This window comes from Amphiura filiformis, chromosome 2 (genome assembly GCF_039555335.1).
Source record: "Amphiura filiformis chromosome 2, Afil_fr2py, whole genome shotgun sequence".
NCBI classification, from domain to species: Eukaryota; Metazoa; Echinodermata; class Ophiuroidea; order Amphilepidida; family Amphiuridae; genus Amphiura; species Amphiura filiformis.
In genome coordinates, this window is record NC_092629.1 from 36293744 (window position 1) to 36358888 (window position 65145).

Below are 65145 nucleotides of genomic sequence, written 5' to 3' on the forward strand. Positions count from 1 at the left end.
TAGCTTCTTCCGTTTTATATTTAAGCCTATCTCTAATTTAACAAACGTATTAATTTGTAAAAAAACACACCCATTTTAAAATTGCTGTTAATAAAAGACATTATTACGACAACGTCAGAATAATTGTCGACCATCTTCTTCTTTTTTCAGACTGGAAACAACGCCCTCATAGGCTATCCGTAGACTAAGTAGTACATGACTATGGAATGAAAACTCATCTGTGTTAGTAGACTTCATAGTTAATTATTTGACCCATGATCTCAACATAAAATTAACACGCACCTCGCTGGAACATTTGAGTAGAACTTTGGCCTTCTTCAACTCGGCTGCCAGCCTCATGAAGAAGGTCAAAGTTGTGAGGTACGTCTCAATAATTTGAGATAATTGGTTAAAATAATTTGTCAGTGAGAGACTTTTTGAAATTCAGATTTCAAACGTAATCATCACAATTCTCTTTTGATTTAGTTTCTTGGATACCAAAATGCGCAGCATCCTCGAACCATTACAACAAATTCAATGTTTATACCTAGTCATTATTTATACTTTTATATAGAAACACCGATTTACTGTAACTGTAATCTAAAACCAGACATTGAACCACCTGCCTGCCAGCCAGGTCAGTGTCTGATTTGTATGGTTAAGATCAGAAAAGGACACGTTTTTCGTTTTGTGTGGCTTTGCAAGAGTATATTAAACCAATAAAGGGTTCACAAAATTTAATACTTTGCTAGTTCACCCGTAGCTGTGACAGGTAGATGTGAAAGCAACTGATAGTTGCTGTTTGATCCCCAATGACCTCTATATGACCTTTGACCCTAGCTGACCTCTGTTTGATGACATTTGAGTGCACACACCACTAAATAATCTTCCCATTGAAATACGTGTAAAAACACCGATTTTCTTTTATCATTTTGAGGCCTTTTGGGCTCGTTAGAAAAAATTTATGATGACCAGTCGATTGTAAATCGATGAAAGATTAACATATGTTTCAATGTATGGGGGTCCTTCCACCTCGTTTTCCCGCTACAAGGCCGCGAACAGCGCCCTCACTGTTTTTGACATGCTCTCAAGACTGCAAACCCGATTCTGCCATTTTTTAATTCGCGGATCTATTTTCTCAATAATTATGAAAATGCGACTTTTTTGGCGACTCAAATTTATGTATAGGCTTTACACTTTTATTTAAGCTATAATTCGCCACTCTTTCTGATTATTAAGTCTAAAGACCAGCCCAAAATACCTCAAAAAGTTTCTGAATTTTACTGGAACTCATTAGGGTTACACAAATGGCGCATTGATTTAGTGGTGTGCCCCCTTGACCTTGGAAGACCTCAGTTTTATTTTACACATGCGTTTGAAATTATATCATTTTCAGCGATGAATGCTGGGAAGACATTGCAGTGTTCACACTTGAGAATCTCTGACAGGTGGGCACATATTTGTACTCTTCTTTTTATACACTGACTTGGCTGCTTTATTGCTTCATGCTATCCACTTGAGGGAATCACTTACATTTCCCCCCTAGATGACCTTTGACCTTGAGGGTACCTTTCGAAAACCACACGGGCAACATGCTTTTCCCGATACCTATCCATATCCGAAATATCGAACCGATGCATTTAAGTGCGGCAAAACGCATAGCTGGGCAGACAGACACACTTTGAATAATGTATTATTGTTGCATGCATTCTTCTTGATACTCCTTAAGCATGTTAAGTTAAGGATATAATTATCGTCTAACAAGCCACTTTTACACCAATTTTACAGTTTTGTTGAGACGTTTCGTCTTCTTTAAACTTAAAAACAAAACATTGGGCGGAGGCACCGTATTTAACATTAGCTTTGAACATTATTATTTTCTTTATTTTTCACCCGGGTAAGCCAACGCTAAATACGGCGCCTCCGCCAAATGAAAACACCATTTTATTTTCAAATTTAGTCTACGGCAATAGCTATCAAATTCACCATGACTGATACCTGTTAGCTATTTAAAATATACATTAATGTCCTTATTTTAGTTTTCATTTATATTTATTCGTTTACATATATTACATATACGACGTATATATACACTTTATATTTTTGGAAAATAAAGAACAATATTTGTTTTAATAAAATATTAATTTTTATTCTTGTCGTTCGTTTTATTATGACTCGTTGTGTGTATTAGCTTTTTTGATCATTTACAGGTACCAATTATCTTCACCCAGTGTTGGCAGTCCCATTCTCTCATAACACTGTCCGTGTTCATATCATGATATCACTATAGTTTCAAGGACAAATCTGTCTCGTTCGAAGAAAATCACTCACTTGCAGTTGAATTTTGGGGAATGATAATTTTAAACGACTTATTTTATTTTATTTTTTTTAAACAGGTGAAAAAAGAAGATAATAAGAAGAAAAAAACAGTAATTTCATACACATCACATGCAACACATTTGGCAGTACATGATAGGAGTCACACTTGATTAGATATTGAAATCAGAGTCAGAGTGAAAACAAAATAATTCAAATCTATTTTCAATCTATTTAGATTGATTCCTATCATCAATCGGCTAATTTAAGAGAGTTTAGACGATATATCAAATCAGCAGACTACTCTAGGGCTCTAGAACGGTATCTTAAATTTAATGGTATTTTGGTGGTCATTTTGAAAAATAACTATTTAGCAAGCGTTCCCCACATTTCCCAGAGGTTGGACCAAAGATTTCTTATTCAGTCCCTCTGAAGTACCAAAAACCATTTTCAAAACTTCTCCTCCTCGTTAGTCTCACGGGGTCCATATTCTGCCTCTACTAAATGAAAAAAAATACAGAAAAGCATATAATACAACAAATATTGTCGAGAAAAAAACTAACAACTGAGAAAAATAGGAAATATATCCAAAATCAAATAAAAACGTTAAAAAAGCATAATGCGTTATTTTATGTTAGGGCCTTTAAATATTATGAAGAGTATAATGAGGTATTGAGGATCCGCCTAAAAATTACTCCCTCTTGAATGTATTACAAAAAAAGCACGCTATTATATTAGATGGCGGTTTTTTGGAAATATAATAATTGGTAGCTTTTAATCTAAAAGCACTATAATTATATCCTGACTAAGCAGAATGAAATTATGGCTTAATGAATTGAATTGAAAAATAAGTAGCTTCATTTCGCTAATGGTTGATAACAACAGAAGAAATCTGACCCTTCCCAGAATCCTTCCCTTTCTGTAACGGGACCAAAGATGTTTTACTTTAGTAAAACCTAGATAAGCTGATGCCTATACTGATGCACGGCAGTGAACGTAACCGTTCCGGCTGAAATCCAGAAATGACGTCATTTGTTCTGGTGCTGCCACTTCCGGGTAACGCGGGAGAAGAACATGCCTTTTGCAAACAAAATGGCCGACTCGTCCCGGCCCCTTTCCAGCGAAAATACAGCTTATTTAGCCAATGTGAACATGGGTCATCGCCAGAAATATTTTCCTATGCATATTGGACTAACACCTCAGCTATATGGTATTTCACGATATAACAGTAATTAAAAGAAAACTGCAAACGTTCGTTCGTCGGATGTTTGACGAAGTGACCAGCTCTAATGACGTCACTATGTAAACAACATAGAGGTATAAATAATTAATTAGGTAATACCAAATATGGAGGTATCCAAAAGTATGCTAATTAGAACAGGTTAGAAGGCACGACGAATCAGAATACGATTCTGGTATCCAGTTCTATGCAAATGAGTTGAAGGAGGTTACGTGAACATGTAAACTTATGCGACTCTTGTGTATACCGACCTCTGTGAACGGGACCAATAACAGCTAAAAACACACCTCGGCTCGGGAAATAAATTACGTCCAGCATATTATAGAGGGCGCTGTAATAATGAAACGCTGAAAACAAAAAAATAAAGAAATATATAAGGGGCGAAATAAATACAAAACAAGACCTTATCTTCTCAAGCATGATACGAGAAATATGAAAAAATGCCCCCTCTACAAAATTAATTAATTAATTAAAAGTTAGTTAAAACTACAATAATGAAAACTCATTTCTTTTTCATTTACAAAAATCATAAAATAAATAAAAAATGCTTAATGTACATGATGATATACACAAAATTAAAAGAAAATATTTCAGGGTCGAATTAAAACAAAAATAATGAGATATTTTGTCAAGAATGATGGGCGTAGTGGTATTGCGAATCACATCGACGGGAATACGGCAACGATTTTCTCACATATATGCATAAAGGGGACGATATTTGATATTGTATGTAAGTTTGAAGACAATCCATATCCTAACCCAATAGCCTGTAGGGTCACCCCCTTTAAATGATCGGCCACTGTTGTCTGCCAAACTTAATACCATTGAACATAGGTGCCATGGCTACAGAAACCACCGCTGCTCACCTGAAACCACCGCTGCTCACCACAACCCCAAAAACCATTGCTCATCTGGATGTGCTCTGTTCAGTGAGGTACAGTACGTTACTATCGACCCATGTCAGGAGGGTGGGAGTTCATAAGAGCAATACGGAAGTTACGGTCACATGATCTGAGCAGAGATGATATACCAACGCTCTGCAGGGTCTATTGTTCTATTGTTTCCGATTAGAGCGCTGACATATTGGAAAATGTTGCCAATCAATATTCATGAGAGTGTACATTCAACGTCCAGTTTGCGAAATTGGGTGAGTTGTGTTTGGTAGGTGTGAAATACATCTGACTGGGCGTTTTAATTACGTAACGAATAAAGGCATTGACATCATCGAATGGCTGCCCAGTGCTGTTATGTGTTTAGTTATTATATAGGCCTAATAATTATTATTAAATGTATTCATCATTCCTTTCTTTTCCCTTCTCTGTACTTATTCTTTCCTAGGCCTACACTTTATCACTCCCTCGCTCTCATTGTCCCCTCTCACCCTCCCTCTCTCATTCCCATCATTTTCCTTATATTTCTATTTATCTACTTGTCTTTATTATATCTTTTTATTTCTCCCTTCCTCCAGCCCTCTCTCATTCTCCATATCCCCTCCTCCCCTCTTCCTCCCTCCTCCCCTCCCAAGACTTCTCACAGAGGTGAATCTGCCCGTCCCCAACCCCCTCCCCTCTTTGGGTACGCCACTATTTCTATACCAATCTCCTTCTTAAAATAAAATTAAATGGAAATTTCTTAAAAACAACCTTTATAGGCCTATACTTATACTTACATGCATACGTATAGCGATTACCATTATAGTGTAATATAGATCTATTTATCTACTTCTCTTTATTATATCTTTTTATTTCTCCCTTCCTCCAGCCCTCTCTCATTCTCCATATCCCTCCTCCCTCTTCCTCCCTCCTCCCTCCCAAGACTTCTCACAGAGGTGAATCTGCCCGTCCCCAACCCCCCCCTCTTTGGGTACGCCACTATTTCTATACCAATCTCCTTCTTAAAATAAAATTAAATGGAAATTTCTTAAAAACAACCTTTATAGGCCTATACTTATACTTACATGCATACGTATAGCGATTACCATTATAGTGTAATATAGATCTACCAAAAAAACGTTGACAACGTAAAGAAAGCAGCAAGTTTAAAAAGCCCCACCTCGGCTCACTTTTTGAAACTTGGTCCCATTTGTAAAACGTACTGATTTCCTGGAACTGATTTAAACTTTATCATAATATTATCAACTTCAAACATTTCCATATGTGTTATGAGTCTTTAATGTGCCGATGCGATCTAGTTGGATATCCAAATTTCGCCGTTTGTGGTTCTTTGTAGCCCTGCAGGCAATCTAGTTGGATATCTCTATTGAGCGGCGGTTGTTGGCGGTCTTTCGCGGTTTGTGGTATTCATTTATTCTTCAAGCCCTGTCCTCTATCGGGGCTAATTTATTGTTTAAGCTTGTTGGATATCCATATTTCGCGATGTGTGGTTCTTTGTAACCCTGCGGGGCAATCTAGTTGGATATCCAAATTTCGCCGTTTGTGGTTCTTTGTAGCCCTGCAGGCAATCTAGTTGGATATATCTGTTGAGCGGCGGTTGTTGGAGGTCTTTTGCGGTTCGTGGTTATAATTTTCCTTATCCTTCATGCTTTGCCCTCTATCAAGGGCTAATTTATAGTTAAAACTTGTTGGACATCCATATTTCGCGGTGTGTGGTTCTTTATAGCCCTGCGGGGCAATCTAGTTGGATATTTCTATTGAGTGGCAGTTGTTGGCGGTTTTTCGCGGTTTGTGGGTTTAATTTGTAGGATATCCATATTTCAAGATTTGTGGTTCCTGAGTCCTACGGGGCAATCTAGCTGGATATCCAAATTTCGCGGTTTGTGGTTCTTTGTAGCACCGCTACCATATTGAGCGGCGGTTGTCGGCGGTCTTTTGAGATTTGTGGTTTTAATTTTCCCTTTTTTTTAAGTTTCGCCCTCCTCTACATCCGAGGATGCTTTTCAATAATTATACGGTGTCAAAAATTACTATTACTTGGTATGATAATTTATCTTACCATTTTGACTTATATTGTTTGTTAAGGTAACTTTCGCGGTTCGTTGTTATACTTTCCCTAATCCTTCAAGCCTTGCCCTCTATCGAGGACTAATTTATAGTTAAAACTTGTTGGACATCCATATTTCGCGGTGTGTGCTTCTTTATAGCCCTGCGGGGCAATCTAGTTGGATATCCAAATTTCGCGGTTTGTGGTTCTTTGTAGCCCTAGTTGGATATTTCTATTGAGCGGCAGTTGTGGGCGGTTTTTCGCGGTTTGTGGTTTTAATTTGTAGGATATCCATATTTCAAGATTTGTGGTTCCTGAGTCCTGCAGGGCAATCTAGCTGGATATCCAAATTTCGCAGTTTGTGGTTCTTTGTAGCCCTGCGGGGCAATCTAGTTGGATATCCATATTAAGCGGCGGTTGTCGGCGGTCTTTTGAGATTTGTGGTTTTAATTTTCCCTTTAATTTCGGGCCGCCCTCCTCTACATCCGAGGATGCTTTTCAATAATTTAAATTATACGGTGTCAAAATTACTATTACTTGGTATGATAATTTATCTTACCATGTTGACTTATTGTTTGTTTTTTATTTTTACTTGACGTGACAAAATATCCTGCTATGTTGACATTAATTTGTTGCTAAATTGACTTGGCATAATAATTTATTTCGCGAAGACGATGTCCATTTTGGTATGTCGACTTAGCATGATAATATATCTTGCCATGTTGACTTGTTTGTTCAGTTGTCTTGGCGAGATATTTTATATCGTCATGTTGACATAATGCTGATAATAAGTCGACATGGCAAGATAATTATCTTGTCAAGTTGTGTCACATAGACGCTTCCGTACTATATATGCTTGATAAATGTTATTTGGATTTTTTTCCTGCTGGCCTTCCATACTAGCGGAACAATTTTCCACACCTACAGAGTGTTTGTAATCAACCTACCGGGACGGTATGACAATTGTCATGTTCTACGATAGCTGAAGATGACAGAGAGTCAGGTCTCTAAATCGATTCAACAACCATTCATACATATCACAATCATGTTTTATTGTCCTATTATCATGCGAATTTGTCCGTGGTAGGACAAAATATATTTAAATGAGAATAACAATGAGTAACGTCGTATACCCTATAAATACCTGATCTAGTTTCTTGTGTTATTCAGATTTCTTTTGATCCTTGATGGTGTTGTATCACACTATGCTGTGTTTTTAAATTGCTTTAATAAAAAAATAATATCACAATAGCACTGGATGTTTAAAATTATGTTATCCTTGATTAATGACAATAAATTGTTTAATAAAATATTGAAAAAAAATATCAGTTGGTCACCGGGTTTCGAACTCGGGATAGCGTATCTGGAGTCAAACGCCCTAACCATTAGGCCACGGGCCTCTGCTGAAAATTGCTGTGTCGAAATACAGCATTTATTATATAAATGGATGCGTCGTCCGATAAGAACAAAAGAATTTTTGGCGAATGGGGCTCAGAATTTGTATGTAGGGTATCTCAGAACCTGCTAGGGTATATTTGGAAGTGAATCTGAAAAAGTAGTGTGAAGGTGAGAACCAGGTAGACCTGTAGCAGTGTCCAAAAATTCTGGATCAGTTTGATTTGCAACTAATTTTCGCTATGAAATACCGCGTGAAATGGAAGCAAAAATATTTGTTTATTACGAACAATGATTGACTGTAGGATTGGTGGCCCTTTTGGAATTAATGAGTTGTCCAGATATTACACCTGGGACTGTAAATAACATTTACCATGGTTTTAGATACATTTTGTACCCAGCGAAAAATAACATCGAACAATAGAAGTCAAGTGTTTTAATGTTAGGTGTAAATATAGTCTCGCGGGAGCATATGTTATTAGTCTTCTTTATCAGTCTTTTTTTTTAAAAACTTGCTGGTCACGGCTACCGCGTGACTCTAATATATGGACTGGACATGGCAGCCTTCATACATTCTAATGTGTAATCGATCAGCAAGAGCATTCAATTTATTTAAATGAAACGCCTAACGTCAGGTGGGTGGCAAAGATGATTGCATCGACAACTAAAGCCTCCTTATAGACTTCAGACCCACACAAGCACACATTTGGGATACGTGAGTACAATGGTACCACTTTACACATGACTGCCCTTACACATGACTGTAGTGTGGTCACTTATTGATACTCGCCTGTTGTGTAGAGCGTTAATATGATGCCGGATCAGTGACCAATTTAATGGCGGAACCCCTTTATTCGAAACAATGGTACCACTTTTATGAATAGCCTGTCGCAACTTCTAATCGGCATCAAAGGAACAAAAGATTATATAATCTATTGTGACTCTATTTCTATTTAAAAGCTCTTTGTGATAAGGTCTATAAGGAGGCTTTTTAGCTGTCGATGCAATCATCTTTACCACCCACCTGACGTTTTGTAGGCGTTTCATTTAAATAAATTGAATGCTCTTGCTGATCGATTACACATTAGAATGTATGAAGGCTGCCATGTCCAGTCCATATATCTATACACTATGATGGTAATCGCTATACGTATAGACCACTTGACATCACTGTTTATCAACAAAGGCGAGGGACTCGTCTGTCGATATGCTTGAACGAGCCGCTACACTGTTCAATGGCTTTCTTGTACAAAATGAAATGTGGCGGGCGATTTTAAATGCATGTGCCCTTAGCAAACTACGATGCGTACGCACACTGCAGGGCAAAGAACAATGGAAATTGCCATAATGCGCGCGCATACTGCCGGGCAATGACATCACATGCCAAGTGGTCTATACATGTAAGTATAAGTATAGGCCTATAAAGGTTGTTTTTAAGAAATTTCCATTTAATTTTATTTTAAGAAGGAGATTGGTATAGAAATAGTGGCGTACCCAAAGAGGGGAGGGGTTGGGGAGGGGCAGATTCACCTCTGTGAGAAGAGGGGAGGAGGGGATATGGAGAATGAGAGAGGGCTGGAGGAAAGGAGAAATAAAAAGATATAATAAAGACAAGTAGATAAATAGAAATATAAGGAAAATGATGGGAATGAGAGAGGGAGGGTGAGAGGGGACAATAAGAGCGAGGAGTGATAAAGTGTAGGCCTAGGAAAGAATACGTACAGAGAAGGGAAAAGAAATGAATGATGAATACATTTAATAATAATTATTAGGCCTATATAATAACTAAACACATAACAGCACTGGGCAGCCATTCGATGATGTCAATGCCTTTATTCGTTACGTAATTAAAACGCCCAGTCAGATGTATTTCACACCTACCAAACACAACTCACCCAATTTCGCAAACTGGACGTTGAATGTACACTCTCATGAATATTGATTGGCAACATTTTCCAATATGTCCGCGCTCTAATCGGAAACAATAGAACAATAGACCCTGCAGAGCGTTGATATACCACCTCCGTGACAACGGCCATAACGTTTCTAGTACGATATGAACATGATTGTAATAGTGGTACCACACAAATATAGAACATTGAGTGAACTATTAAACTATGTCTATATCTTTATTAAAGATCCGTTGATCACGATCTGATGCGGGGTTCTGATTCTATCAAGCACATAATAGCTTAACAATCACCGTCATATCTCATCAATTTATTATAGAATATATTGAATAATTTTCTTATAATTTTAAATGGTAAATATGTTGGCAAATGTGTTTTTATATCTAAGTATTACAACACGGGAATAATATTATGTAGGAAACAAAATGGCACTTATGCCGGGAACGCCTGATCTATGTCAATTAAGGGCATAGACATGATATACCACTTAAAGACGCGTGACAGGCATTTCCCGATTGTATGATAAGTTCATTGCCCACGTTGCACTAGATAGCAACTCAATACAGAAAATTGAAATGGGAGAAATGCATTATGGGAAGTGTAAGATATCTTTTCTGGTAAAAAACGAAACTGCATCAATTGTACATTACAACACCGAAAAGTACACCGAGCCTCGGATACTAAATAGCACTTAGTCACCATTAATGGTACTAATGGTATGAACGATATTAACAAAATGACCGTTTTTATGATCAATTAACCAATTTGCGTCATAGACATCAAAAAACAGACGCTCAGATTATAGTACGTTTTAGCTATTAAAATAGAGTAACATGTTATATGTCGATATTGTGAATAGCAAATCTGAAGTGAGCAGTAGATTAATACTATTTTACGCATAACTTTCCAACAAGGTTTTCCTTGAACATTGAAGTTATTCACATTTTCGGTGAATAGAGGAAATGGCTAAAATCCACGCACCAATTGCTATCAACGGGAATGTACCCAAAACTAAAGATTCAGATGATGTTAACCTGCGATACGAGCTTCGTCATTTGCTTCGAGTCATGGCAGTGTTTGGACTCTACTTTACACCGAAAAGTTGGCAAGCATCTAATCATAAAATGCGCTATAAGAGCTTTCTTTATCCGGCGCATCGACTTTATTGTTTGTTCGTTCTTATTCTTCTCTTACTGAATGGCATCAAATCATTTGTAGGAATATGGTACATTGATGACAATTTCATAGCAATTCAAATAATTCTATGTGGTTATTGGTTGCAATGCTCAGTGAATTGCTGTATTTGGGTTTACATCTGCTATACAGACCAGTTACCGAATATCTTTAGATTCTGGCAACAGTACTGCCAGTCTTCTCCTGAGAGTAAAATGTATCATACTGCATTAAGCGTCACATGTGTTCGCCGTAGAATCAGAATCATCACCTATACATCTGTTGCATTCAGTGTGTTCTCTTCGTTCTTACCGATAGCAGCTCGTTTCGGTCCATTTGAATCATTTCGAAATGATACTAATTTCATGATCGCTCCAGTAGTTGACCCCATTATTGTAACGAATCTCGAATTGGTAATCGCAGCAAATTACAGTAATGCTGCTTTTGCGTTGCCAACATCATTCCTGCTGATAATATGTACTATACTTTCTTGTCAATTCAAGAAGTTTACGGATTATTTCGCCAAGTGTATGCAGGGTGAAAACCGGTTCAAGCAATGTCTTATTAAGCTTCGTTTGCAACACCAATATCTTTCGAAAGCGGTATTCCTTGTTGATGAAGCCTTCTGCTTTTACTTAGCAGTCACTTTCGGGTCTTCAATTCTACTGGCATGTTTCCAGATGTATCAGCTTGTCGTTGTGAAGAGTTTTAGCAGTGTAATCACAACTCTTATGACCATATTTTGGTTTTGCATGGTGTCAATACAGTTCAGTTTGGTTGGAGTGCTTACTGCACAAGTTCATGAAAAGGTAAACTTCATTTAATAATTAAAGTCATTTGGTAACTTAAGGAGCGCTTTAAGTTTCTACTTTACGACGCATCAAATCTGAGGTAAACCTTTCCTGCGATGTCTGGTGTTTTGCAAAAGATCTTTTCTCTAATTACGTTATCAAAATATTAGGCAAAAATCCAAATGGATTCCATAAAATAACGCATTATTGTTTTATTTAAGGTCCAGGACCGCAGGCTTCAAAATTGTTCGTGACGAGACCAGAGTCAATTGATATTATTTCCTACGCAAACATCAATTTGGAAACGACAAAATATAAATATTATATTCATTTGTTCCACACAGGCTCACAGTATTGCCAATCATATCCACGACATTTGTGTCTTTGGGTTCACAACACATGAAGAAGTCACGCAGGTATGCTGAATGTATTTTGTATTCTCCAATTTTTAATTGTACAATTTTATGACCATATCCCTCAATAATTCCAGGTGAAATAAAACAAAAATGTCATCATAAACCAGGAAAAGCAAGGAAATTGGGTGTTTTGGACGCATTTTGTGCAAAAATTTCTCCTACTCAGAGGGCACCCTCACAATGGGTCATCGGCATATGTGCATTTTGTCAGCATCTCCCCCTGTTGAGAATCTTCCTAAGCCAGTGGGAATGAATCTTGAAACTGCTACCTTTTATATTATGCAGACTGTGTCCATTATGCAAAATCAAGTAATAACAATTAAGGATTGATTACAGTTATAATTCTGCATTTGTTTCAGATGAATATGTTTATGGCTAAATTGAACGGGTCGCCTATCGCATTCACTTTGTGGAATATACTGCCTTTGACAAAAGAGTTCCTTTTAACAGTAAGTATGAATTATGAAAAACCAATCACGCAATCCGTTATATAGGTTATATACATGCCTGGGCGATACATGGAAATACGACGAGTAACTATTTGCTTGCATGCCATCTGACAAGATTGCATTAAAGTCGCTGAAGTTGACAAGATATATAGCCACAAAAGTACTTTTTAGGGTTTGATGCTTCAAAATGGTTTATTTTCTCTCATTATATGACATTTTTGTTGTAATAGTACCAAAATTCATACGCACTGCTTCGATGTTTAGTAAATATTCGCCCTACCATATTGTAACTTTCAGCTTCGAGGGCGCACTGCCCTTTTAAGGTGTTTACGGTTCAGTGCGTTAAAACAAGAAAAGTCGCAGGTCAACCTGTGTTGAGTTTTTGATCATTTGGCATCTACATCATATAGTTTCACCTGATATTAGTGGTATTTAACTGTGAGAGTTCTGCATATGAGAAAATTCCACCCGAAATTAGCTATTTTCCCATTGAAACCCATGTAATACACAATTAGTGGTGTTGAACGGATATATCTCCTTAGTTACGCAATACGCATGATGTATTTTCGACACAAATTGACTTCCGGTAGAGTAAAACCAAAGTTAACGTATTGAATGAAGTTTCATTTGATCAACATTGCGAGTTTCTCCCTTTTGCAAACTCCTTTCACTTTTCAAAGAGTATTTTTTCATAGCGCCTTTAATGTCACATTCATTCCAATAACGTCCCAGTAATACAATGAAGACTGGCGACAGTTGAGCACAAATAACCATGACGTCATTGCCCAAGACAGTTTCGGCGCGGGAATTTTATCACGTGTTCAGAGATGACTGTTTTTGTTCGTTTTTTATGGTCAATATGAGTTTGTTTAAAAAAATGTGATTCGTGCTTGATAATTATTTTTCTAACACATAAGGCATAATGATGTAATTGTCGGAGACTTCCATTAAGGGGTTGTTTGGAATGACAGGTGAGTCAGGGGTCAAAAACAAAATTGTTACCTTTTTGACCTCAGCACATGTGTATTTATGATCTGCCATACAAAAATTAAAAAAACAATACCTTAAAGTATCATTTTTTAATGTTTTTTGTCATAATCACGCTTTTCTACAAATTTCATCTGTTTGTACCGGTGGCGTGTCTGTTGCCAGGTAGGCCTACATGACAGCATAGACACACGTTACAACCTTGAATAATAATACATGACGTTATATTCTTCTTAACCTATCTTAGAACTACCCTCCAACGTGCCTATTATTTCAATTGTTATACTGTTCTGGTTGGTTTATTGCATATACTGTATAGAAATTATGCAATATGACGTCGAGCATGACAAGAGTCATCTTCATTCAAATAAAATTCAGGTACCCGTAAGGTACCACGGAGCAATTCGCACGATAATACAATAAAACAGATGAAAGGTATGAATGGTTGTGGAATCGAATTGCAGACCTGTCCCTCTGTCACCTTAGAACTACATCTCGTAGGCAATGGTAGGTAATAAACCAACCGGAACGGTATAACAATTGAAATAACAGCATGTCTTGGTCTCAATTCAAGATGTGCGATTTGGACACACATGAGTGACCGGACAGCATTAATCTGCATTTTTGGGAAATCATTTATTGGGGAGTTGTGAGTTAGTTTGCAGAGTTTTGCAGAGTTTATATAGACGTAACATGATGATGCATGTGTGGGTGGGGCTTGTGTTATATGTGGTTACCTCATCATTTCGGCTTAAAATGTTCGGTGTGATGTGTGCTTTGTGTGATAGCACCTGTGCGAAGTTGAGGACTTACATTTCATTTATTATTAATTTTCTAATAGACAGACACGTATAGCAGAAACAGTTTCACCTTAATTTACTGGTCTTCCACATGATAGTTATTTATAACAGGAATGTACAACATTTAACACCATAATGTGAAATTCTTGTCAAATTTGAAATAATATACGTAATAACATTTAAAGCCGAAATGATGAGGTAAATGAAATAAATAAATAAATAAATAAATAAATAAATAAATAAATAAATAAATAAATAAAATAATTAATTAATTAAAATTTCACGTTCAAACGTCGTCACTTTATGCCTTCCAAATAATGTACATTTTCCTGATTTTTGCCCTTAACTGGTGGCATTATTTTCATAAAGTCATTGAGGTTAAATGTTTCAGTGAATTAAACATTCATGCAATATGAGGGGCTTTCTTTTTGTTCACAATTAGGATAAAACTTAATTAATATTCAAGACAGTGTCAGTAAGTTATGGGTTACACGCCGATATTCTTGAGGTCATTAGTCCAAAACCCAGTAATTTTGTTCTATACCCTCAACTTCACTAACTTATAACCTAAGCTTTAATCCTAAACCTAAACCTAGCCCTATAATCCCAAACCCTAACCCATGACTCTCTGAATCCTAACTCTCACTTCTAACTCCTCACCCCGCAACCCTTAATACACACACACCCCACACCTCACACACCGCGTAGCACCCACATCCACACGCCATCGACCATGTCGACTTCAAACATATCCCCATATCAAGTCCCAAAGACCTCACTCTGCTCTAACACCTATTCTACCATATAATAACTCGTCATTAAAAAACTATAAAAAAATTTACATGCTGCTGGAATATGATTTTTAGCTGTTGTTTTGTTGCTCCTCCTACTCGTTGGCTGATTTATACTTCAACAGTTCCTCAAACACGGTTGTTTGATGGGATCATTTATTAGTTTTTCAAACAAAACATCAGGTATAACCAAATTTTAGGCTTAAATAGCTAAAAGTGATATCGTGCTAATGTATGCAGATGCTTTTGAGTCATTCTCAACTTTAATTTCCCCTTTTTTTACAAAATTATTCACTTTTATAGTAAAGCTTTTTCGGATATAAAATGTATCTACATTGTATTAATGACAAAATTGGTGGCGCTATTTAGTTACTGGAAATTACCCTTTCAAGCTTTTAATACAAATAATTCCTTTTATTGTTTGATAAAAAATGTTTATAAAATGTCCTTGTTGCTTGTTTCACCTATTCCAACTGTTTTAATGGCGGTAATAATCACCTAACCCTTGCAAATGAAGAAATGTGATTTAGGATAAATAGCGCCATCTATAGTTTGCATTTAGTTAATAATGAAGCCAATTCTATATACATCAAACAGCCGTGCAAAGCAATATCAGAAAAGCCACTATCTCATTGTTCATTGGCCCGCAGTATGCGCTCGCCCCGGGGCACTCAACTTTAGAATTGATGGGTATATGTGCCTACAAGCGTCGCGAAATAGGGGCATATCAGTACAAAACGTTGGGTTTTTTTTAATAAAAAAAGGGTCATGTACAATCAAAATGAAAAAGGGGTCATTGGGTATAGTATTTTGAAAACTGAAGGTGCATGGTCATCGGGTATAGTCGGCTTCAAAAGAGGGGCATATATTGACAGGCACATACCGTCACCTCTAAAGTTGATGCCCCCCCGGGTGCTCGCATTATATTTTGTTCATGGCTCGGCTTTTAAAACTCCCGCACATCACAATAAGGCTATTGAAAAGTGTATAGAATAGCTAATGATAGACCGGTCCCTGCGATTAGTCGCGGGCCCGAGCGACAATATAGTAAACACATCGAGTTTATAACACAAGTGACAGAAGTCGTGAATTATGGACTGTTTGATTGAACTTCTACTAGCAAAATATGGAATAATACTATCACAAGACACCAATCGAGATGATGATACCAGCCATAGTGGAAGGCTTGTATTTGACCTTCTTATGAATCCAATTTCGTGGCGAGAAGTTGAAAAGGTAATGTATATTTCAAGAAATTTGGGTTCAAAAATTCCGTATCAGCTCGTATCATCAATTCCGTAAATATGGCGTATAGAAGCACAACTTGACAATAAACTGAACTATTTAAACGCAAAGGACGCACTGAATACACGTAAATTTGTGTTTCCTTGCTGGCGGAAAAGTTGCAGAACTCTTTTTTGTCAAAAAAGTTGGACAATTTATGAATTATGATTGGCAAAATAGCGAAAGGAAATAGACTTTTCCAACCATGTAAAACTACACTGGGTTGTTGACATGGTCGACATACATTAAGACATATGCATGTTCCTAAAGTAGGAGGTAAGTACTATAATTATTTGTTTAAAGTGCTCAACATACCAGCAAAAAGTAATAGGTTCATCAGAGTACAGGGACTTTGTGAAATACTGGATACAAAAAAAAAGTGCGTGAGCCGATATGCAACATCAAATATAAAAGCCGATTTACATAATTTCCCATGACCTTACAGAAGTGATCATGCTCAAATATAAAACTATAGAGTTTGGTCCTTGATATGCACCATCAATTGTGTACTTGTGATCAATATTGCTAGGCAAACAATCACAGCAAACATGCCAAAATCCTCCCATTTCTCCTCCATTTACAAATAAATAAACCCATCCCTTAAAGCTGTATTTCACACTTTGTTCTTTCCAGGTTGTTGGAGTCTATATTACCTACTTTGCTTTGGTTGCTCAATCATTCTGAAGCTGTACAATTCTACTGATCTGAAGCCAGGGCCAGATTAACCTTTTTGGGGTTAAGGCCAGGCCAAAATTTTGAGGCCCCCAAAAGCACAGTGAGGAAGGCATGTGCACTAAGTGGCCAAGTTTTGGATTAGATATAAGATCAACGGTGTCGGCGGGAGCATTATAATTAAGAGGGAGACGAGCGTAGAATTTACATGACATTTCGCGCCAAAAATTCAGTTTAGACAATTTTAGTCCAAATTGAAGCTGAATTTTACTATATAACAGGCCAATGCGCGCAACATTTTGCACTTTTATACCCTATTTTGGCCGATATCTTAACTAGTTTTTACAAATATAATTATCATTAGTTTCAGCTTTTCTTCAAAGTGGGTGTAGGTAAGCAACACAAGTCCTGAAAATTACTCAGCCAATTGCAGGTATTAAATAAACATGTACAAAACATATTGATTACGTCATATAGATTGTCCCCGTAATAATCATGATAATCGCAACTACGTAAATAGTGATGGGTTTATAAACTGGCCTCAAAAAGAAACTTATAATTTTTCATAAGGTCATATCTTAAAATCCTCTCCATAAAAATGAACAAAAATTGCACACAGGATTACTTCAATACGCCACTCTAAACACATGTCGGTAACCAAGCAGTTGTCCAACTGACACAACAGCAAAATGCACTGACATGGAACACCTTCATGGACCAAAATTCACAGCCCAACAGATTTCTTTAGCTTGGGTTCCAATTATTCGCCTGTACATTAACAAAAATTACACACAGGATAACTTCAATGCTCTACTCTAAACACATGTCAGTAACCAAGCAGTTGTCCAAGTGACACCACAGTAAAATGCACTGACACGGAACAGCTTCCGGGACCACATTCACAGGCGAATAATTGGAAACCAACAACAAATTATAAGTTTCTTTTTGAGGCCAGTTTATATAAAATGATTTCGTTGTTGTAAAGACAAATACAATTCTCCTAAGGAGAGCGTAGAATCTTGGTCACTTTGGTAAAATAATAATGACATTAATAATTGTGACATTTTCCAGATTTAACATTCGAGATTTTTTTGCTTGGTGTTTTAGCACCACGACACGTATAATCCCGTCTGAATGAATTGTGAGTGCTTTGATTGTTTGATCTTAAAATACATGCAATTTATGAAAATAGTAGAGAGAGAGAGAGAGTGTGTGTGTGTGTGAGAGAGCTCTCGTAAAACCGTAAAAGTGGGGACATTTGCATCTATTTTCACCGCATTAGCGAGGACCTAAATCGCAAAAATGTCCCCATAAGGACAGTAGGCCGATAGAATGATAACGATGCCGTTATAGTGGGGCCTCTAGGTATGGTATCCTCGCTTATCTGGTTGTTATGTCCATATAAAGAGAGATTACATACTGCAGTTACTGTCCGTTTTCCTATACACAATACACAGTGCTCTTTCCCATTGACGCGTGACCTTTACAAATAGCCCTACGTTAACAGTATGGGGATATGACTAGTTAACGTCGCTGTGTGAAAAATAACCGGCCAATATTAAAAGTACTCTTCTAAAGTTCTAGAAAATATAGTTTTTAACATGTCCTAAATTTTTAGCTAATTTAGATGTTTGGAAATATTCGTACTTTGGTGTTTTAGTTAATGTTATAGGTAATAGTACATTGCCTAGTTAACGTCGCTGTGTGAAAAATAACCGGCCAATATTAAAAGTACTCTTCTAAAATTCTAGACAATATAGTTTTGTAACATGTCCTAAATTTTTAGCAAATTTAGATGTTTGGAAATACTCGTACTTTGGTGTTTTAGGAAGGATATGTAAACGACAGATAACACCAAAAATATGAAGAAATTATTTCTAAACCGTGTTAAGTCAAAAATCATTATGTTGCTCATTTTCAAGAATGCTGGTTTACAAAAAGCACGACATTGTCTAATTTCGTGAACAAAGCCACACATAACATTGTTTCCTTTCGTTTTCTTTATAATCGGTTACCCAACTGAAGCTATGAATACCAGCTTTATTGCGATATCGCACATGAAAACAGTCACTTGTGCACAACCAGAGAAGATCCGATTTAATCAGTTGAGCTGTTTCAATGAGTGTTATCTTGGTTTAATAGCTTTTAATGGGGTTAAGTCCTGCAAAGGTCGAGATGAATTCTACTGTAGACATGACTGCATCATGAGGGGCGTGAGAAAAAAATGTGTGCACATCCAAAATGGCCCCCATAAAGCAGGTGAAATGTGATAGTCCCCACTATAGAGGCCCTGCATGAAATTATCGATTGGCTCCAAACAAAGGATTTGAGCCAGTGTCCTTCACCGTAGTTATGGCGGAGTGCAGTCCATTCAATCAAATGTTGTCATCAACCTATTTGATCGTAGTGCAGGGTTATGTGTGTGAGACGAACTGTCACGGTAGATTGCAATCATGCTTTTGTTGAATGCATTTGAGTAGTCCGCCATATTTACGGGATGATACGTCACATGCAAGGCCTCAATTTGCTCTCCCAACTTCTTAAGGAAGCATACGACGTATATCGGGGTGAGAAAAGGGGTATGTCAAAATTGAAATAGGGGGCGCTCTATTGTCTAGTGGCATCGAAACAAAAATTCTAGGACGTATGGTTAGCGTCTTCTGGAGACCTAATTTTAGACCATGTTAACACTATTTGGCAAGGGAGAAAGAGACAGAGAGAGAGAGAATATGAACATTAAAACATACACTTATGTCATTGCATATGTGACCTACTCCCACAAAATGATCGTAAAGTCGCAAGTTCAGAATTTCGAGACGTTCTGTGTTCAGTTGATGTTCTTTGCTTAAAGACACATATATTGGCAGTGGCATGTCCTTTGAGGGGACAGAATTTAGTACAGCATATTATGTCACACAAACGCATACGCTGACTATACAGCAACCACTAACTTTCGACTTTATGCTCATTTCGTGGAAACAGGTCACATAATGACCTACTTCTAAATATTGATTATTTAATTTTCTCCACCATTTATTCACATTTTTTTCCTTAGTAAGTAGCGTTACTTAATTTTTCTTGATGATAACAAGTTGATGATAATGATTATAACTGGTTGAACTACTGTTATTTACAATGTTACTACTGGCTTATACATCTTGGTGTCCCACGAGCAAAGAGAGAAAGAGGGCGGCAATGATCAGCTGGCTGATGTAGGTTGGTAACATCATCAGCTGGTTGATGTAGGTTGGTAACATGCAAACATTACAATTATGATGTTGGTAACATGCAAACATTACAATTATGATGTAGGTTGGTAACATGCAAACGTTACAATTATAAGCAAGCAACCTGGTTTGTAAAAAGTACCCGTCATCGAAATGCGCGTTCTCTAGAAAATTTTTAATTGCGGAAAAATATTGTTCATATTAGAGTCATTTTCACTGAGAAGAAATTATCAAATTTAAGCGTTCTTGATACATTTTGTTCTGCACTTGGATACCTCGTTATGATGGCAGCCATTGTTTTTAAAGGTGTGTAGACCTTTTTTGAAATTTGCCTCTTCAGACCAAATTTAAACATATTGACGAGTACACTAATTCGGCGCCTAAAGCGCGGGGAGGCGCGGCGTTGTCATCACTGATCCGTCTTGTGTCATCAACATGATCTTTTACTACTCTATATTCCAGAAAAATACAGAACTAATTTTTTTGAATAAAAAAAAATATTATCCTGTTATGCCAAATGAAACATAGCTAAATCCTAATCCTTTAGTTAGTCCGCCAGGAACGTAATTTCGTCGATACAATAGAGCAAACTACGAGATTTTGAATAAACCGTCTTAATAAGACGCCTTATTATTACGATAGAAATATTAGTCGAACACGTATGCGATGTTCATAACACAGTACATACACGGCGTGTGGGCCGGTCATATACACACACATCAAATGATCGTACCGTATTACGACCGCCGGAGTAACACACATTAGCGCTGGTAGTAAATTTCTAAGAAATACTAATCTATTTTATAGAAATGTTACAATATGGCTTTAATTTTAAAGAATTTGTCCCATATTCCATGTATACGTGTAACAATATTTGTGCGCACTGCTTATATTTATATGCAATCATCGCGTAACAGACATTCCGAGATTTAGATTATATTGATTAAGAATGACTCATGTTTTGCAAAACTATCCAGACGCGTCAATAAAAACTGATCAGTCTCAATGTCTCTTGCTACTTCGTGTGATTTACATATAACCGATGAGGGCGTTGTACCCACCCTGAAACAAAGGAGAAAGATGAGTATATCAATGATATCATATTGCATAAACACCTGGCACATTTTCATTTCATATTTCATTTCATTTCATATTTTATTTCCATAAAAATCAAAGACATTACAAAAATATATATATATATAAACACGGTACATATGGAGGAAAAGGCTGGAAGACCAAAAAGGCCTGAAGTTAGCCTTTCCCTGAAATCAAATGAAATTAACAAAATAAATCAACATTACATAACATAACCAAAAGACAAGGGAAGGGGAGGGGGGTGCTCACGGAAAAGATTAATTATATTTAGAGATCAATTTTGTTTTGAATTGATTACGGAAATGTCTAACAGATTTTGAAGCTTTCAGATTTTCATCTAAAGAATTCCAAAGAATGGGACCTCTTGTACGTATGGCATGATCAGAAAAGACTTTCTTATTGTTGGTTAGATTTAGGTCATTTACATATCGTGTCTTGTAGTTATGTATGTCAGAACGTTTGGTAAAATAATTATCAAATGAACAGGGCAGCTCATTTATAGAGTGCCTGTACATGAATGTACCTATTTCTAGTGTGTACATATCTTCAACTTTTAATATGTTATAATTAGCAAACAATGGCTCTTTGTGGTCTCTATAGTGAACGTTTGCCACCGTTCTAATAGCCCATTTTTGAATTTTTACAATTTTATTTAGGTAAGTTTTACATGTATTTCCCCATAAAAAGTACTCCATAATTCAAATAAGGCAATATTAACGTACAATAAAGTGTAAATAAAATACGACTTGGAACAAAATGTTTCAATTTATTCATGACACCGACATTTCTTGAAATTGTTCTAGATACGCAATCTATGTGACATTTCCAAGTGAGACATTCGTCTATTAGTACACCAAGGAATTTAGTTTGATGTACTCTTTCTAAAGCCGTGTGATCTAGTGTGATTTGCAGGTCTTGATTCATCGATGCCATTTTGGGTGTGCCAAGTATCATGTAATTTGTTTTGGTAGCATTAATTGACAATTTATTAGCTTTAAACCAATTGCTTACTTCCTTTAACTCTTCATTAACAAGGTTTGTCTGGCGTTCTACGTTTTTATGGGAGTATAAAATGGTGGTATCGTCTGCAAAAAGGACGAATTCGAGTACTTTAGATGCATTAGTTATATCATTAACATAGAGTATAAATAGAAGTGGCCCCAGGATTGAACCTTGTGGAACACCACATATAATATCGTGTGATTCTGATTCATAAGAATTATAATAAACATATTGTTTTCTGTTACTTAGATAATTTCTGAACCATTCTAACACAATACCACGAAAGCCATAGTGTTCTAATTTATGTAAGAGTATGTTATGATCGATTGTATCAAAGGCTTTTGATAAGTCCAGAAATATTCCAATAGTTGTTTCGTTTCTTTCAACTGCTGCAGTAACTTTGTCTACCATTTGCTCTATAGCCATAAAGGTGGAATGTTTTGACCGAAAGCCAAATTGTTTGGGGTTAAGGATTTGCTTATTGTCAATGTAATCCGTACATCTGTTAAAAACCAACCTTTCAAGAATTTTTGAAAAACACGGTAGGAGAGAAACTGGACGATAGTTTGAGAATGCCTCAGCATCATCTTTTTTGTATAATGGTATGACTTTTGCTATTTTTAATTTATCAGGAACAATCCCAGTAGATATAGACAAATTAAATATCATATTAAGAGGTTTGGCAATTTCATTACACACTTTTTTAATGATTAGATTGCCAATATTGTCATGGCCTCCACTTTTGTTTATGTCGAATTTATCAATAATTTTTACAATATCGGATTCAACAATAGGCTTCATATACATATTACTGGTCTTGTTTTCACTGAGATAAGCGAAATATTGCTTTCCTGTGTTTTGGATATTTGATGCAAGCTTAGGGCCTACGTTTACGAAAAAGTCATTGAACTGATATGATATTTCTTTAGGATTGGTAATAGAACTGCCATCTTTAGCTTTAAATTTGCTCTGTGCAGATTGTTTCTTTCCTCGTCCAATAATATTATTAATTGTTTTCCATGTTTGCTTCATATTATTTTTAGCATGCTCAAACTTGGAAAAGAAGTATTTGCGTTTTGATTTTCGAATAAGCATTTGCAACTTATTTTTATATGTTTTGAATATTTGAAATTTTTTGTCGTTTGGAGATTGAATGTATTGTTTATATAACATATTCTTTTTGTTAATACTTTTAACAATCCCTTCGTAATCCATGGCGATATTGGTTCTTTTCTTCTATTACCAGTACATTTCTTTAACGGAATACATTCGTCGTAAAGCGTATTAAAGGTGTCAATGAATTTATTATAGTCATCATTTGCATCAATATTATCAAGAATTTCACCCCATTTAACGTCGGATAGTTTTGTTTTAAATTTATCAATATTCTTATTATTATGATTTCTTTTATATATAACGTCTTTCGTTTTACACGTTCGATTTTCTACTTCGAGGTTGGTCGATAAAGTAGTTGGAAAGTGGTCACTTATGTCAGTAATCATAATTGTTGATTTGATAATATTTTCATTATTTGTAAGGATATTATCAATAATTGTAGCAGTTGATTCTGTGATTCTTGTTGGTTTATAAATAGTAGGTATTAATGAATAGGAGTAAAGAAGTTCAAGGTAATCATGAGTAGCTCTGTCTCTGTCTACTTTAAGTAAACCGATGTTAAAATCACCCATAATATAAATGTGTTTTTTATCCAAAGTTAACTTCTTTAAAATAGGGTCAATGTCTGTAATGAAATTATCGATTGAAGTGTGTACTCTGTATAATACTCCCACTAAAACATTCTGATTAGATTTACATTCAATTTCAATAAAACAAGATTCAAAATTTGAATTGGCATGACAAAGATCTTTTCTGAGTTTATACTTTACTTTATCAGAAACATACATGCAGACACCACCTTTTTCCCGACCAGTCCTGTTCATATATTCCAAATTGTATCCAGGAATATTAAAATAATCATGAGGTTTATCTTTCAAATGAGTCTCTGAAATACCAATTACACTGAAATTTTGGTCCAATGTATTTAAACAATTTTTGAGTTTTTCGAAATTTTTTGATACGCTTCTGATATTGGCATTTAGTATGTTAAATTTTCCACGACTTGCATCTGGATCTGAACAGAACTGTGCAGGGGTAACATATGAGCATTCGTGCATATCATAGTTTGCACTGTTTACAATATCATTATAATTTTTATTATTAAAACTGCAATCCAGTGTTAGGGGATTAAAAATCATCTTATCATATTTTTCTAGGTCTACATCTTTCATATTTTTAACGTGGGGGGACTGGTTTAAATCGTGTACTTCAGCCTCAATGTCAGAATTTGAATTGTCACAATTATCAGAAGGCCTACTGTAGTTCTGACAAATCCATTCCTTGGGATTTAGAACTTTCAATTGTTTTGGTTTTAATAGAGTACACTTTTTATGAACATAACCGTTACATAATTTACATGATATATCCTTGTGACATTGGTTTACAGTTTTTGAGCACTTTACACATACATCTTTAACGGGCATAAAAAACAAACAAAGAACAACAAAAAATAATGGCTAAAATTTAAATGCCAACTATGCAATGAAGAACACTAGCTGACAAATATTTGTAATATGTGATTAAACAAATAGCTACTCAGATTGAAAGAAGAAAAAGGCCAACGACCCGGCAGCAGAAACAGCTAAATTCCTTCAGAGATAAAAGTAATGGGCCGTGATAGTGATATAAACTGATAAAGAATACATAATTATGTCATCTATTGAATTTCAATGATTTTGAGATACTTCTGTTTTGCAAGCATCCCAAGTGTTATTTATCAACAATACTAAGTTAGAATTCATGATTAATGGAAACGAGAAGGCATTTTATATACTGGTGAATATAAGCAATTACTGCCGCCATTTTAAAAGTCGTTGAGAAACATATTTTTAGATCACAATTTTAAACAATAATATTTTAAATAATAATAATAATACAATTATATGTAACAAACTTATTCTTTACTAGATGTCTCATAACATTGTGTTTCATGAGTCAACTAAATCAACATACGAATTTATATTAATGATATTTCTGCAAGACAAATATATAATTATGTACATTATGCAAGCCTTTGGCCATTATTAAATGTTTTATGAATTATAGACAAATGTCTCAAGACTTCAACTCATCGTTTTGCCCTGATGATGGCGACTCGTGCTGTTGGTCTTCGTTGAGCCCCGATGATGCTGACTCATCTTGCTGCTCTGATGATGCATAGACACGACCTGAAGATTCTTGGTAGATTCTATGGAGTAAACTTGAGTGTGTGATAGCAACTTTTCTTCCCTTGGCTTCACCTTCATGTTTCACCAATACCATTACTCTACCGTTCCATGACCAAACAGACTTAACATGTCTGCATTGATGCATAAGATCCTGGGCTCTTTTCAGTAAGGCTTGGGTATATGGTGTGAGGAGGTCATTCGCTCCTATTTTGCTTCCTTTTAGATTTCTTCGCTTTGTCATGAAGATTTGTTTCTTATCGTATCTAGCAAACTTAACCACAATTGGTCTTGGTTTACCTTGGTTTACCTGCATATGACTTTCCGATGCGATGAGATCTATCGAGATCATCTTCTTCAAGTTGTATTTTCATGGTGTCTGTAGCTATTTTAACAATGATCTCATTTGTGTTTTCTTTAGTTTGTTCAGGGACTCCAGTTAGCACCACACAGTTTCTTCGCGTATATTGCTGTAGGTCTTCAATTGTGTCTGCCTGTTTTGACACTTTACCTCTAAGATCAGAGATGTCCATTGATTGATGCATATTCTTTCTGTCCTGATCATCCATTTTACAGTTAAGATCATGGTTATCTCCTTTAAGTGTTTCCACCTCTTCTTTCAAGTCAGTCACTTCAGTTCGCAAGTTTTCGACGACTGTTTCAAGATGATTTAATTTGTCCGAGACTGCTTCACTTATTAGATTTTTGAAATAAGATTTGAATTCATCGTTGCTTATCAGCTCGCTAACAAATTCCGAAGACGTTGTAGATGTCATGTCGATACTTTATGATATTATAGTGATGAAAATATCAAGTAGATATTAAAAGTTTATTCCGAAACTCGCTGATACCATAGGCGGTGCAGTGTTGTTTTTGACCGCCGAAGCTGCCGGGTAGTTGACCCTTTATTCTTGCCTCACGGGTATGTGTTTATCTCAATGCATTTTAATACGCTATAGGAGGTCGAGAAAAACACGTCTTCTTCGTAGCTAATCAATCAATCAACCAGAGTAACTACTCTGAGAGTAACTACTCAGTTTTATATTATATAAGAGTAACTACTCAGTTTTATATTATATACACGGTTGTTTGATGTGATCATTTATTAAATTTTCTTTATAATATGTTCAATACTAGACCTGGACAATACCAACAGCTATCACACTAATATATACATATATTTCTAGCTATTTTAAAGATGTATTTTCGTTTCTTTATCAACTTATTCATCTTTTTCTGCTTTTTTGTGGTAATTTTTATTCTTTAAACTCTATATTTGTGCTCAAATTGGTGGCGCTATTTACATATATTTAACATTAAATTTAGCCAAATAATATAAGTTTTCCCTTACAGTTCATGATTAAAAGGTTTTTGAAAATTTCGTTGCTATTTGTTACTCTTTCTTTACTCTTTTTCTGCCACTATACCAGTGTCTACCCCTTGTAAAGATGAAAACACTATTTAAGATAAATAGCGCCATTAGTGTTCAGTTTTTCTTAAAAAACAACCGTGCAACCCGCCATTGCTCGGCAAAAATCCAATCTATACATTTCGTTACGGAGAATTAGATTGTGGGCGAATTTCACAGATTCCGTTTTTACGCCACAGATAGACTAGCGATAATTATTTAACATTTATATCCTTACAACCGTAGCCACCATATTGCTTTAGATGCATTATTTAGTATACATAATAGGCACTTCCTTCCGCGTAGCCTAGAGGAGGTGATTGTGATCCGGAGCCATTCGTAGCCACAGCTCCTCCTGCAGCAACGGATCTTCTACAGATGTATAGGACAAAAACGATGGCTCCTATGATTGTGATAATTGCGATAATGCCAGCAATAGTAATTCCTACGATGCCGCCGCCTCCAATACCTGCTTATAACAACAAGGCATTATTTTATAATAGAATAGTAAACGAAGCAACAGGTACAATAGTTTAATCATCGGAGACCAATCACTTAAAATTAATAAGATTGTAGGGCCATTTAGAGTCATATTTCAGTCTGCATCAATTTAATCCACTGTCATGCATAGGCTATACTTACATAAGGGGCCTATCTCAATAACATTGTAGTTCGTTATTAGTACAGGGTCGAAACTATATATCTAGAACATTTAAGGGCAACGTCGGGGACCCAGGTCAAAGTCTGTAAGAAGCGATGGTATCATCCATTGCATTGTGGGTCTGTTAACTGCTGTATTCCAACGTTTCTAGTAGTAGTACATTCCGATTGAGGTACGTGAACATAATTATAATGATGTATTATTTGTATCGCACAACAACTAGGCCTATATTGAACATGAGCGAAATGTTTTGTAGCTATTTCTTCTGATTCTATTAAGCATATGCTTCAACAATCACCGTCATAGTCCATCAATTTTTATGTGGATTATATTATCTACTTATAATCTAAACTTGTAAATGATACAATGTATTTTTGTATCTAAGTATTGCAACAAATAATGGCATGTAAGCTTTTTATCTTGACTGTAGCTGTCACTGACAGGATAGGAAGACGTGCATACACAGAAGTATTGCCACGCAATTTGAATAAAAAAAGTTTTTAAAAAGTACACGGCCTCCTTTTTTCATACCCCGAAATACCGGTAGTCGTGCTCTATGAGTGTAAAGTTGGGTATACATGTGTTGCTTTAATGTTGATATCTGAGGTATATTAAGTAAGAATATAAGGGATGCCCAGTGTGCACTCTTGAGCATTCTGAGAAGTTCAGGGTCAAAGTTGGTCAAAGTTTGCCACTGCGAACTAGTTTGTTGTCACGCCTAAGTGTTTTATAAGGTAACTTGATTGATTGATTGATTGATTGATTGATTGATTGATTGATTGATTGATTGATTGATTGATTGATTGATTGATCGATCGATCGATCGATCGATCGATTGATTGATTGATTGATTGATTGACTGATTGATTTACCTCTATTATCTGATGCAGACGACTGAGTAGTTGTCGCTATATGCAAATCATTGTCAGTGATAGCGATGGTAGTTGTTCCTTGGGTAATCATCCCAGATGAAGGTTCAGTCAGAGTAAGTGTAAATATTCGATCCGCTTCAGGGATGTTATCGTCAGGGATAGATAATAACAGAGAGTAGGAATCATCTGATGCGGAGATGTATATGGATTGTGAAAGTCGCGTATACAATCCAGAAGTAGAAGTCACAGCTGTTGGAAAGACGAAAATAAACACGTGTTTGTTGTTTTGTTTGTTTGTGGTTTTTTGGCTTCATTCGTGACACACCATATAAACCATTTTAAAAAAGACTTGCAGCTAAGAGGCGAACATCCCTTACCAACCACAATAACCCATCGCAACCATGATCAAAAGACTTGCAGCTAAGAGGCGAACATCCCTTACCAACCACAATAACCCATCGCAACCATGATCAAAAGACTTGCAGCTAAGAGGCGAGTATCCCTTACCAACCACAATAACCCATCGCAACCATGATCAAAAGACTTGCAGCTAAGAGGCGAACATCCCTTACCAACCACAATAACCCATCGCAACCATGATCAAAAGACTTGCAGCTAAGAGGCGAGTATCCCTTACCAACCACAATAACCAATCGCAACCATGATCAAAAGACTTGCAGCTAAAGGTGAGCATCCCTTACCAACCACAATAACCCATCGCAACCATGATCAAAAGACTTGCAGCTAAGAGGCGAGCATCCCTTACCAACCACAATAACCCATCGCAACCATGATCAAAAGACTTGCAGCTAAGAGGCGAGCATCCCTTACCAACCACAATAACCCATCGCAACCATGATCAACTGCCCGAGTCCGGTAACCGAGACAATAGAGAGTTTACGAATTGCGTTCTGTAAATTACTTCGACATCTATGTGCCCGTACACTACTACTAGGTTTTTGGGGCCACATAATCCTAAATCTCTCTCCCCGTCCCCTCCAGTTTTCCCTCCCTACATTTTCTATATTCTCTCTCCCCTCCCCCTCTATCTTTCGTTGCTCTCTCAAATTTTAGCCCTATCCCAAAATATCCGTCACCCAAGAGTTTTAGTTCTAACTTAAAGGATTAAGATGTAGCTGTGATAATCATTTGGCAAAACAGGATAATAAATCGACAAATATTTGATATATAAGTAGCCTTATTTGTTTTACACATATATGTGCAAAATTATAGCGTCACACGTCATTGCGTTCAGTCACAATGGTTCATTATGTAAATAAAGAGAACATTTTAAACAGTGTTAAAAGTGGCATCTGAGTCCATAGGAATCAGACCTCAAACAATATATACTGCGCCAATAAAGTATCCTTACAGTTGGAAAAATAATCACAATTTCAAAACTGAACAATATTTGGATAATTTTGTATTTTTAATAGATGCACTATCTAATCCTGCACATTATGACACCACATTGAATCCAATGTGACCTCAAGAAGTAAAGTTACAAGCAATTGAATAGACGAAGGTCCAGTTTTAAAAGTGACAAACTGGCCTATACAAGGCGCAAAAAGATTCCAACAAGCGCAACAAAGAGACAACACAGTTTCTTCAATGAAGCGTTATTTAAAGCAGTTTTTATTTCAGTTTTACTTCTCTGTACTTTTCATAACTTTCATTTTATTTGTCAGTTCTTTTGTTTCAGCTTTCTTTTGTTCCTTTTGTATTAAATTAAAGCCAAACGCATAAATTAGCCATTCATCACTCTCAAACCAGATTTGTGGTCTGTGGCGTTTTGAATAGGCCAGTTTGTCACTTTTGAAACTGGACCTTCGTCTAATCAAATGCTTGTAACTTCACTTCTTGAAGTCACATTGGATTCAATGTGGTGTCATAATGTGCAGGATTAGATAGTGCATCTATTAAAAAAAATTACTCCAATATTTTTCAGTTTGGAAATTGTGATTATTTTTCCAAGTGTAAGGATACTTTATTGGCGAAGTATAGTAGGTCAGGCCTATTCATGTGTTTGTTAAAGGAAACCTGACTACTATGCAGGTGAAACTTTTAAAACGGCCTTTTTTCTTAAACAATTAACCATTGTGACTGAACGCAATGATGTGTGACGCTATAAATTGGTCCACAGGGGTAAAACAAATAGGGCTATACATATATTTTTACATTTTTATATGTAAGTAAAATATTTTTCGACTTATTTTAAAAAGTATTAAGGGAACTTATAAGTTGTGGACTGTATACTCACTGAATGATACTGCTTTGTCTCCCACTTTTTGTATCATCACCGATGCACTACTGCCTTCAACAAAGGTGTAAAACTCTTGTTCCCAACCTATTTCAGCTGTGAATTTTAAATAAAAAACCCATTAAATTATAGGTTAATGAACGCGTATTACTTATTGGGAGAGAAATTAGACAAAACAATGCACGCGCGCTGATGTTGATGCGTCTAATGCACGAGCCCCGAAAGTGCATTATATTGACTAATTTCTCGAGCAATAAGTAATACAAGTTTATTAATCTATTTCATACACGAGAATAAAAAACAGAACCAAATATAAATGCATCAACCCGCCCGAAAAATGAATCAATCCTACGCGACGTGAACGCGAGTGAAACACTGCGCGTAGTACGCGGAGTGTACAATATACACAATCAATGCATGTTTCGTACTTTTCTAACAGCTTTTCTGATTGGCTGCTTTGATATAGGAGTGTATGAAGCTGAATTTATACTGCATCGCTGAGCGATATTGGACCAATAATGTAGCGCGCTTTTCCCAATACAACAAAAATCACTCTATATCATTGGCTAAAAACCAATCACTACCACCTCATTACGTTACAGATTCCTTATACAAATGGCTACTATTTTACCAATGTTTTAGTTGGTCCTTCTGGATGAAGAGCAACCATTTTAGTTCCAGAAGTAAGGGAGCCTATGTATGTAAGCTTGGGAATATTTCGTCATTTGTGTGACGGTAAAGGGGAATAATTAATTTTGTGTTTTATTCTGATCTGTTGTTGCCTTTTGTGGTATAAGTGTAAAGTTGATCCGCAAATCTGCTCGGGAAGGGTTTTTTTCCAAGGCCATTACCACTGCCCACTGACGGTAGCATAGAAACCTTCACTCACGTATATAAATTATGATTATGATTATTAATTATTAAACTCACAGTCGTCATCGGTAATGGTTACAGTAACTACGCCAGGTGAACCAACGACGATGTTATCCTGTCTTGGTTCAATGCTTATGGTGAAGGTTTTGGCACTCTCTATATTATCATTATCAAATATTGTTACAGGAACACATATTTCAGATTCCGTATCGAAGATAATATTTCTCAATGGCAAGAAATCTATCCCACTATATGCTGTTACACTATCAAAGGAAATCGCTGGCGAAAACAATGTTAAAAGACAATGAGATGAGTTAAATGAGATTTTATGAAGAGCACGCTCTCGGGTTTTTTTTAAATATAAGATTAATGTAGACTTGCATCCTGAACAAAACAAACTAATCCGCTTTTTGGTGTCCATTATTCCTAGGCTTTTAAGCCTAGGAATAATGGAGTTGTTTTAAAAAACAACTCGGGGATATGTTGAGAGGGAGCCAGGCAGGTGGCAGGTTTTTACTTGACACTGGTGTTTGAGAACCAAATTTGAGTCGGCCCCCACCCAGGGACCCGCCGCTTGCGACCCCTCCCCCTTGTCAGTGGTCTGTGTACGGTTACTACATCAGGAGAAATTGCGATATTGGTGTTAAAGGCAAACATCTTTGCACAATATACAGCCTGTCTCAAAAAAAAATGTGCAAGTGAAAAGCGCCCTCTTTGGCAATTAGAAAATACCGTTGTGACATTATGCTTACATCTACGTCAAGGGCGTTGTCTTAGCTCTCAAATGTCGTTTTTTTTAATTTGCTTGTTTTAATCTCAAGATATGTTTAGTTAACGACGAAAGGGTAAAATCACTATTGTGCCACATCTACTAGGGAATGTGGCATATTCATTATATGTGATGTGATCAAGCATCTTTATATAGGACTTTATATGTGATGCGCGTGCGATCAAGCAAAATCAATCGGAACTCGGAAATATTAAATTTTCTTAAGGGGTACTACACCCTGGCCAATTTTGTGCCTATTTTTGCATTTTTCTCAGAAATTATAGCGCATTGGTGACAAGTAAAACATGCATATTATTGGGGCAAGGACTACAACTACTGCACTGAAAATTCAGCAACTCAACGCAAGTAGTTATTGATTTATTGATCAAATATTGGTTTTCCCTCATTTTTGACTGTAACTCCACAACTGTTGTCTGTGCCGAAATAAAATTTCCAGTAGTTGTAGTCCTTGCCCCTATATTATAAATATCTTACTTGTCACCAATACGCTATAATTTTGAGAAAAATGCAAAAATAGGCACAAAATTGGGCAGGGGTGTAGTACCCCTTAAAGGAAAGTAAACAGCATTTACAAGGTTGCATTTTGCAGAAAACCCCATTGAAATTGAACAACCAGTTCCAACGATATGAGCAAGAGTTTCCCAAACAAAACTAATGTTTTCTTTGTTTTCCTATATCTCAAAATCAATATGTCCGAGTTCCGACTGATTTTGCTTGATCGCATCACATATGTAAATTTGCATCAAGTTTATCAAGAGTACCTTCGTGAAATCAAAAGAATGCGTCAATTAAATAAAAATACACAAAAATAGATAAAGTTATACTGTTTTTACACAGCCGTGACTAACGTCACGGCTGTGTCTTTTTTCTTACAGGTTCTTTCTTTCTTTCATTCTTCTGTCAACCTTTACATTTGCTCTAGCACTCACATGCTTACATCGATTTTGACCTAACTTGGTCACAATGATCATTGACCATGCCCCTACATGTCACATGAAACGCGTGGGGTCAAAGGTCACGCAGGGGTCATAGGGGTCAAACACGTGATTTCAACTAAAAATGCATCTTCTCCCACACCTTACGTAGGACAGCGACCCCACTTGCACACATGCATTGTTTTTACCCAGTGTCTATGTGGTGTACACAGATTTGGGGTCAAAGGTCATTAAGGGGTCACTTCCGGTATAAAACGAAAAACCTTCAAAAATTTTATTAGCTAAGTAAAACATAGCACAGTAACGGTATGTTCACATATGATCCGCAGTCACCCAATGTATATGTGGTATTTTTTTTATTTGAGGTCAAAGCTCATTAGGGGGTCACTTCCGGTATAAAAAGAAATACCTTTAAAATACATCTTCTTCCATAAATTATGTGGGACAGAGACGCCACTTGCACACATGCATTGTTATTACCCAGTGTCTATGGGGTGTACACAGATTCGGGGTCAAAGGTCATTAAGGGGTCACTTCCGGTATAAAACGAAATACCTTAGCTAATTTTTATTAGCTAAGTAAAACATGGGACAGTAACGGTATGTTCACACATGATCTGCAGTCACCCGATGTATATGTGGTATTTTTTTTATTTGAGGTCAAATCTCATTAAGGGTCACTTCCGGTATAAAACGAAATACCTTTAAAATGCATCTTCTTCCACAGATTCTGTAGGACAGTGACGCCACTTGCACACATGCATTGCTATTACCCAGTGTCTATGGGGTGTACACAGATTTGGGGTCAAAGGTCATTAAGGGGTCACTTCCGGTATAAAACGAAAAACCTTCAAAAAATTTTATTTGCTAAGAAAAACATAGGACAGTAACGGTATGTTCACATATGAATTGTGGTTACCCAATTCATATGTGGTATTTTTTTATTTGGGGTCAAATGTCATTAAGGGGTCACTTCCGGTCAGAGACGAAAAACCTTCAAAATGCCCCTTCTGCCACAAGTAACATGGCAAAGTGATGCCACGTGCACACATGCGTTGACATTAGCCAATGTCTATGGGCGTTTTTCATATATTTTGGGGTCAAAGGTCACTAAGGGGTCACAACACGGCTGTGTTCGTGGTCTTAGACCACAGCTAAGTCTAGTTACTGTTTTATCATAATACCGGAAAAATGATTCTTAAAACAGATTAAAAGATAAATAAATATTTCACATTCTGCTGTAAGATTTATAAATACATGTGCATGTCAATGATTATATCATGGTAAATACTGTTCGCTTTGTCACTCAAGACATGTTGAAAGACAAACAAATATTGCACACTTATAGGTTAATGAACGCGTATTACTTATTGAGAAATTAGCCAAAATAATGCACGCGAGTTGATGTTGATGTGTCTAATGCACGAGTGCAGGGGGAGTGCATTAGACGCATCAACATCAGCTATCATTGATTTACATGTACAGCTCTCTTCCCTAGAAAAAGTGCCACAATTGTGATTTTGCCCTTTCGTTGTTAAATAAACACATCTCGAGATTAAAACAAGCAAATTGAACAGAGCAAACGGCATTTGAGAGCTTAGACTATGCCCTTGACGTTGATGTAAGCATTATGTCACAACGGTATTTTCTAATTGCCAAAGAGGATGCTTTTCACTTGAACAATTTTTTTGAGACAGGCTTTATATCAGTCTCAGTGCATATAACTTTAAATTGTGTAATTCAGAACTATTTCCATTACCAAAGTGAGATAAAAATGTTGATATAACTCGGAGAATCCAGAAAAGTAAAGCTGACTCGAAATCTAACACGGCCCTTTAACAAAATAAAATGGAATTGAAAATTGTAAAAGAAGGAAGTTCGGTGTATTACAGATGTGGATAACTGTATAAAGCAACGAAAAAACATACTCAACAGGCGAACGGACTTGCCAAGTACTGGCAGAGACTAATGACTCTTTAACAATTACCGAAATATATCTAAAAATAATTTGCATATATATTTTTAAACTTTTCAGAATTAAAAAAAAAATCAGTCAAAATCTATCTTCGGCCAAAGAACGGTAGTTTTTAATTTGCATTCCAGTTTTTTTAAAAAATCTCCAAATCGCAAAATCTGGGTCGGTCGGACCCATAGAACAGCTGTTGTTTGTTCGTTGCCTAACGTACCAACTGTTCTTGCTGTGCTTATATCGCCAGTTCTGACCAAGCAAACAGACACTTGCCCCTCGCTTTCTCCAACAGTTAATGTAGGTTCCTTCCAGTAATACTTCGCTGCAAGAAAAAAAGACACAACAATATTACTTTCCTGATAACAATCCTGACATGTAATTCACCCTATGTGTCCATAACACTTTATATTGTTTACATTATATTCTCATGTTTAGCTAATCAGAGGCCTTGCTCCGATAAAATGCCACAAATGCTGGTTCATTAATTTGTTTATTGTATAAATTTAATCGAACGATAAAACTCTACGATTCACTTATTGATCGGATTTCGCGTCCCCTGAAAAGAGACCATTGATGTCGTCAAATATCGGTGCAAATCCATGCGAAATTAGCCATTTTCCGCTCAATTCCCTGCGAAATATATACGTTTCCGCGCAACACCTCACGAAATTGGCTGTTTTTTCTCCACGCAATGACGCGCAATTGTTTTCCCGCTTAATTTACAATTGTTCCGCAAAATGATTGAACCCTGCAGATGACCTGTTGTTGAAGGACGCGTATCCTTAGATAAGATTTATGTACATACCATCATTGTCTCTGATTTGAATGTAAAGCTTATATGGTTCGCCTCTATTTTCATTTGGACAAGCTGATCCCAATGGGTCTACCAATGTAAGAGTAAATGTCTCATCCTCTTCAACTTCGTTGTCATCCTGGATGGGTACTGTAACAGGTTGTGTCGAGGAGGCTGAACCCGCAATAAACGTCACTTCGCCATAATTTGATGGGACACTAATATCTTCATTATCGGTTGTGATGTGATCAACATAAAATGCTGTAAAGAATATATAAAAACAACATAAAAGGTTAGTCGGTCGCTACAACTATAAATCGTATTTGTGACCGTACAGCAGGAAATTGCCTAAATTGTATTCTGAGGTACAGGGTAAAATGTTCATGAAGGTCGTATTCATCAGTGCATCTAGGTGGCCCGACATCTATCTCACTTTGATAGTCAAACACCAATCAATAATCCTATTGTTGAAGAGGATAATAAGCTTCTACCTTAGATGGCTATAGAATTTTTAATAGCTCTGGTCTTTGTTTGCTTTGGCTAAATCCTGTTCAAGTGGTGGGTTACCAGGCATTGTTCATTCATTCATATTTTATTTTCATCAATCATCAAAATGCATGATTGTATTGTGTATAGGTATGTATAACAAACAATTAACAATGAGAGAACTTTCTTGAACCTCGTTGACTTAGGGATGATTTGAAATGACCGCCAATTATGACTGTTTGATATTTATTGCCAGCAATGTGGAAAAAGAGACACATGTAGAAACGAAAAAATATCATTTTGTTGAAGGAACAAAGTTCAACAAACCATAACCCCGCTTCTGGATATCGTTTGAAGTCAAATAATATACCATTTTAAAGCTTATGATGAATATTTTCTAAACACGGGGAGGAATTTACGGCTCATTCGCCGTGTACGGTCACATTTGGTATAGGTAATTTTGACACTTCATTTGTTCCAATTGTTTTTGCAGTACATTGTTTCATTTTAATAAAGCGGGAAGATAACCACATTGGTTTCGTTTGATAACCATTTATGTACATGTAACCATGGTAACATTTAAACAAATTTCTGTGTTGTTAATATTGAACAAAATTGGGCGAATAGGGTATTAACATGTGCGTAAATAAGAAATCTTTCTTTCTGTGTTAAGATATTTCTTTATTCGATTAATAGTTAAACTATAAGCTATAATAAGCGTATTTCCAACGGCTGCGTTACTTTTGTGATGTCTTTAAATTAAATACACAGTGAGGAATAGATAAAATCAAATCCGTTCAAAACTCCGTCCACGCTCTCACAATACAGAACTTTACAAATCTCATTTGGTGGTAATTGATAACATTAGGCCACAAAAACATTGCATCAGTCAATCAAACTTCTTGAAATTGTTATCCCCTATGTAAATTTTACGAATTTTGATAGCTTGGATGTTGTTGGGTTTTTGTTAGAAACGAAACATTCCTATACATTAGTTCGCTCCAAGTTCGGTAGTGACGTCAATACTTTTCGCGGTTGCATTGTAAGCATACTGACAAACTGCCCTTATATGTATGTGTATATGCTCTGCGCGATTAACACATGCGCATTTGCGACCAGCAAAATACGCACGTACGTCGCTACCGAACTTGAGTGGAACCATAATAATAGTGAACGCTCATGTACATGCACTTACCTACGGTTTTGGCCTGCACCGTCCCTTTTCTTGTCATTTCCAGTTGGATCGGTGATTCTCCCTCTTTTATTATTATGTTGTCAGATTCAACAACCCATTTCAATTCAGCTGTCAATTATACGAAATAAATGCATGACAGTCAAATAGTATTCATATTGTTAACGAAACCATTCCAATTCAACGAAGAATTCAATATTTTACCGCTATGTATAATATTTAAGACAAATATCTAAAATGTTTCGTTTCATATTGGTAATATAAGGACTTCAGAGTATTGGCATCTATTTCTCAACGACATATCATCTCTTTGATTATTAAATAACAAAGAATGAAAAACCTCTGCTTTCTTAGCACCTATGAACTCCCATAATATTACAATAATATGCTTCATCTTAATGTTACCCCAGCAAACACAAAACGTTTTCGACATCATTCGCAAATATTCGTTATAAAAGGTTGTCAGAAAACGTTTAAATGTCGGGTTATATAAAGGGTATATTAAGAGTATAAAACGTTTTCATAACCTTAAAAACATTTTTGATAATCTACTGCTCAGCAAACAAAAATGTTTTACAGAAAACGTTTAAATGTCGGGTTATATAAAGGGTATAAAAACGTTTTAATAACATTCCAAAAACATTCTTGAAAACTTGGTACAAAACATTCTAAACAAAATGTTATTTTGAGTTTGAAAAAATATTTTGCGAAAAATGTTTGCCCAAAATATTTTCAAAAACGTTTTAAAAACGTTTCATGACCTTTATATAACCCGACATTTAAATGTTATTAAAAGGTTTTGAAAAAAAAACATTTTATGAACATTTCTGTGTTTGCTGGATTCAAATATTTTAACATAATGTTATTTAAGTATTGACACAATATTGGGAAAAAATGGTTGCAAAATAGTTTACAATAACATTTTTTGAAAACATCAAAATATTGTTGTAGTGTGTTTTCATACAAAACGTTTTAAAACGTTATCATGACCTAGCTTTATATAACCCGACATTTTAATGTTATTAGAATGTTTTTACCTAAACCAAAAGCCAAAATATAACTTATTTAAAACGTTTTTGTGTTTGCTGGGACATTACTTTGATTGGATGGTTAAAGAGTTGCCAATAAAGCATTTGCATCGCCTTGAAAGTATACTTTTTTTTTTTTTGCTTTTTGGACTTTTTTTTCATTCATATCGCAGAAATACCGTAGAAATATGAACGGGGTGTATTTTCTTCTGAAAGAAAAAAAGGAGTGTTACTTACAATCATCATCGGTAATAGTTATCTGCACTGATGGTCCTGTTCCAATGAAACTACATTGCGCAGGTCCTACCGAAGATATGTCAGCAGTGAATGTCTCGGAGTCCTCATAACAGTTATTGTCAACTATGTTAACATAGGCTGTCTGTGTATTCGGGCTTGAGGGAGTGGAGGGTGGGAAAATCAGAGTCTGTCTGGTGTTGCCGTAGTCGTTGGACGTAGCGCTGATATCACGAAATGTTAGTGCTATAAAATATATAATTAATTCAAAATATTGTCATATGTTGCCACTAAACGTTTTGAACAAATGCTATCGTTCTTTACAAATATTTGTTAGTAAAACATGTTGTTAGAGAAAACACCACCAAACTTACTTAAATGGTTTTTGGATTATACCGCAACATTCTTTGTTTTAAGTATCAATTGTTACTCGGGGAGCTAGGACCACTTGCTTTGCACCCCCACAGGACCAAACCAAACCAACATTTTAAGGTTCCCTTTGAACCCTAAAACATAATCAGGATGTTCCCAAAAATATAAACTGGCTTCCAAGGGGGGGGGAAGCGATTTTTGGCAGGCCAAGAGGGGAGGCAAGCGATTTTTGGCAGGCAATTGGGAAAATCCCTTCCCCCGGGGGCTCATAGTTATTGAACTTATTAAAATTATCATAAACTTACTTGCCGTTCCTTGTTGCATGACACCCGTTCCCGTTCTCTGAACCGGAATAAAGAGTCCACCATCTTTTTCACTAACTGATCTAGATGTCGAAACCATTGAATATGTGACACCTGAAATTATACCGAGAGTTTGTTCCCTATTTCAGGTACCGCTACATAAGAAGCCCCGCCAGAGCAGTTCTTCTGGGGTGAACCAAACCTGCCTGGTTATCAAATTAATCAGCGACAACTGATACAATAACATTAAAACATTAATTAGCACCTGTCAAATTCAGAGATACACTTATCACTGCTCACTGCTCTGGCGGGGTTTCCTCTTTAAGAACAGGTACGTTAATTTACCGGGATATTATTGTAAAAGTTAATAGGATTTTACTATTAAAAATAAATAATAGTCTGCTTTTCATATCATAATTTTAAATCATTTTGTGGTCAGTCAATTTGCGAAAGTGCTACGATGTAGCAAAAACGGACAATACTTGTTATCTAACAGCATTTCTGATTGGTTGATAACTTGAAATTCTTATTTCAATTGCCAATTAAGACTAGGCTTTAAACTATTTATGGTTAAACTTGCATTTGCAGATGATTTTATTATTAATACCTTGATTGGTTCAAAATTGGAAACAATGTTCATTTTGGCCAATTGGCAGGTAGTTCTCATGGGGTTAACATTAATACATACTATCGTCGTCCGTAATTTCCACACATATCCAGCACTGGCTTCCCAAGTAGCCACCAACAATATTATCGAGAGTAACATTAAAGCTTTCCGTATCTTCGCAAATGTCGTCATTCGTGATAGGAATAGTAATTTTAGAAGTATCACTGTCCATCTTGATTTCTTGCGGTGATGTTATTGATATGTCAGAGAAGCCGGCATTCCCAAAGTCAATAGAATAATCTGTTGTGGTATTTAACAAGAAAATATAATTTTACAGTCACCATAGAAAACCCAGTTTAATTTTGCTCTGCACCAAAACAGCTCCTCGACGCAAGACAGGTATCGATATCATTATCACGAGCCATTGTTATCCTCAGTAGGGCTTAGGCATAGATCCCTGGGAGATGAGAGATAACCCCCCCAATATTTTGTCAGGGGGATGGTCCATCCAATCATCGCTCAATGTTGAGGCCTGTATGTGAGTCTCTGACCAAATTTGGTAATTTTAGCCCCAAAAATACAAATTTATTCCACTTTTGTACCATATTTCATCAGTTTAGCTTCAAAATGGCAAAATTTTACGCATTTGTACAATAAACTTATTCTGCCGCCAAAAAGTGATGGATTCACTATACTTCAAGAATGTTTCCACCCCCCCCCCAAAAAAAAAGGAAATCTACGCCACTGCAGTAGGGTGAAGTATTCTCTAAGGTGTCATCAAATTGATCTTGTGTTTTCCTTTTCCATATTCCATCTACAAGGCGGGGCGTAGCAAGAGCATCAGGGGCCCATGGACAAGGAGCAGTACGGGCCCTTTTAACCAGGGCAGGATTTAGCCTACCTTATCGGGGCCCTGGGCAAAATTTGGAGGCCCCGAACTCACGTGCCGAGGAAGTTATGTGCACTCAAGTCAGTGGCCAAGTTTTGATTTAACTAATGGGGGACCAAGGGAGACTAACATATTTTGTTCAATTCAATTTCAGAGTATTTTGGCCCCAGATCAACACACATTTTGCCCGCGAAATTTTGGTATTTGAATGCCCGCGAAGCGCGGAAAATTTTTACAATTTTGCCCTATTTTGACCAAAAAACATGCTTGTTATTGGGGTTAAAAGAAAGATGAACATTTTGGGGGCCCAAAATTGACCTGGACCCGGGCCCATCTGGCCCAATGGTATAAAAATCCGGCCCTGCTCTCCATTTATATCAGCCCTTATTTAATTTTCGCTTTTGTGCTCGGGGCCCCTGAACCCTCGGGGCCCATGGACTTCGTCCACCCTGTCCCCCCGCTTGCTACGCGCCTGCTTACAAGGTGTGATATATCATCTTTCAATTTTACTTTCTGTCTTAACACTTTATGTGCTGGCCATAGGCTTCAACATGAAAAGTCCAATTTTCTCAAAATATCAAGTGCTATCTCAAAATCCACTAAACCAATACCGGGCTTGTGTATACTCATTTTTATTCATCCGGGTGAACGGATTTGCATATCTAGCTATACATATTATGATGACTTTTTATTATAAAATTTACCTAAATAAGTACAGGTACTTCCAGTTCCAGTTCGTGTAATAGTCAGCTCAACAGATTCGCCATCTTCTGTGACAGTCTGCTTCGGACCCAACAAAAAACTGACACTTGTCTCTTTATTGATCGGTACTAAAAAAAGACAATTAAAGGGCAACATTGGTTTAAAAACTTAACCTTAGCATTGTTAGGCTGTGAAATATATAAGTTTCCAAAATTACTAGTTTCTTATTCTCTCTAATTCTCTCTCCCCTCTCGCTCTATCAGTCAATCCTAATATCCGTCTTAATGCGCCACCCCGAATGTTGGTGCATAATATTAAAGCCATAAATAATGTGTGATTTGCTCCACAGCGACGCCCTCAATTTTTCTCGAATTTCATGCATGAATCATTTCTTGCATGATTGTAATGCCCAGTGGTGTACTAAAATACCACGTGAAAGACGAAGTCTGATGTGCTTTAATTGCAGTAAAATTTTAGTTTTTATATTAAAACCGGATATATCCGGTTTTATTCAGAGTTCACCGATCGAGTGCTTGCTAACACGTCCCGTAAATGTTAGCTCATGTGTACGCACGTATCATTGAATCAGTGACCTATACATTGTATGCATATCGCTATTCGTCGTAGGTCTTGACGTATAAACTATGTGCATATCGCTATTTATCATACGTCTTGTTCGTACATCCCAGCTGCGCGATGTTCCGTGCAATAATACATGTACTACGATCAGCGAGCTAATACAGGTATTGTAGGCGCTGGAATGAAATCGCAATTTTCTTCGTTTTACCTTATTTGTTTGGCTCGAAATTAAAAGGGGGCACTGTGATCAGTGAAAAATGTATTCTTTTGGCAAATCACACATTGGTTGAATCCAAAGCTTACAGTCTAGATAGCCTTTGCGAGCGCACATATGTGACTGGACGCGGCGAATCAGCCGTAAAGTCGGCCCCGGTCAATTTTGTTTTATTTCGTGTTTAGAAAATATATACCATAAGCTTTAAAATGGTATATCATTTGACTTCAAACGATATCCAAAAGCGGGGTTATGATTTGTTGAACTCTGTTCCTTCGACAAAATTGTATTTTTATCGGTTCTACATGTGTCTCTTTTCTACATTTCTGGTAATAAATATCCAACAGTCATAATTGGCGGTCATTTCAAATCATCCCCAAGTCAACGAGGTTCAGAAATATCCTCTCATTGTTCATTGTTGATTATACATACCTAGACAAAATACAATGCTTTGTTATCTACCGCTTGAACAGGATTTAGCCAAAGCAAACAAAGACAAGAACTATTCTATAGAAATAGGTAGAAGCTTATTATCCTCTTCAGCAGTAGTATTATTGATTGATTTAAACAGCGTCTGATAAGATACTTGTCGCAACGAATTGATACACCTATGAATACGACCTTCACATACATTTTACACTTTAACTCAGAATACAATTTGCCGAGTTTACGGCTGATTCGCCGCGTCCACTCACATATGAAAAACATAGAGTGTATATTTAAACGTTTTCGTAATTCTTTGTCACGTGATATTTATTCTAACACCGTGTACCAAATTGTTAACTTGTCAAAAATTACTACCCTCTCCAGTCACCACCACTCACCTTTGTTTCATAACAACTAAGGTATATGACATGTTTTGTTTTAGCTATAGCCCCCTCTCCAGAAGTATTTATTTATATTTCTACTTGCTCACACGGTTGTTTGATGGCATGTAAAACTGGGTCATTTTTTTTAAAGAAAACTTGAACAATGATGGCGCTATTTATCTAAAATCTTGTTTGCATCTTTATAAGGGTTAGACACTTGTAAAATGTTATTAGAACATCAGCAAACATACTATCAAATGACAAGGGAATGTTCAATCATGTTTTTATCATAAAATGTAAGGTATAACTCATATTATTTGGCTAATTTAAATTTAAAATATATGTAAATAGCGCCCTCAATTTGCACACAAATGTACAGTTTATAGAAAAACATAAAAAGATGAATAATTTGATATAGAAACGACAATCCATGTTAAAAATTGCTACAAAATATAATTATGTGCATATAAAGTTTATTAGTGTGATAGCTGATAACCGTGTTCAAACAGCAGTCGATGAGGTTCTTTTTTATGAGCATTAAAACGACATAAAAATGAGGCTATAGTGTCCTTTCCAGCCTTCTTTGATATTAATCTCCATAAACTTTACATGAAAAATGAAAAAGATCCATAAAAAAGGCATCGACGTTTGTAATAAAATGTGCACACAGTGGTGTAGCGACGGGAGGCAGGTGGGGGCACATGCCCTGGGCGCAATCCCTAGGGGCGCCGAATTGACCAATTCAGCATCGATTCTGCGCCCCTCCAAGCGATAAAAGTCGAAATTTTCGTACGCTTCGCGCGTATTTCAGCATAGACTATGCCATAGTCGATTTTTGATAAATAAAAATATGTTATTATTCATGATGAACGCATTCAGTTGAACTCGAAATTATACTGATATTTATTACATTAAAATACTAGTATAAAATGGTTAGGAAAAAGTTTATATAATCATATTTGTGACAGTAAACACTGGTAAAAGTAAAGTATACGTAGGCTTATATTATTGAATGCAACATATCATAATGGCATAACTATAATGTTACTGAACAATTCTCATTTTAGAATCTGCCAGTTTATTAATCTCGAAAGCCCGAGTTAAAAATCGACTATGGACTTTGAATTTTTAACGGGACTTTGAACGGGCGAAGTTCCTAACAAACACACTGTCAATCATACTTGTTCATCAATCCAATTAAACCGCAAGCAAATACAAGACGAGCTCATGCACCTACTGAGAGTTTAATGTTCCCGCCAACACAAAGGGCGGTATATAGTTGTGTACCATGTAGTTATTAATGGTTATGGCAGGTGCCCGGAGGATTTAAACCATAACGAGATCTGGGCGACCAATCACAAGTCAGATCCATTTAAAGATGCATTGCATCATGGCCAATTTTAGTAGGCCAGAAATCCGACAATCTCATCCATAGACAGCCGTGTTAAGCATGCAAACCGCAATCAGTAGTCCACTTGGGAAGCTAACAAACAGAGGGAGTACGGTGACTGAAAAGATCAGATGTGAAAATCTATCAATTGTGCACAAATTAATTGAATCAGAGTTCTAAGCTTAAATGCAATAGCCAGAGTATGCACAGTTGGCAAGTGGACTACGGAAAAGTCTAATTTCAGCACAAAATTATCTGAAAGATCAATTTAAGACCGATATTCAGCTTCATTATAACCAACAATTAATTAGTGGTAGGCCATATTTGTTTCCACAAATTCGCGCGCTCCGCACGCAATTGTATCAAGAATCGGGGCGTCATTATGTATCCTTAGCCCTGGACGCCGCAAGCCCTAGCTACGCCACTCTGTGCACAACATGCTAATTGAGCAAGTAGGACCTACGTATGCAATGCACTAGTTTTCGAGAGGGGGCTATACGAAATATTTTATGTATTGTATTTCACTGGTATGTATATTCTTTTCAAAAATCAAATATTGTTAACAGTGCACCGCTCCTCACTTCACAATCATAAAAGTGTACCTATGACAAAGATTCATTCTAGACGTACTATATTTTCTCATACTGTTTTGATACTGTCATGTCACTGGCCGATGAGCGGCATGTCGCATGCGCATTGCAAACAAACGGACACAGTCAAGGCTTGTGATTGGCTGGTACACTATGCTACATGACAGGGACATCACTCACCATCATCCCCATAAACATACACTTCGCAAATCGGTAATGGTTTACTCCCGGTAGAAATGATGTGCACGTATCGTCCATAGACTTCCTTGGTAATACTGTTACCACAATCCACTTCAATTGCTCCAAGGTTGGCAACAGAAGGAACTGAATCACAGTCGGTGTTCTTTGCAATATCATCATGTCTGCATGAGCCCACACGAACATTGGCATTTGATAGATCAGCCACTGAAACAAAGTAAATATTCAGATACTTGACACTCTACTTGTTCGACATGGTAAACCCTAACCCAAACCAGGGATAAGGAAAGCTGGGATAAGACTGCTAGTCAAATAATACAGGTATGTAAGCCGCCATTACCCTGCCATTGTGTATCCTGGAACACTCCAGGGATTTCTACCGGCTATATCGCGTCCGTGCTCCGCGTCTAAGTAATGAAAATTACCCGTAAACTTAATCATGCAACTTATCAAATACATCAAATTGATCAACAATCCCGCTATCCGAGCCAAGATTTATACAAGAAGAATACTGTTTCAATCACGAAAATTAACCTAAATTTTGGTGATAGTCTATTCAGATATCGTTGTCAAGCTCGAGGTGATTTACCCCCGATGATTGACAGTTGGGAACGCGTACTGTTACCCCGCACCCCCCCCCCCCAACTCAACTCAACACAAAAGTTGACAACCATGAGAGTTACCAAATTGCGCAGAAAAGGGGTTATTTTTTTACCAGTAGCAAGGACCGCGAAATTGGCAAAATAGGGGGATTTAATTTGCACTGTCCGTGAAATTTGACAGTGAAATCAGCAAAATAGGGATATTTAATTTGCCCTGTCCGCGAAATTTGGATAAAAGGGGTACTTGAAAGATAATCCAGAAATTTTATGTCAACATTTAGTGTCATTGATAAGGGGTGTTTGAAATTATAATCATTGAAAAGGGGTGTTTGAAATTCTGGTCATTAAAAACTACAAAAAAGGGGTTGTTTTGGCCAAATTTTGTCCTCGATTTTGCATGAAAAAGGGGGGTAAATTTGATGAAAAATCATTGCAAAGGGGCCTTTGAAAATTTTGGTAACTCTCATGGTTGTCAACTTTTGTGTTGAGTCGGTGGGCCGGGACTGATACGCGTAGTCATGGTGCTGGGCGCGTTCGGGGGTGCTAGCGACGGTCGACAGCACCCCATTTTCCCAAGATGGCGGCGCCTATGCTGGTACCAAATTTGTGATTCGCGGCAACTTCTGTATATCATCTCGTAGCCATCAAACTTGGTTGGTTCGAGTTTCACTGTCAGAGTTCTGCCCAAACCCTACTCTTCGAACCCTAACCCCATGGAAGGTAATAAATAATGTGGTCTTTATTAATTACGTGTCGAGCAAGCGTAATGTCGCACAAGCGATGCTTCTACAACTTAGATGATTTTGCCACATGCAGAAAAGCCAAAAGAAATATGGTAGGTATGGAGTTTTCTAAACCGACAACACTAATACAGGGTGTACCTGAAAGAACTGTATCGTCAGAAACTTAATTGTTCCATGAGTTATTTTGAAATGTCTTATTTGGGTCACGTCAAAACTCTACCCTAAATTCTGCAAGACATTTACAGCTGATAGTCATTCGTTTTGTAAGTGTGCAATATGTATTTGAAATTTAAAAAAACTGCCATTCACCGCCCATCTAAATGTTCAGCCCCTGGTTATTCAGCCACTAATCTGCCCCCTTCCCACTCCCAAAAACAAAACAAACAAAAAACAGTATATACTAGGCCTAATGTGCCCTTACGGATTCTGTTATTCCACGAAGGAAACTGTACCTGTACCTATTTGCATGTATTTGCTGTACCTAAACATTTTTTTAAAGTATCCACTTCTTTTGAGGGTCCATAACTTTAAGCACAATTCACTTTAAGGCCCATTCAGTGATCCCAGCTTATTAACAAATTTAAAATTGTTTATAAATTGCCTAAAAGTAAAGGGTAAGTCATTTAAATTGTCATTTGGTATTTTTGAAATAAAAAAAATTGGCAAAAAAACAAAGAAAACTTAAGTAGAGAAATTACAGATTCGTGTAAAATGTATTTTATTGTCTTAATACGTGGCTTTCAGCTTTTAAGCTAATGGGTTTAAAAAACACAAGTAGGTTATGTTAGCACATCTATGACACATGTGACAAAACCTGAATTGTGATGATTTGTACGGTCCTTCCGATGAGTAAATCACGGAATGAGCCTTTAAATCATCACATTGATGTGAACGTGTGGAGCCTATAGGCAGAATTTCGTTAGGGTACGAAACCAAACTTGCGTAAAACAGTATCGGAATAATCGAAAGATATTGAATGGAATATGGTGCGATTTGAAACGTTGCAGCTTCATTTACTGTGTATAAGGATACGCGTTCAATAATGGGGATGAATTGTACACAATGCTCTCCGAAATGAATAGACCGCGTTCAGAAATGGCTCGCAGTTATCGATGATATACGCTGACAGACGCTAACTTCAGGTGAGTGTAACATGTTACGTGTTAAGTGTAATATCAAACTGGAGCTAATCAAATTCTTGAAACGGTCGCATCCATTTGTTTGCTCTACGTCAAGTGTGTTCAAAGTTATGGCCTCTCAAAGTACTGAGGATTTTCTTTTTTGGGTTTGTTTATTTGGATATGGAAAAGTTTGATATACGTACTATCTGCTACACTGGATATGTCACTTTGCAAAGGAAAAATGACGACCTTTTGAACTTCAAACTCACGACCCAAGTCAAGTTGAATCCAATGATTTCCGTCATCATCTTCATCTAACACACACAGAGTATTGGAATAAGAACACAAACATGATTAACCGTATATAATGTGAGAGCATGTTTATAAACAAAATACTCGGCACACAGTGTCAACACCCTGTATTAAATATTTTTCCATACATCTCAATACTCCGTTGAAATCAATATTCTATTATTGACACAGATAAAGAAAATTTACATATGCATAGTGTTATAGGACATGCACCTGGAACTTAACTGAATGGGCTAAACGCGTTCCTTTATACCTATAAAGTATAATTGTCATTCTCAAAATTAAATATATCTCAATTTTACTTTGGATTTCAAAATTTTTACTTTAAAAATGCAGTAAAAGATATCCACAGCAAGCTGCAAGGCCCCGCTAATTAGTGTATTGCTTTTCGAGTGAGTGTACTGGAAACAAAACCCTGGTTTTACCTGAAAACAATTTTTTTCTTGTAATAGAAACATCATATGGGGTACTGGAGCATGCACAAATCGTAATAATGTGTAGAATATAGAAACGCTGTGGTATCTGATATGATAGTCATGGTATGCTTAGCCTGAGTCGCTCGGCCTATCTCGAACAGAATCGCGATGCGTAGCTGTTAAAAAACGAGTGGATTCGCTGTACTATCACGGCAATTTTTAACACGAAGATATAGGGATGATGACGATGTGTGGCACAGAAAACAGCATTCAATGATCATTTGACCTTTCAATAGCCTTAGTCTTTTGATGCGAGTTATAAAAACACGTGTCTTCAAGAATACAGGATGCACTCGCATACAACTGCTGACCATCTAATCAGCTACCTTCGACTATATTATAAATACGTATTTATAAATACGCATATGACCCATGGGCACGACATACAGAGACCAGCAAGCGTGGCCAAATCATCATGCCATTAAAAAAGGACAGGACTCCTTTAGATAAATATATTATCAAATTTAAGTATTAATTGAATAGCAAAATTATTACACATGGGGAATCCGAATTTGTAATATGTTATCAAAAACAACATTTTGAAAGTTTTTGCCGACGGAAACGTTTACAATATAATCAAAAGTTGAACAAAATAGATAATTTTGCTGCACAGTCTCGCGTTGTTTACCGCCTTTGCATTCAAATGTACACAGGAAGACCACCCGCTATGGTCACTTTGAGACTTACTGTTTACAAGCCGTTATGGCAGCGCGGAGGTAGGCACGTGCGTATTTATAATAACTACGTATTTATAAATATAGTCGAAGCATACTGCTAATTTGTATAACGTACCTCAACTTGTCTTTATACCACAATGAAAGATCCTTGTTAAATACTGCCTATTCCGTTTACTAGACTAGTTATAATTTCGTTTTCGTTTATTTTTTAAGAGAATACGTACAAATACTCTAAATACAGGATATTGCCAATAACGATATGGTTACGTTCACATACTGCTACTAGAATTAAAATTAATGTTTATAAAAACCTGAAAAGTTCATTCCCAAAAAGGCGTTAATAATTTTATTTTATATGTTAGTGCAATAATGTATTCATTTTCAAATAGACTTTAGCTTTGAATATCCCAGGGTTAAGACCTATACTGACCTGATACAAAGCACGGAAACCCTCGACCATGTGGATCCCGATCTTTATCCATCACTTTAAATGGTTTGTACGGGTCGACATAGCCTGACGCCGAAACGCATTGTATAGGAATGACCTTTGGATCTGAAATGACCAAAAGGAGTAATCAAAAATAGTTTTTACAGAATCCTTGGTAATACATGTGAATATCGTCTTACTACATTGCCCAAATGGCCCCCACCAAGTATTATACATAAGAGAAATAAATATATAAATAAAGTCTGCACAAAATGTAACGCAGCTGTTATCAATAATAAATACGCCTATAGCTTCAGAACTAATAATGTTTTCACAGTATTTTAACGTAAAAGGAAGGATGATTTATTTACGCGCATTTTGATACCCTATTTGTCCAATTTTGTTCAATATTAACAACACAGCATTGTATTGAAAGAAAAATATCAGAGTTTAAAAGTTGCAGCTATTTATATTGATTTCAAGTCAGCGCGAAGATAATGGAGGGTTATAGTGCCATAATGCTTGTGTAATAACCATTGATTGCTGTAAACTGCAACTTTTAAATTCGGGTATTTTACTTTAAAAGCACCGTTGTGTTTCACATTTGACGACAAATGGGGTATTAAAATACGCGTAAATAATCATCCTTCTTTCTATGTTGAAATATTGTGAAAACAATTACTAGTTCTGAAGCTATAGGCGTATTTATAACAGCTGTGTTACTTTTTGTGCAGACTTTACATCAAATGGTTATATCTGAAATGATAAACTTCACGCTTTACCAAGACAAGCTATAGGGTCCACAACTAATGAGTTCCTCCTGAATACTTTTAAAATAAATGTATACGTAGCCTTATATTTTTACACATATGGATGAAATTATAGCGCCACACGTCATTGCGTTCAGTCACAATATGTCAAAAAGGAAACCATTTTAAACAGTGTTAAAAGTGGCATCTGAGTCCATAGGAGTCAGATCTCAAAGAATACAGTAGGCCAGACCTATTTATGTGTTTGTTAAAGAACTGAAACCTGACTGCTATGGACTCATGTTCAACTTTTAAAACGGACTCTTTTCTTCCACAATTAGCCACTGAAAGCAATAATGTGTGATGCTATAAATTGGTCCACAGGCGTAAAACAAATAGGGCTATTTTACATTTTGTAAAATATTTGTCGACTTATTATAAAAAGTATCAGGGGGAACTTATAAGATGTGGACCCTATATGTGCAGGCTTGTTTCCAACAATGTATAATGTATTATTCCACCAATTAAAAGTAGTAAAAACAGGTAACAATGCATCTTGGGAGGGGTATGGAGAAAACCTGGTAGAGAAAATATGAATAAAATAAATAAATTTTGCGTCGTGAAATTATTCTAACAATGCTGCTGATTGGACCAATTGATAATGAAAACTTCTTTTTGGCTAATCGGCAGGTAGTTCTCATGGGGTTAATTTCTGCCAGACAGAGGGACGAACCTTTTGACCCCACATCACTGATAAGCCAAAAATCCACCCACTGACCAAAAAGACAAAAACAACAAATGGAGGGTATATTTCAATGAACTCCTCAACTCCCTTCAACCACGAAGAAGAACCTTCCAACTCAAAAGAAGAGGTTCGAGATGTTGTCAAAGAAAGTGCCAAAAATAATAAAGCAGCCGGTACCGACGACTTAGCAGAAGTCATCCAAGCACCTGGAGAAGTTGGAATCAAGTGGCTGATGCAGCGTGGGAGGTCACATGGGAGAGAGCAACGCCAGGTGGCTGACAATTGACAAAAGGTAATAGTGATTCCTATCTGAAAAAAGAAAGCAAGAGAGACTGTGAACAATACAGGGGCATCGCCTACGGCGCGCCGGTAAGATGCTTGAGAAGATCGAGAAAAATTCTGTCCTTAGGGGAGCTGCAATTTTAAAGCGAGACATAATTTGGTTTCAGAAATAACAGATGATGCACCAACATTATTTGTGCGAAAGGTGTATTGAGTTCAAGCACCAGCGTGGCACACTGGTTAAGGTCTTTGCCTTTGTTGTTGCGAGAGGTCCCGGTTCAATTCCCCGCAGGACCAAAAAAAATCTCCGCTCTCCCCGTGGTTCATCTGGTAATGGCGGGGCAGATGATCCATGATAAAGACCTCGTTTCAGGCGGTTCCGATCAGGGTAACGCCCGATTGTTGGCTACACTTGACTGTCCTGTAAAAAATACTCCGACCAGCTATCTACGGCGACCCCCTTCGTTCACCAGGTCACTTGTGCCTGGCCGAAGTTTCATCAGCGTTATCTCTTAGATTTCAACTGTTAATGCCTAGATATGCCCGACATAAAAAAACACACACCAGGAAATGCACATAGAGAACCGTTGTTGGCTTTAATGGAGGGCTATGATGTAAGAGGTTGACTGCTAGAGGAGAAGACAGCATATGCATGGTTAGAGCCAGCAGTGGTCAATCAAAGTGGTTCCCATTAACATCGTGGGGAACGCCAAGGCTGTGTGCTTCACCACTGCTCTTTTTTATTTATATGGACAAGATCGCCAAGGACACAAATCCAATTAGTGGATACATAAATGAGCTTCACTTTGCAGATGACCAGAGCCTCATCAGTACTCTGCAGGACTTTCTTTTTTGTCATTATATTTTTATTAGAAAAAGCAAAGATGAAAATAAAAATAATCAGAGAAAATACTCTGCCGGACTTCAAGACCACACCAACAAACTCAACACAGCATTTAAGAAATATCGCATAAAAGTCAGCATAGCCAAAACAGAGACGAGTGTGGTTAAGCGATTACCCACGGATATTGGCATCACCATTAACAACAGCAAGCTACATCTGACAAAGGATTCTAAGGATGTGAGTATCAATAGCAAAATATAGACACGATGTCAAAAGGCCAATAGTATCATTTACCAACTAGGCCCACGCTTTGCTACCAATCCCAAACCTGGACTCTTAAAAAAAGAACAGCCCAAACATAACAACAACTAGACTTACTGTGGTTAAGACCACGAACACAGCCGTGTTGTGACCTCTTAATGACCTTTGACCCCAAAATATATGAAAACCCCATAGGCATTGGCTAATGTCAATGTATGCGTGCACGTGGCATTATTTTGCCATGTTATTTGTGGCAGAAGGGGCATTTTGAAAGTTTTTCGTCTCAGACCGGAAGTGGTCCCTTAATGACCTTTGACCCCAAATCTGTGTACACCCCATAAACACTGGGTAATAACAATGCATGTGTGTAAGTGGCATCACTGTCCTGAGTAATTTGTGGGAGAAGATGCATTTTAAAGGTATTTCGTTTTATACCGGAAATGACCCCTTAATGACCTTTGACCCCAAATCTGTGTACACCCATAGACACTGGGTAATAACAATGCATGTGTGCAAGTGGCATCTCTGTCCCACATAATTTGTGGAAGAAGATGCATTTTAAAGGTATTTCTTTTTATACCGGAAGTGACCTCTTAATGAGCTTTGACCCCAATTAAAAAAATACCACATATACATTGGGTAACTGCAGATCATATGTGAACATACCGTTACTGCGCTATGTTTTACTTAGCTAATAAAAATTTGTGAAGGTTTTTCGTTTTATACCGGAAGTGACCCCTTAATGACCTTTGACCCCAAATCTGTGTACACCATATAGACACTGGTTAATAACAATGCATGTGTGCAAGTGGTGTCACTGTCGTACGTAATTTGTAGGAGAAGATGCATTTTTAGTTGAAATCACGTTTTTAACCCCTATGACCCCTGCGTGACCTTTGACCCCACAAGTTTCATGTGACGTGTAGGGGCACGGTCAATGATCATTGTGACCAAGTTAGGTCAAAATCGATGTAAGCATGTGAGTGCTAGAGCAAATGTAATGGTTGACAGAAAGAAGAAAGAAAAAAAGAACCTGTAAGAAAAAAGACACAGCCGTGACGCTGTGTAAGTATTTATATGCGCCTTTGCCTAGGGTTTCAAGGCGCAAGAGAAACGAAAACCAAAAAAAATTATACAAAAATACAGACAGCAATGGCAGCAAAAATTAAGGAAATAAGTGAGTTTTGATCAATGCCTTAAATGAGTCCAGGCTGCTAGCATTCTTGATTGTAGATGGGAAGCCATTCCACACTCTGGAACAGTCACTGAAAAGGCTCTACCCAGCACTTTTTCCTGTTGCGAGGAATGATACAATTAACAATGATCTACAACCCTGGACAAAATTGTTGGAATGAAATTAGTACGGTATTGCAAATGAGGCCCCGATTTCAAGTAACTTGATATGTTTGCGGCAATTTAGACCATATCAATGTATGAATTTTAAGTTTACTTCTTCAAAACTTTATTGCTCTTAATTATAAAATAATGGCAATAGGAAAATCACATCACATTCTGTATTCAATAGTATTCTAAAAAAATCAGACTCTATTTTGTGTGTTAAGTGAAAAACGAACGGTATGCAAAGATAGAGATAGAAAGGGCGCGTCAGTATCGCTTGTGTGTTTGCACGGTTCATTTATTACAGTCATTTGCATACCAAAGATGCATTCAACCATTCAACGGTATGCAGACACAATAAAGATTTTTTAATACTGTGTCTTTATTCTGTTTACAGGTTTGCGTACCGTGCGTTTTTCTATTTCTGCCAAGTTTTGGAATCTAATAGCCAGGAGGGGTTCCGAGCACCCCCTTATAACTAAATTCCAACTCTAACCCTATACCTAACCCTAAACCCAACCCTTACCCTAAAAAATTCATTTTCAATATACCTAAGCCTGCACCACAGATTTTCCATGAGGCAAACTCGCCACCGCCGGCAGAAAGAAATAAGTACTGAATTTGTAATCCAGGAGCGTTTTCCGATTCTGAAATGGCCGTCTTTGATGAATCGCTGGGTGTCAAAGAAATTTCGCCGGTACTTTCCGCATATGATAACTCGAAGTTATCTGTTGCGCCAGCTGTGACGTAATTCTCACCACCTGCATTAGCAAATTCTCCTGTAACAGCATCCTTAACGATAATGGTATCTAAGGCAGCAGAACCAGATGCACCATGTCCCCCACTCGCGTCAGTGGCAAGTGAGTCGTCAAGATCTATAAAAAAAAAAACCAGAATGACCAGAAAATATAAGACACATGCGTATGGAAGGTGGAAATAGAATGATATTACCCATCTCTATATGAGTATGGTATTATTTGAATTATTACTTGACTATAATCATGATTTAAAGACTTGTACCATAACTAATTATCAAAAATAACATAAAATATTAAATATGAGAAAGGTTTTTAACACAAGTCTCCATATCATGAGTACATAAATGCAGCCAGTGAAAACATTTTACTGAACATCCAGGATTTGAACCTGGGACCATCGGATCACCGGACCGATGCTCTACAAATTAAGCTAATAAGGAGAAGAGCAGTGATATTATTATCTATAGGCCTTCAGTTCAATAGCTCGTAGCCTACACTCAAGATTTTGAATACTTAGAAGTTTGAGACAACAATTTTCCTTCAAATTGCAAAATGATTAAAATGTGATTTTGTATTGCCAGTTAGATCTAACTAAAGGATTTAGCTGTGTTACTTTTGTCAACAAAAGATATTATTTTCGTAATTCCAAAATAATTAGTACTGAATCTCTCTGAAATCATGAGTATTTTCGCGAACCGACCCCAGATCGTTATTCGTGACGTATACCGTAAAATATCAGTATTAATTTGTAAAAGGTATACAGATACTGGTTTCAATGAGAGTAATACGAATAAAAATTAACTTTTTTTCTTTTTCTTTTAGCAATACAAAGTTCACCCAAAGGATCCAATGATCCATGTAGATAGGTATAAAGCAAGGAAAGTTTTAAAAAGGGCATTTACCTGTCACAGCTATTCAATGTTGTGACAATGGAGTCTAGCTTTGTCTGATTATGATTACTAAATTGGTTAAAGGTAAATGGCAAGGTAAGGTAATGTATTTTTGATTGAAAAATTTTACACACAAAGCATGAACAATTTCAGTATTCAACGGTTTCAACCTAGGACAGATTGTTTTCTGCCATGTCTCTTTGGCCTGTTTTTTGATACCAAATTGTTGATTCCAAAGGTCAAATTGTCGAAAAAGGTTCTTACTATATACAACACAAATTTCTCTCGCTTTATATATAATAATAATAATAATAATAATAATAATAATGATAATAATAATAATAATAATAATAATAATAATAATAATAATAATAAAATAATAATAATAATAATAATAATAATAATAATAATAATAATAATAATGATAGGGCCTACTAACACTTAGAAGAAGAAGAAGAAGAAGAAGAAGAAGAAGAAGAAGAAGAAGAAGAAGAAGAAGAAGAAGAAGAAGAAGAAGAAGAAGAAGAAGAAGAAGAAGAAGAAGAAGAAGAAGAAGAAGAAGAAGAAGAAGAAGAAGAAGAAGAAGAAGAAGAAGAAGAAGAAGAAGAAGAAGAAGAAGAAGAAGAAGAAGAAGAAGAAGAAGAAAGAGAAATCCTTACATATTCCATAGTAATTGAACGACTGGTAATTTGGGGAAGTAGTTAAGAAAATGTTCGTGTCGTCCCCGCTTCCACCCGATTCTGGCGTGACTTGAACAGTTAGCGGATCTGCGGTGGTAGTCGACCATGGACCCACGTATCCATACCGAGCTGTTGCTGCATCCGTAGGATCATAACTTAAGGTGTATGAAGGCGGACCCAGATTTGGTGTAAAAGTCTCCACGCAATCTTTTTGAAACAAAACGTACAATTTCGTAAGATAAGAAGTTTAGAGACAGCGATGAGCTGGGAGAGGGGGGTCGACAGGTGTTGGTAAATTGCGAAAATCCTATTCTCCCCATCCTTTCCAATCTCTTGATCCATGAAATGCAAACTTGAATAGATCTTATGTACTACATTGTATATAAGTGTTTTTTGTCACTGTTATCGAAAAAAAAAATTCACATCACGAGGTCAAATTACATTTAAAGAGTATGAGAATTTTTCCTGATAACTCACAGTCATTCCATGGTATGACGACTTGAGTGTACCATTGACTTCCCCGTTCATCTTCATTCTCCACCGCCAAGCAAAAATATTCCTCATTTCCTCCATATTATCGTCATTTATAGTGATGGATACCGGGGCTGCATTCTGTCCGGCATCATATGACACGGGAGATGTAAACGTGTAATCCCAATCGCCTGTGTCTCCGTGAGTGGCTTGAGTTAAACCTGACGGTAGCGGGCATTCTGTTGGACAGTCACTGCTGATAGCTGAGTAAATGGAGGCAAAATATATTGTCTATTCCAGTTAAAATCCATACATTCTCTATTGAAGACTTGACCTTAATCTCCCACACAGGGGTATTAGATTTCAAATGGAGTCACCCATTCAGGTAATCTCATTTGATAATTCACACTCCCTGTGTAGGAGATTAAGGCCATGTCTTCCATAGGGGGGGTATGGATGTCAAGTGCAATAGCCCATTGGTGTTTTACTGTTGTTGTATATTTAATAGAGCTATTCATATGCCACCAACAGAAGTATGTAGTTTCTCAAGGAAATGTTGATATAATCTAAATTCCAAAACCGCTTAACTATTAAAATGTGGCTCTTAAAATCCGCATCCTTTCTATCGCCTTAGTATTGCATTGCTTGCAGAAAAGAAAAAATAATATCTGCAAGTGTACTCTCTAAAACCCCTATTCATAATAACCATACTCTGGTCATATTTGAAAATAAAAACCTCTTTGAGATAGATACTTAAAAGAAGCTATTGTTTATGCCAAGAAAAACATTCTAACCAAAAATATAATTATAATGATGCTGAATCCTAATCGTAAATGAACCTGCTCAAAATAATTTAAGAATTTTAATAGCAGCAACGATAACAATAGATGCAACCAAAGTTGTCAGGAATTTGTTCTTAGCAATACCCATGCACGATTTGGCTCCCTCTGCTAGTGCTGTGGATGGATGCGTCCAATATCAATGCACTTACCAATTGACACTGGATCAGCAGACATAGATCTCTCTAACATAACGGTAGCAGAAGTAACTCCATTTTCATTATAGCTATATCTGCTATCCTTAAACCAATATTGAGCGCCTGAAAACATATTAAATATGAAACATTTGGAAACAATTAGGGTTAAAATTTAACTTATCTAAGGGTAGACAAGGTATTGTTGGTCGCAGCAGCCAAAATATCGATTTTCATTATCTAAATCAATATATTATTGCAAAATAACACTTTGATGTTTGCAAAAGTTCATTCTACAAATCATATACTTTGACAATTTTCCTGATTTATTATTGTTAATGAGTTAAAAATGTTGTTTCAGCCATCTTTACAACGTTACTCAAGAACCACAGGACCTACAAAAGTATATCTATGATATTTGAATTCTTCTACACGAATGCATTTTTTGCCAAAGCTCACTATCATTCGCAAGATGCTGTGAACTACCAAATCGCAACAGTTTAAAATAGTTGATAACCATAATCATTGGAATAATCTACCAACCCAAAAAAAGAATACATACATTATTACTCTTTGCAAGGAGAGTGTTTACTCAACACACAGGTGCTTATTACCACAGTAGTTTTAGTTTCAATAAAAGTGCACAACTTTGAAGTCAAAATTGTTTTTTGGAAATGTTACAGTTTCGTTAAGGGATCTGGAATGAGCGTTTATGGCGTTTCGACAGTATTTTGTGGGACATGAGAGCCCCCCAGACGTATCGAATTTCATTCTGAATACGAAGCATGTCTTTCTAATATCAAATAATTTTATTTTTTTTGAAATTCACGATATAATACAAATTTTATGACAAATTATTAAAATTTGATATTTTTCCAATTTTTGATATATAACAGTCTTCGAAGTAAATTTTATAAATCTAATGATATATTCTTTCAATTTTGACCTTTCATATTACAGATTTGGATTTTTTTTCCCCAAAAGACCTAATTTTTTTGGTCTTTTGGGAAAAAAATCCATATGTTCAATACGAAAGGTCAAAATTTTCAATTAATCGTCGGCTTTTCATCCCACCTACTTACACTGTAAGTATAAATCATCACATTTATAAAGTTTACTTCGAGTACTGTTAAATATCAAAAATATCAATTTTAATGATTTGCCATAAAATGTGTATTACATTGCGAATTTCAAAAATCAAAATTATTTGATATCAGAAGGACATTCTTCGTATTCAGAATGCAATTCGATATGTCTGATGTGCTCTAATGTCCCACAATAAATACTGTCCAAACGTCCATACCCATACCAGGCAGTAAAAACGTTATTTTGTACATTCTTACTGTCTCACTTCCATTATTAATTTGGATGCAAAGGATGGTAGTGCATTATACCCTTTATTTCTAAAAGGCCCATTCAGTGATTTGCTCATCCGGACGATCGTAAAAATCTTGGTACCTTTGTCATTGTCATACATGTGATAACATAGCCTGCTAGTGGTTCAGCCGAAAGCCTTGTATTTAGGACAAAATAAGACATTTTACATGAATCTGTAATTTATACACTGACAGTATATAAATTAGCTACATGTATTTGAATGGAGCTTCAACTTTGTCAATACTGCTGTTTTCTTCGTTTTTTGCCAAATTTGTCATTTCAAAATACCAAATTACAATTTGAATAACTTATCCTTCACTTTTAAGCAATTTATAAACAATTTGAATTTTTTACACTTGCGCTGGAATCACTGAATGGGTCTTTAAGTCTATAATATCTGATCTTTATGATACATTATTCAAGTATCAACTACTACCCATGTACACCAAAATATTTTCGAGTACCACACATTTTATCCGCTTTATTATATTTTGTTATCAAAAGTCAGGATATTTGTTTTCATTTAGAGCAAACACTTACCATCAATGGTTGAGCTCATTGCCAAAATGGTGAAGCATATTACCAATATCATTGCCACCCAGTTCCAATCCTGCTTCATACTGGACATTGTTCCTTTAACTGTGGCAGAAAAGACCCACCATTGGTTGGAACACCAGATCGACCTCTTAACCACGGTATGATACGTTTGACCGTTTGTGACTGTCTGCCAGGTGCGTACGTGATATGAATTGTTTCGTTCATATGGAACAAAATATGTGGTTAATGACCCACCATTGGTTGGAACACCAGATCGACCTCTTAACCACGGTAGGATGCGTTTGACAGTGTTTTTTTTAAACTATGTGGCAGGTGCGTACGTGACATGAATTGTTTCGTTCCACATGGAACAAATAGGCAACCTGCGTGGGCGGCCTTGGAATAGTTTGTAAGTCAGACGCTCTTTTGTGGCATTTCTATGCAACTTTGGTCAAAATACAGCTAAATTTCAGATCCTTTTTGAACTTGTTATTGCTGCTTTTTACATTAGTAATATGTAACCGTACACCACGAATGTAAATTCGGCCCGGTCAATTTCGTTTTATTTCGTGTTTAGAAAATATATATCATAAGCTTTAAAATTGTATTATCATTTGACTTCAAACGATATTCAGAAGCGGGGTTATGGTTTGTTGAACTTTGCTCCTTCAACAAATGGTACCTCTTTTCGGTTCTACATGTGTATCTTTTTCCACATTGCTGGTAATAAATATCAAACAGTCATAATTGGCGGTCATTTCAAATCATCCCCAAGTCAACGAGGTTCAGGAATGTCCTCTCATTGTTAATTGTTGACTATACATACCTAGACAAAATACAATGCTTTGTAACCCACCACTTGAACAGGATTTAGCCAAAGCAAATAAAGAGAAGAGCTATTAAGAATTTTATAGACATAGAGCCCCTGACCCCAATCCCCCCTCCCACGGGGTTCCGCCGCCTATGCCCACCCCATGTTTAGGCCTCGCGTATTTTGTAATTGTAAAGTTAAGTCCCGTTTTAGGACCCCGTCCTTTAGGGTTGAAAAACAAAACAGGGGACACATGCCTAAACAGTCGCGTATTGACGATTTGGTGACAGATCGGACGTCTGGTTACTGTCGTTCAGTCTACATGGGGTCGGTGCACGCTAAAGGGCCCGGGATGTGGAATCACCTTAGTAGCATTGCTATGTCATTTTAGCCACAAGAAAAAGCTAAATTTCAGCCCGGAATATCATACCTTTTTAGGACGTGATTTTTGGTTTGATATCAATACAAAACATTAACCCTATTGAAAAGACTTACAATTTAGTCTAACTATATTTAATTACCTGGATGATTGAGAATATTCATAAATACAATACAAATTAATCATCAATGCTGCACAAACGTTGATTTTACCAAGGCCATAGCATAATGAACATCAAGGTAGTATTGCGAAATGCAATGCGCATGTGCTGCACAAACGTTGATTTTACCAAGGCCATAGTATATTATATCATGATTACAGTGACTTTAGCCGTGTGATAGTTTTGCATATTTAAGCGTTTCCGTACTGTTTTCCTAAGCCTTTTTAGAGCGTTTTATTTAAAAAGCACCCCATGAATGTGTGCCAAAATTGCTTACCCCCCCTGTGCAAAAAATTGCTCCCTCCCCCCCCCCTTTCGGCTCGCCAAAAATATCTTGCCCCAAATTTACCCTCCCCCAGGGCTCATAATTATTGTACAGTCCCTTATAAACACAACCAAATCGACACTATGGAGAAAATTTGGCTTGACCACCATCCCCTTGGAATGGGAAAATATACATTCCATGGTGTCAAGAGCCAAGCAATTACAGAGTCTGACTCCCTTGAAGAGTCATTAATTTCTTAACTCCGTCGACGACTCTGAATGTAGAGTCAATTGACCCCACAGGTAGAGTTAACTGACTCTCCTGTGATATACGTCTAGCCCTCTCATTTTGTTCCATTATCTATTGTATTTCTTTTGTTAAAAATCTGGTCAACTGTTGATTATATCAAGTAATGTGGACAGGTCAAGATAATCTTGGTCAGGTCAAGATAATCTTGGTCAGGTCAAGATAATCTTGGTCAGGTCAATAAATTTTGAACAAGAGAAGTAGGCCCTACATGTTCGCATTTGGAAACACTGGCCACATTATTTGGCTCTTGGGACGTTTCAACAAACTTAAATTGCATCAAAGTACTTTATGAAGTGATCAAACTATAGAGAGCTCTAATTTTGATTTTTATATATTTTACACGATCAGCATAAATTATTATGCAAGTTTATGCATATTATATTTAAATGAAGATGGTAAACAATATTTGTGTATATTGAATGACACCAAGAACACCTCTTGAATAATGCAAATTAGTTTGTATTATGTCTCTGCATAATTTGGACGAGGTTGTCAATCTACCTTTGTCGCCCCTGTCCCAACAAAACGCAGATTCCGACAAATTATGTAACAAAACAAGAGCCATGCGGTCTTACATCAGTTCAACCAAGGATATTTTGTGCACCTAAAATGCAGTACATTACAGGCCACAAGACTAGATGTAGAAAACCTACAACAATCTGCGGCCTAACCCCAACCAAATAGGTCGAGGAGGGTCGAGGAATAGAATCTCCCGTAAAATCAATTGAATCAATTCTGTATTGATTTGATTAAACCACTTGCATTTGTCACTAGATAAGACTCATAGACTCGAACGCAGGACACATGGGAAGAATATTACACTGTCTCAGGGTGTTTTTATTTTTACAAGATAATACACCATTTTTTTTTTCATATTTTTGAAAACTTAGAACAAATTCGTTTATTTTGGCTCGACGTATATGTAAGATAAACGGTTCCAAACAGTCATGTTAGTCATCAGTGTAGTCATAATTAGTCCTGCTCGGTTCAAATATTACGAAAACAATTAATGCTTTATAGTTAAGTTGAATTGTATCAAACAAAATTCCATTTATTAGTAAATTAGTAAGACTATATCCCAATGCTTCTCAATATTAGTAGTTCTGCTCGGACCAAATACTACAAAAACAATTCATGCTTTTGCGAAGTTTGAAGGGAACTGATATGCCCTCGGTCTATATACTGACATTGTATCAAACAAAATGTTGCCACCACAATTTACACTTATTCTAGGTTACACAAAACTATTTCCAGTTTGTTTGTGCATTATATCTGATAAACCATGAACAGGGAGTCTGAACATGTAACACGTTTTGACTTTCAGCCTTATCAATAATATTTTGGTTCATATTGTAATGAACAACACTGGTGAGAACCTTTTGCTAATGTTATAGGACCGCTATCAATGTTTAGACAAGGGAATTTTCCCACGACTCTTGACTTACATTAGGCCTAAAGTGAATTTATTTCAAATCAAGATTTTAACTCGAATGCGTTCAGGTTTTGTGTTCAAATTGTTAAAAAATAATGTTAGCTTCCTACTCTTTGATCTGCTCTAAGTTGTAACGCCACTTAACCAATTCAAATTTTCCAACAAAATTGTACATACCAATAGAATAAAAAGTATACCAATTAAGTGGCTTTAATTGGGCCTTCATTTTGAGAAATTGTCCAATACTTATGTGGCACTTGCGCCTCAGACACCACTTTCATCTATATTTAATAGATTGGTGATCCGACCAATCAAGAATACGTGGCTACGCGTCTGTTATCACATGTTTCGGGCTTTTTCTCTTTCATGTGACACCACCCCAGGCCCCTCTCCGGTTCCGGAGTCACTGCTTCAGTTTTACCACAGGGTCTATGGTTTTAGGGCGCACCATTAGATTTCCAGGGGGGCATGGGAGTTTTTGAAAAAAAAAACTTCGCCCACTAGTGAGACGAAAAAAAAACTTTGCCCACTAGTGAGACGAAAAAAAAATTAAAATTGAGAAAAAAAAAATACTTCGCCGCCAAAGGCGCCGAAAAAAAAATTTGGTGCTCTCGGAGGTGAAAAAAATAAAATTCCGCCGCCTTCGGCGGCGAAAAAAATTCTGCCTGACCCAAAATCCCATGCCCCCCCGAGAATCTAATGGTGCGTCCCTTACCAAACTTCCCCACAGCATAAATACCACAACAATTAAATGACTTGCGTGCTCTGGCGCCACTCACCACTTGATACACATAATTACATGAGGATTGATGAGGGCACACTACTAAACTAAACGCCCAATCAGGCGGTGGTGGTCACACTCTCTTCAATTTTGACGTTGATATAATTTAATAAATCCGTTGGAAGACTAACGGTTAATACACCGGATTAAAACATAGCCGACCCAAACGCACGATCACGTCCAAACATAATTATGGTGATATATACTGCGCCAAGAAAGTATCCTTACACTTGGAAAAATAATCACAATTTCAAAACTGAACCATATTGGGGTAAATTTGTTTTTGTAATAGATGCACTATCTAATCCTGCACATTATGACACCACATTGAATCCAATGTGACTTCAAGAAGTAAAGTTACAAGCAATTGAATAGAAGAAGGTCCAGTTTTAAAAGTGACAAATTGGCCTATACAAGGCGCAAAAGGATTCCAACAAGCGCAACAAAGAGACTACACAGTTTCTTCAATGAAACTTTATTTAAAGCAGTACTTATTTCAGTTTTTACTTCTCTGTACTTTTCATAACTTTCATTTTATTTGTCAGGTCTTTTATTAAAGGCACAGACAAATTAGCCATTTACCACTCTCAAACCAAATGTCTATGGACTTTTGAATAGGCCAGTGTGGCACTTTTAAAACTGGACCTTCGCCTAATCAAATGCTTGTAACTTTGCTTCTTGATGTCATGTTGGATTCAATGGGGTGTCAAAATGTGCCGGATTAGATAGTGCATCTATTACAAAAACAAATTTACCCCAATATAATTCAGTTTTGAAATCGTGATTATTTTTTCCAACTGTAAGGATACTTTCTTGGCGCAGTATATTACGCATCGCACATGACT

General features: G+C 36.6%; 3 protein-coding genes across 3 annotated transcripts in view; 2 read left to right on the forward strand and 1 right to left on the reverse strand.

Annotated features, from left to right (window-relative positions):
* Window positions 1–2050, forward strand: part of LOC140146153 (extracellular matrix organizing protein FRAS1-like) — a 20425-nt gene extending 18375 nt beyond the window's left edge. Inside the window, exon 16 of the mRNA XM_072167911.1 lies at window positions 151–2050. The gene's annotated coding sequence lies outside the window, so the exon portion shown is untranslated. The remainder of the gene's footprint in view (window positions 1–150) is intronic.
* An 8467-nt stretch (window positions 2051–10517) lies between these two features.
* On the forward strand, window positions 10518–18087 carry LOC140146149 (uncharacterized). The gene is made up of 4 exons (XM_072167909.1): window positions 10518–11762; window positions 12089–12160; window positions 12520–12609; window positions 17105–18087. The coding sequence occupies exons 1-4, from the start codon at window positions 10743–10745 to the stop codon at window positions 17153–17155; spliced, it is 1233 nt and encodes a 410-aa protein (XP_072024010.1). The 5' UTR covers window positions 10518–10742; the 3' UTR covers window positions 17156–18087.
* A 1270-nt stretch (window positions 18088–19357) lies between these two features.
* LOC140171567 (uncharacterized) lies at window positions 19358–60254 on the reverse strand. The gene is made up of 20 exons (XM_072194846.1): window positions 60167–60254; window positions 58268–58375; window positions 57315–57539; window positions 56785–57012; window positions 55029–55352; window positions 50262–50384; window positions 48570–48680; window positions 45883–46107; window positions 42123–42248; window positions 40611–40829; window positions 39926–40036; window positions 39252–39494; window positions 37990–38097; window positions 36321–36569; window positions 35733–35837; window positions 31880–32101; window positions 30950–31045; window positions 28690–28938; window positions 27395–27625; window positions 19358–21432 (listed from the first exon to the last, which is right to left on the reverse strand). Exons 1-19 carry the CDS (start codon window positions 60252–60254, stop codon window positions 27429–27431), a joined length of 3357 nt encoding a protein of 1118 aa, XP_072050947.1. The 3' UTR covers window positions 19358–21432; window positions 27395–27428.
* Between the last annotated feature and the right edge of the window lie 4891 nt (window positions 60255–65145).

Bases quoted from the DNA above. Each gene is read 5' to 3' on its own strand.
- LOC140146149 (XM_072167909.1), top strand. From the start codon at position 10,743: ATGGCTAAAATCCACGCACCAATTGCTATCAACGGGAATGTACCCAAA. The intron at 11,763-12,088 runs GTAAACTTCATT...TGTTCCACACAG, and splicing joins CTGCACAAGTTCATGAAAAG to GCTCACAGTATTGCCAATCA. The intron at 12,610-17,104 runs GTAAGTATGAAT...TGTTCTTTCCAG, and splicing joins CAAAAGAGTTCCTTTTAACA to GTTGTTGGAGTCTATATTAC.
- LOC140171567 (XM_072194846.1), bottom strand. From the start codon at position 60,254: ATGTCCAGTATGAAGCAGGATTGGAACTGGGTGGCAATGATATTGGTA. The intron at 57,013-57,314 runs GTACACTCAAGT...TGTTTCAAAAAG, and splicing joins GATGAACGGGGAAGTCAATG to ATTGCGTGGAGACTTTTACA. The intron at 40,830-42,122 runs GTAAATTTTATA...ATACCACAACAG, and splicing joins AAGTACCTGTACTTATTTAG to ATTATTCTATTGACTTTGGG.